Source organism: Brassica napus, chromosome C2 (genome assembly GCF_020379485.1).
Source record: "Brassica napus cultivar Da-Ae chromosome C2, Da-Ae, whole genome shotgun sequence".
Taxonomy (NCBI): domain Eukaryota; kingdom Viridiplantae; phylum Streptophyta; class Magnoliopsida; order Brassicales; family Brassicaceae; genus Brassica; species Brassica napus.
The window spans coordinates 33,140,118-33,206,293 of NC_063445.1; the positions used below are offsets into that span (position 1 = coordinate 33,140,118).

Here is a 66,176-nt window from a genome sequence, read left to right on the forward strand (position 1 = left end):
CAAACACCTGATCACACAATGAAACTCGGCACGACTCCAGACTACTTTTAGCCGATAGAGCGAGCGACCGTAAATCATCGGCTCGACGACTCGATTCAGCGGCCCGACACCTCGGCCCAATCATCGAGAAGGCCCGTTAGGTCAAGGCGGATTAGGTCAACAGGAAACCGTCTATAAGAGGAGGAGGAGAGGCAACGATGAAAGGATCCGTAAATCACCACACACTTACTTTCTGCTAGAAACTAGGGTTTAACATCTTATTCTTGCCGACTTGTATTCTCCGGCAAACCAGCTTTCGCCGGTTCATTTCCTTGTTTTCTCCTCCTTGTAATACGACTGAGCGTTCACTTGATCTAATAAAACACGACTTTGTCTGGACCCACCGACGAGAACTCGTCTTTTTCTCCTTACTAGTTTATCGACAGTCTCGGTTCAAATAGTTGGCGCGCACCATGGGACAGACAGAGTAGCGTCAGCAAAGATCATGGCTCGATCTGACTCGCCGTCCGATGACGAGTCACTTATGACTGAAGGCGCTCCGACAGCAGCGGCCTTCGCAGATACCATACTCGAGAGGATGGCACAGAAAGACGCCGTCCAGAAGGCGACAAACGAGCAACTCGCTGCCATCACCGCCATCTTGGCTCCTTTGGCCGGAAACTCAGGAGATTCGGCCTCGATGGTCCGAAAACAGCTGTTCGACACTTACCGAACAGCCGGCGCAAAAAACACGGCGAACACAAACGCCGCCCAGGTTTAACCACCCGGTGGCGTAGATCTCGTTACCGTCCGGGAACTCGCCGAGCTTAAGCAGTCTTTCCTGGACATGAAAGACCGAATGCTTGAAGAACCTACTTCGGCGCCGTTAATCGAACGCGTCCTCGCCGAAACCCTAAAAACCCCCTTTTCTCGGCGAATCACCGACGTACGGTACCGACCAGCCGAGAAAATCTGCCTTCCGACTTTCGCCGGAAAGGCAGACCCGACTGACCATATCACCGCATTCAACATCGCGATGGGTCGAACTAAGTTTTCCGATGAGGAAAGAGACGCTGGCTATTGTCGGCTCTTCGTCGAGAGTCTTCAAGGACCAGCCCTTGGATGGTTCACTGGATTGGAACGAGATTCCATCAACGACTTTCACGACCTGACTTCCGCGTTCCTCAAGCAGTACATTTTCTTTACGAGACAAGGAGCGACCTTATCCGACCTTTGGAACCTATCTCAGGGAGCGAACCAAAGTCTCCGCGACTTCATGGAGAAGTTCAAAGATGTCGCTTCGAAGGTGCATATCCCAGACAGCATCGCCATTGACGCGTTGATGAATACCCTCTACTTCAAGTCCCTGTTTCGCGAGGATCTCTACAGAAACCCCACCAAGTCGCTTCAAGACGCTATCGCAAGGTCGAACAACATCATCCGAATGGAAGAAGACACAGCAGCGATACTCAAGAAAATGAATGCGGCCGCTAAACAGACGACTGCTCCAAAAGCTCCTGAGGCACCCCAAGAACCCCGACAGCACGCCCCAGGCAACAAGTCTAATCAGCAGAAAAGCTTCGTCTATCTCGTCGAAGATAAAAACCCGCCCCCAAGATCGACTGTTGTCGTGCGCGAGAAGGGTTGGAACGTCTGGGAGAACGACGTGAAGCCGCAGACTTCTTAGGCGCCTTCAACTTCGAATCCTGGCCCGACCGAGCCAAACCTATGGTGCAGCTACCATAAGTCCAAGGTGCACGATACGAGGAACTGCAGGCATCTGGTCGACGCCCTCTTCTCATCTTACGAAAACGGAACAGCCAACGTCGAGCTTCCCAAGCCTAGGCAGAACAACGCCAAGAGCTGAAGCAAGAACAAAGAGAAGAAAGCTCATAAAAATCAAGACAAGGCCGGAGCCCGACCCAAACGCGCAGAAGATGACAAACCAGAGGAGCAGGACGAAGACGAGGGCGAAGCACAAATCGAAGAAGAGCAACCTCGTAACCGTCGACGTGTCCAAGTCATCCTCGCATGACCGAGTTCCTCCTCGGACGAAGAAGAGGACAACGAAGTCCGCGACTCGCAAGAACACTCCAACAAGTGACCAAGTGAGAACGGCGTACCGGAAGAGTCGAATGATTTGAGAAACAAGCTCAGGCAAAAATCGCATACAACCGACCGCATGCACAACTCTAAGGACGATCTTCGCTCGATCATCGAAGAGTCCAAGGCTAAAAGAGTCAAAGACTCCAGTGTTCGAACCCACCTCAAGCCACGAGTCGTCGCCCTGCGTGATCAGCTCAACTCGAAATCAGAAGACCTCAGGATCAAGCTCAACCGACCTAAATGTTCCGACTTACGACGAAAGCTGGAGGTGACGAAAGCCAAGAACGGTGACGGACATGAGCCTATTGTCGAGGACTCGTTTAACGACCTAAGGGTCCATCTATAAAACAGACGGGTCGAGCACGCTCCCTTCTTAAACATGATTATGGGAGGCTCGCCACCTTGCGGCGACTTGGTTCAGTCAGTCAAGGACCATCGACGACATGCAGAAACCTCGAAGAAATGGCCATCGAAACCTGAGAATGATGCCTCGATCACTTTCTCATCTGACGATGCCATCGGCGTTCACCTATCTCATAACGACCCCCTACTCGTCGAGTAGGAATCGCGAAGTGCGACGTCTCCAAAGTTCTAGTCGATACTGGCAGTTCGTTTGATCTGATCTTTCGCGATACACTCGATAAGATGGGAGTCGATTTGCGCGATATGAAACCGTCGTCTCGGTCCCTCACCGGATTCAACGGACCTTCCGAGACGATGATCGGAATGGTCAAGCTCCCAGTCTACGCGTGTGGAGTAACACACACAGTCAAGTTTTGTGTTATCCGAACAAAGGCTCCATATAACGCAATCCTCGGGACCCCATGGTTACATTCAATGAAGGCAATATCATTGACGTATCATCAGTGCGTGAAGTTCCCAGGACCGAACGGTCAAGTGCAGACACTTCGCGGGGACCAGCAGGTGGCAAGTGATCTACTGATTGTAACGGTGAAGATGCAACAATCGACTCCTCGCATCAACACAATAGCAAAGAAAATCCAACCTCAAAAAGATGAGATTCTAGAAGTCGCGATCGACGACTCAGACCAAAGCAAAGTAGTCCGAGTCGGCGCTTTCCTCTCCGAAGAAATGCAACGCGCGATGATCGACTTTCTGAAGCAGAACGCATCAACGTTCGCTTGGGCGACGTCAGATATGAGGGGAATAAATCCCGCCATAACGTCCCATGAGTTGAATGTAGATCCAACCATCAAGCCTGTTCGCCAAAAGAGACGCAAGCTTGGCCCCGAACGAAGCAAGGCCGTCAACGAAGAAGTCGAGCGACTCCTCGCAGCCGGTTCAATTGCCAAAGTACGATACCCGGAGTGGTTGGCAAACCCGGTCGTCGTCAATAAGAAGAACGGAAAGTGGCGCGTCTACGTCGACTTTACCGATCTAAACAAGGCATGCCCCAAAGACAGCTACCCACTTCCACATATCGATCGACTGGTCGAGTCGACTGCTGGAAACGAGCTATTGACTTTCATGGACGCCTCCTCAAGATACAATCAAATCATGATGCACCCAGACGATCGAGAGAAGACATCGTTAATCACCGATAGAGGGATGTACTGTTACAAAGTGATGCCATTCGGCCTTAAGAACGCCGGTGCGACTTACCAACGACTTGTCAATCGAATGTTCGCCGACAAATTGGGGAACACGATGGAGGTCTACATCGACGACATGCTGGTTAAGTCACTCCGCGCGGCGGAACATCTAAATCATCTAAAAGAATGCTTCAAAACGCTGAATGAGTACGAAATGAAACTAGACCCGGCAAAATGCACCTTCGGCGTCACCTCAGGCGAGTTCTTGGGATACACCGTCACCCAGCGAGGAATCGAGGCGAATCCTAAGCAGATCACAACCATACTTGATCTCCCTAGTCCAAAGAACAGCAGAGAAGTTCAGCGGCTCACGGGGAGGATTGCAGCATTGAACCGCTTCATCTCGAGGTCCACGGATAAATGCTTCCCCTATTACTAGCTACTGTGTGGAAACAAGCATTTCGTCTGGGACGAGAAGTGCGAAGAGGCGTTCGGACAACTCAAACAGTATCTTACGACTCCTCCCGTGCTATCGAAACCAGAAGCCGGTGATACACTCTCCCTTTATATCGCAGTATCCTCCACCGCGGTCAGCAGCATCCTTATCCGAGAGGATCGAGGAGAGCTGAAGCCCATCTTCTACACGAGGAAGCGGATGACCGACCCAGAAACACGATGCCCCACCCTCGAGAAGATGGCTCTTGCAGTTATCACGTCAGCAAGGAAGCTGTGTCCTTACTTCCAATCGCATACGATCTAAGTACTAACAAATCAACCGCTCCGCACAGTAATGCAAAACACCAACCAGTCCGGACGATTATCGAAGTGGGCTATCGAGCTCAGCGAGCACGACATTGTGTTCAAAAATCAAACAGCAGCAAAATCCCAAGTCCTCGCTGACTTCCTGATCGAGCTCGCACCAGATCTAGAGCAAGACCTAATCCTTCCAAGTCAGAATTGGATACTTCACGTCGACGGATCGTCAACAAACGAAGGATCAGGAGCAGGAGTCCAACTGCAGTCTCCAATAGGCGAGCTAATCAGACAGTCGTTCAGTTTCGGATTCACTGCTTCAAACAATGAAGCGGAATACGAGTCATTGATCGCAGGACTACGACTCGCTAAGGCAGTCAAAGCAAAATGCCTCAGTGCATACTGCGACTCACAACTCGTTACCAGTCAGTTTAGTGGCGACTACGATGCTCGTAAAGAACGAATGGGCGCGTACCTTAAAGTCGTTCAAACACTCGCTAAGGAATTCGAATTCTTCGAACTCACCAAAGTCCCCAGAGGAGAGAACGTGTGCGCTGACGCCCTCGCTTCCTTGGGTAGCAGGCTGCGCGATCAGGTGAAACGGACCATCCCCATCCACAAGATCGACAAACCAAGCATCGAGCTCCCGCCTAGCGAAGTGACCATCGTTGCACCCATAACCGAAGCCATCCCCATGGACGAGGACCCCGCAGCGGAACAAATTGAAGCTACCGACTGGAGGACATAATTCATCAACTATCTGGTCGATGGAAAGCTACCTCCCGAGAAATGGATTGCAAACGACTCAAGACAAGGATTGCCCACTACGTCGTCTTGGATGGAGAACTCCATCGATGGACCACAAGCAAAGTACTCTTGAAGTGCATCAACGGCGAAGAAACGCATCTTGTCATGGCCGAAACGCATGAAGGCGCTGCAGGAAATCACTCCGGAGGTCGAGCACTTGCTTTAAAATTCAAAAGCCTCGGCTTTTACTGGCCAACAATGAACGCGGATTGCGAGGCATACGCTCAAAGATGCGACCAATGCCAGCGACACGCTTCGACAATCCATTCCCCGACAAAGCTGCTACGGAAGATGACGGCACCATACCCTTTTATGCGATGGGGAATGGATATAATTGGCCCTATGCCAAGCTCTCGACAGAAACGCTTCGTCCTAGTGCTAACTGACTACTTCACAAAGTGGATCGAGGCGGAAGCTTTCGCCAGCATAACAGAAAAAGAAGTTCAACGGTTCATGTTGAAAAACATCATCTGTCGCCACGGCCTACTGATGTTAAGAGTTTTCAAGGCTCCTAAGACAAATGATGTAGTATAAAAGATTGTCGAACAAATTCTAAGGGATTTCCAAGCACTGAGAATGCAAGTACTCACTTAATTTAAGTGCAACCGGTGATTTAAAAGATTTCTAAACTAATGATTAATGCTAATGCAGTTGCAGAATAATAAAAGCGATAAATGAAGTAACTTTATTGAGTAAGGGAAAAGAGAACTCATGGGCATAGGGATTAGACCTTGGGTGATCAAGTTTCGAACTAAGGATGGCAAACGATCAATCAAACTATCAACCTTAAGCTTAGACACAGTTCTAAACAAGCTCTATGTCTAGATGAATGTTCATTTACTAACACATTTCAAACATCAAATATCTTTGGTTGAATAATATGAAAGCAATCATTACTAACAAGTCTAATGGCTATCTTAGCACCTCTAACAACAAATGTCTTTGGCAAAGTATGCTAAAAGCTTAGAAGAGTTGTCTCAGACATTTCATCAAACATCTTTTGGGTGGAAAATGCCTAAAGATCAACTTTTGAGAGGCCAACTCAGAAGATGCATTATAAATACTCTCCTAGCAAGGACTAAGAATGATCTACACTAAAACATCCTAGCTCTAACCTAATCACCCTTAATCTCCCTAACCCATGAATTCAAAAGGTGATTACTCACTAATCTCCATGATTCCTCTTAAACCCATATAGGATTTCATATTAATCATGTAGAGAAATACAGAGAATCGATATGAAAACAACATTATTGCAATAACAAAAATGATCAATTGAATCAAAGAGATGAACTTTCCAAGAGGTTTTTGGTGGTTTTCTTAAGATAAAAGATAATCAACCTCCAATGGCTTACAAAAGGTACCTAAACATAGGTTTAGAAAGTGTAAAAACATGCATAACAAATGACCAAAAGGCCCTTGATTAATCATAAAATCGACCAAATAATTGAAGCGCAGCGACCTCGGCATGTCGCTTCGGGAGGTCGTTCCCAGCTCATTTTCGACACAAACCCGAGCGACCTCTGGGTGTCGCTGTGGTGAGGTCGCTCTGGAGCTGGAGCGACTTCGCCTTGTCGCTCTAGGAGGTCGCTCCGAAACGAAAATGGCGAGCGACCTCGTGTTGTCGCTCTGGTAAGGTCGCTCTGAGAGGTAGGGCACATCGAGTTCATGGCGACGCTCCGGTAGGGTCGCTCCCATGCACTGCTCGTCCAATGATCACCTTTATCACCTCTTTTGAGCTCCAAACGCACCCAAATGTCTCCAAGAACTCCATGTGGTACTCCAATACCTAATAAAGACTCATGCATGCAAAATGCAACCTAAACATGGCTAAATCCTTGTCTATATGATCAAAATGCACATGGGTGAATGGATAACACAATGGAAATATGCAAGATATCAACTCCCCAAAACTTGTTCTTTTACTTGTCCACAAGTGAACTTTCTAGAACTCATAGGGAGAGAGGTTTGAAGGTCGGAGCTCATAGCCAAAAGAAACACATCTAGCACTCAATTCAGCATCAGCACACTCTCTTATTATACTCTAGCTTCTCTAGGCCTATCTCAACTCCTTTTTGCCCTTACAATCATCATCAAGCATCCACACATTCAAATCAACCAACTCTCACATTCATTAAGCAATAAACATCAAGTGAATTCTTGCAAATGGTCAATTGGTCCAAATCATTTGGTCGGGTAAGGGAAGGCTTTTTTTATTCGAGTGAGTCAAGAGGTTCGAGATACATGATCTTTAAGGTGGTTCACTCTCAAGACAAGTAGCCTTGACATTGCACATAATATATCTAAGAAAGGGATCAACTCATGTATACAATGCTCAATCTCCATTGTTCTACCCTTTTCCCAAACATACAAGTTACACAATCATTTCCCAATGTCAAACCCAACTCACATCTCTCACCAAAAGATCCTAAGCACATTTTTCACATAAAACTCTTTAAAAGCACTGAGAATGCAAGTACTCACTTAATCTAAGTGCAACCGGTGATTTAGAAGATTTCTAAGCTAATGATTAATGCTAATGCAGTTGCAGAATAATAAAAGCGATAAATGAAGTAACTTTCTTGAGTAAGGGAAAAGAGAACTCATGGGCATAGGGATTAGACCTTGGGTGATCAAGTTTCGAACTAAGGATGACAAACGATCAATCAAACTATCAACCTTAAGCTTAGACACAGTTCTAAACAAGCTCTATGTCTAGATGAATGTTCATTTACTAACACATTTCAAACATCAAATATCTTTGGTTGAATAATATGAAAGCAATCATTACTAACAAGTCTAATGGCTATCTTAGCACCTCTAACAACAAATGTCTTTGGCAAAGTATGCTAAAAGCTTAGAAGAGTTGTCTCAGACATTTCATCAAACATCTTTTGGGTGGAAAATGCCTAAAGATCAACTTTTGAGAGGCCAACTCAGAAGATGCATTATGAATACTCTACTAGCAAGGACTAAGAATGATCTACACTAAAACATCCTAGCTCTAACCTAATCACCCTTAATCTCCCTAACCCATGAATTCAAAAGGTGATTACTCACTAATCTCCATGATTCCTCTTAAACCCATATTGGATTTCATATTAATCATGTAGAGAAATACAGAGAATCGATATGAAAACAACATTATTGCAATAACAAAAATGATCAATTGAATCAAAGAGATGAACTTTCCAAGAGGTTTTTGGTGGTTTTCTTAAGATAAAAGATAATCAGCCTCCAATGGCTTACAAAAGGTACCTAAACATAGGTTTAGAAAGTGTAAAAACATGCATAACAAATGACCAAAAGGCCCTTGATTAATCATAAATTCGACCAAATAATTGAAGCGCAGCGACCTCGGCACGTCGCTTCGGGAGGTCGTTCCCAGCTCATTTTCGACACAAACCCGAGCGACCTCTGGGTGTCGCTGTGGTGAGGTCGCTCTGGAGCTGGAGCGACTTCGCCTTGTCGCTCTAGGAGGTCGCTCCGAAACGAAAATGGCGAGCGACCTCGTGTTGTCGCTCTGGTAAGGTCGCTCTGAGAGGTAGGGCACATCGAGTTCATGGCGACGCTCCGGTAGGGTCGCTCCCATGCACTGCTCGTCCAATGATCACCTTTATCACCTCTTTTGAGCTCCAAACGCACCCAAATGTCTCCAAGAACTCCATGTGGTACTCCAATACCTAATAAAGACTCATGCATGCAAAATGCAACCTAAACATGGCTAAATCCTTGTCTATATGATCAAAATGCACATGGGTGAATGGATAACACAATTGAAATATGCAAGATATCAACTCCCCAAAACTTGTTCTTTTACTTGTCCACAAGTGAACTTTCTAGAACTCATAGGGAGAGAGGTTTGAAGGTCGGAGCTCATAGCCAAAAGAAACACATCTAGCACTCAATTCAGCATCAACACACTCTCTTATTATACTCTAGCTTCTCTAGGCCTATCTCAACTCCTTTTTGCCCTTACAATCATCATCAAGCATCCACACATTCAAATCAACCAACTCTCACATTCATTAAGCAATAAACATCAGGTGAATTCTTGCAAATGGTCAATTGGTCCAAATCATTTGGTCGGGTAAGGGAAGGCTTTTTTTATTCGAGTGAGTCAAGAGGTTCGAGACACATGATCTTTAAGGTGGTTCACTCTCAAGACAAGTAGCCTTGACATTGCACTTAATATATCTAAGAAAGGGATCAACTCATGTATACAATGCTCAATCTCCATTGTTCTACCCTTTTCCCAAACATACAAGTTACACAATCATTTCCCAATGTCAAACCCAACTCACATCTCTCACCAAAAGATCCTAAGCACATTTTTCACATAAAACTCTTTAAAAGCACTGAGAATGCAAGTACTCACTTAATCTAAGTGCAACCGGTGATTTAAAAGATTTCTAAGCTAATAATTAATGCTAATGCAGTTGCAAAATAATAAAAGCGATAAATGAAGTAACTTCCTTGACTAAGGGAAAAGAGAACTCATGGGCATAGGGATTAGACCTTGGGTGATCAAGTTTCGAACTAAGGATGGGAAACGATCAATCAAACTATCAACCTTAAGTTTAGACACAGTTCTAAACAAGCTCTATGTCTAGATGAATGTTCATTTACTAACACATTTCAAACATCAAATGTCTTTGGTTGAATAATATGAAAGCAATCATTACTAACAAGTCTAATGGCTATCTTAGCACCTCTAACAACAAATGTCTTTGGCAAAGTATGCTAAAAGCTTAGAGAGTTGTCTCAGGCATTTAATCAAACACCTTTTGGGTGGAAAATGCCTAAAGATCAACTTTTGAGAAGCCAACTCAGAAGATGCATTATGAATACTCTACTAGCAAGGACTAAGAATGATCTACACTAAAACATCCTAGCTCTAACCTAATCACCCTTAATCTCCCTAACCCATGAATTCAAAAGGTGATTACTCACTAATCTCCATGCATGATTCCTCTTAAACCCATATTGGATTTCATATTAATCATGTAGAGAAATACAGAGAATCGATATGAAAACAACATGATTGCAATAACAAAAATGATCAATTGAATCAAAGAGATGAACTTTCTAAGAGGTTTTTGGTGGTTTTCTTACGATAAAAGATAATCAGCCTCCAACGGCTTACAAAAAGTACTTAAACATAGGTTTAGAAAGTGTAAAAACATGCATAACAAATGACCAAAAGGCCCTTGATTAATCATAAGTTCGACCAAATAAGTGAAGCGCAGTGACCTCGGCACGTCGCTTCGGGAGGTCGTTCCCAGCTCGTTTTCGACACAAACCCGAACGACCTCTGAGTGTCGCTGTGGTGAGGTCGCTCTGGAGCTGGAGCGACTTCGCCTTGTCGCTCTAGGAGGTCGCTCCGAAACGAAAATGGCGAGCGACCTCGTGTTGTCGCTCTGGTAAGGTCGCTCTGAGAGGTAGGGCACAGCGAGTTCATCGCGTCGCTCCGGTAGGGTCGCTCCCATGCACTGCTCGTCCAATGATCACCTTTATCACCTCTTTTGAGCTCCAAACGCACCCAAATGTCTCCAAGAACTCCATGTGGTACTCCAATACCTAATATAGACTCATGCATGCAAAATGCAACCTAAACATGGCTAAATCCTAGTCTATATGATCAAAATGCACATGGGTGAATGGATAACACAATGGAAATATGCAAGATATCAACTCCCCCAAACTTGTTCTTTTACTTGTCCGCAAGTGAACTTTTTAGAACTCATAGGGAGAGAGGTTTGAAGGTCGGAGCTCATAGCCAAAAGAAACACATCTAGCACTCAATTCAGCATCAGCACACTCTCTTATTATACTCTAGCTTCTCTAGGCCTATCTCAACTCCTTTTTGCCCTTACAATCATCATCAAGCATCCACACATTCAAATCAACCAACTCTCACATTCATTAAGCAATAAACATCAGGTGAATTCTTGCAAATGGTCAATTGGTCCAAATCATTTGGTCGGGTAAGAGAAGGCTTTTTTATTCGAGTGAGTCAAGAGGTTCGAGACACATGATCTTTAAGGTGGTTCACTCTCAAGACAAGTAGCCTTGACATTGCACATAATATATCTAAGAAAGGGATCAACTCATGTATACAATGCTCAATCTCCATTGTTCTACCCTTTTCCCAAACATACAAGTTACACAATCATTTCCCAATGTCAAACCCAACTCACATCTCTCACCAAAAGATCCTAAGCACATTTTTCACATAAAACTCTTTAAAAGCACTGAGAATGCAAGTACTCACTTAATCTAAGTGCAACCGGTGATTTAAAAGATTTCTAAGCTAATAATTAATGCTAATGCAGTTGCAAAATAATAAAAGCGATAAATGAAGTAACTTTATTGACTAAGGGAAAAGAAAACTCATGGGCATAGGGATTAGACCTTGGGTGATCAAGTTTCGAACTAAGGATGGCAAACGATCAATCAAACTATCAACCTTAAGTTTAGACACAGTTCTAAACAAGCTCTATGTCTAGATGAATGTTCATTTACTAACACATTTCAAACATCAAATGTCTTTGGTTGAATAATATGAAAGCAATCATTACTAACAAGTCTAATGGCTATCTTAGCACCTCTAACAACAAATGTCTTTGGCAAAGTATGCTAAAAGCTTAGAGAGTTGTCTCAGGCATTTAATCAAACACCTTTTGGGTGGAAAATGCCTAAAGATCAACTTTTGAGAAGCCAACTCAGAAGATGCATTATGAATACTCTACTAGCAAGGACTAAGAATGATCTACACTAAAACATCCTAGCTCTAACCTAATCACCCTTAATCTCCCTAACCCATGAATTCAAAAGGTGATTACTCACTAATCTCCATGATTCCTCTTAAACCCATATTGGATTTCATATTAATCATGTAGAGAAATACAGAGAATCGATATGAAAACAACATGATTGCAATAACAAAAATGATCAATTGAATCAAAGAGATGAACTTTCCAAGAGGTTTTTGGTGGTTTTCTTAAGATAAAAGATAATCAGCCTCCAACGGCTTACAAAAGGTACTAAAACATAGGTTTAGAAAGTGTAAAAAGATGCATAACAAATGACCAAAAGGCCCTTGATTAATCATAAGTTCGACCAAATAATTGAAGCGCAGCGACCTCGGCACGTCGCTTCGGGAGGTCGTTCCCAGCTCGTTTTCGACACAAACCCGAGCGACCTCTGAGTGTCGCTGTGGTGAGGTCGCTCTGGAGCTGGAGCGACTTCGCCTTGTCGCTCTAGGAGGTCGCTCCGAAACGAAAATGGCGAGCGACCTCGTGTTGTCGCTCTGGTAAGATCGCTCTGAGAGGTAGGGCACAGCGAGTTCATCGCGTCGCTCCGGTAGGGTCGCTCCCATGCACTGCTCGTCCAATGATCACCTTTATCACCTCTTTTGAGCTCCAAACGCACCCAAATGTCTCCAAGAACTCCATGTGGTACTCCAATACCTAATATAGACTCATGCATGCAAAATGCAACCTAAACATGGCTAAATCCTAGTCTATATGATCAAAATGCACATTGGTGAATGGATAACACAATTGAAATATGCAAGATATCAACTCCCCCAAACTTGTTCTTTTACCCTGTCCACAAGTGAACTTTTTAGAACTCATAGGGAGAGGGGTTTGAAGGTCGGAGCTCATAGCCAAAAGAAACACATCTAGCACTCAATTCAGCATCAGCACACTCTCTTATTATACTCTAGCTTCTCTAGGCCTATCTCAACTCCTTTTTGCCCTTACAATCATCATCAAACATCCACACATTCAAATCAACCAACTCTCACATTCATTAAGCAATAAACATCAGGTGAATTCTTGCAAATGGTCAATTGGTCCAAATCATTTGGTCGGGTAAGGGAAGGCTTTTTTTATTCGAGTGAGTCAAGAGGTTCGAGACACATGATCTTTAAGGTGGTTCACTCTCAAGACAAGTAGCCTTGACATTGCACATAATATATCTAAGAAAGGGATCAACTCATGTATACAATGCTCAATCTCCATTGTTCTACCCTTTTCCCAAACATACAAGTTACACAATCATTTCCCAATGTCAAACCCAACTCACATCTCTCACCAAAAGATCCTAAGCACATTTTTCACATAAAACTCTTTAAAAGCACTGAGAATGCAAGTACTCACTTGATCTAAGTGCAACCGGTGATTTAAAAGATTTCTAAACTAATAATTAATGCTAATGCAGTTGCAAAATAATAAAAGCGATAAATGAAATAACTTTCTTGACTAAGGGAAAAGAGAACTCATAGGCATAGGGATTAGACCTTGGGTGATCAAGTTTCGAACTAAGGATGGCAAACGATCAATCAAACTATCAACCTTAAGTTTAGACACAGTTCTAAACAAGCTCTATGTCTAGATGAATGTTCATTTACTAACACATTTCAAACATCAAATGTCTTTGGTTGAATAATATGAAAGCAATCATTACTAACAAGTCTAATGGCTATCTTAGCACCTCTAACAACAAATGTCTTTGGCAAAGTATGCTAAAAGCTTAGAAGAGTTGTCTCAGGCATTTAATCAAACACCTTTTGGGTGGAAAATGCCTAAAGATCAACTTTTGAGAAGCCAACTCAGAAGATGCATTATGAATACTCTACTAGCAAGGACTAAGAATGATCTACACTAAAACATCCTAGCTCTAACCTAATCACCCTTAATCTCCCTAACCCATGAATTCAAAAGGTGATTACTCACTAATCTCCATGATTCCTCTTAAACCCATATTGGATTTCATATTAATCATGTAGAGAAATACAGAGAATCGATATGAAAACAACATGATTGCAATAACAAAAATGATCAATTGAATCAAAGAGATGAACTTTCCAAGAGGTTTTTGGTGGTTTTCTTAAGATAAAAGATAATCAGCCTCCAACGGCTTACAAAAGGTACTTAAACATAGGTTTAGAAAGTGTAAAAAGATGCATAACAAATGACCAAAAGGCCCTTGATTAATCATAAGTTCGACCAAATAATTGAAGCGCAGCGACCTCGGCACGTCGCTTCGGGAGGTCGTTCCCAGCTCGTTTTCGACACAAACCCGAGCGACCTCTGAGTGTCGCTGTGGTGAGGTCGCTCTGGAGCTGGAGCGACTTCGCCTTGTCGCTCTAGGAGGTCGCTCCGAAACGAAAATGGCGAGCGACCTCGTGTTGTCGCTCTGGTAAGATCGCTCTGAGAGGTAGGGCACAGCGAGTTCATAGCGTCGCTCCGGTAGGGTCGCTCCCATGCACTGCTCGTCCAATGATCACCTTTATCACCTCTTTTGAGCTCCAAACGCACCCAAATGTCTCCAAGAACTCCATGTGGTACTCCAATACCTAATATAGACTCATGCATGCAAAATGCAACCTAAACATGGCTAAATCCTAGTCTATATGATCAAAATGCACATTGGTGAATGGATAACACAATTGAAATATGCAAGATATCAACTCCCCCAAACTTGTTCTTTTACCCTGTCCACAAGTGAACTTTTTAGAACTCATAGGGAGAGGGGTTTGAAGGTCGGAGCTCATAGCCAAAAGAAACACATCTAGCACTCAATTCAGCATCAGCACACTCTCTTATTATACTCTAGCTTCTCTAGGCCTATCTCAACTCCTTTTTGCCCTTACAATCATCATCAAACATCCACACATTCAAATCAACCAACTCTCACATTCATTAAGCAATAAACATCAGGTGAATTCTTGCAAATGGTCAATTGGTCCAAATCATTTGGTCGGGTAAGGGAAGGCTTTTTTTATTCGAGTGAGTCAAGAGGTTCGAGACACATGATCTTTAAGGTGGTTCACTCTCAAGACAAGTAGTCTTGACATTGCACATAATATATCTAAGAAAGGGATCAACTCATGCATACAATGCTCAATCTCCATTGTTCTATCATTTTCCCAAACATACAAGTTACACAATCATTTCCCAATGTCAAACCCAACTCACATCTCTCACCAAAAGATCCTAAGCACATTTTTCACATAAAACTCTTTAAAAGCACTGAGAATGCAAGTACTCACTTGATCTAAGTGCAACCGGTGATTTAAAAGATTTCTAAACTAATAATTAATGCTAATGCAGTTGCAAAATAATAAAAGCGATAAATGAAATAACTTTCTTGACTAAGGGAAAAGAGAACTCATAGGCATAGGGATTAGACCTTGGGTGATCAAGTTTCGAACTAAGGATGGCAAACGATCAATCAAACTATCAACCTTAAGTTTAGACACAGTTCTAAACAAGCTCTATGTCTAGATGAATGTTCATTTACTAACACATTTCAAACATCAAATGTCTTTGGTTGAATAATATGAAAGCAATCATTACTAACAAGTCTAATGGCTATCTTAGCACCTCTAACAACAAATGTCTTTGGCAAAGTATGCTAAAAGCTTAGAAGAGTTGTCTCAGGCATTTAATCAAACACCTTTTGGGTGGAAAATGCCTAAAGATCAACTTTTGAGAAGCCAACTCAGAAGATGCATTATGAATACTCTACTAGCAAGGACTAAGAATGATCTACACTAAAACATCCTAGCTCTAACCTAATCACCCTTAATCTCCCTAACCCATGAATTCAAAAGGTGATTACTCACTAATCTCCATGATTCCTCTTAAACCCATATTGGATTTCATATTAATCATGTAGAGAAATACAGAGAATCGATATGAAAACAACATGATTGCAATAACAAAAATGATCAATTGAATCAAAGAGATGAACTTTCCAAGAGGTTTTTGGTGGTTTTCTTAAGATAAAAGATAATCAGCCTCCAACGGCTTACAAAAAGTACTTAAACATAGGTTTAGAAAGTGTAAAAACATGCATAACAAATGACCAAAAGGCCCTTGATTAATCATAAGTTCGACCAAATAATTGAAGCGCAGCGACCTCGGCACGTCGCTTCGGGAGGTCGTTCCCAGCTCGTTTTCGACACAAACCCGAACGACCTCTGAGTGTCGCTGTGGTGAGGTCGCTCTGGAGCTGGAGCGACTTCGCCTTGTCGCTCAAGGAGGTCGCTCCGAAACGAAAATGGCGAGCGACCTCGTGTTGTCGCTCTGGTAAGGTCGCTCTGAGAGGTAGGGCACAGCGAGTTCATAGCGTCGCTCCGGTAGGGTCGCTCTCATGCACTGCTCGTCCAATGATCACCTTTATCACCTCTTTTGAGCTCCAAACGCACCCAAATGTCTCCAAGAACTCCATGTGGTACTCCAATACCTAATATAGACTCATGCATGCAAAATGCAACCTAAACATGGCTAAATCCTAGTCTATATGATCAAAATGCACATGGGTGAATGGATAACACAATGGAAATATGCAAGATATCAACTCCCCCAAACTTGTTCTTTTACTTGTCCACAAGTGAACTTTTTAGAACTAATAGGGAGAGGGGTTTGAAGGTCGGAGCTCATAGCCAAAAGAAACACATCTAGCACTCAATTCAGCATCAGCACACTCTCTTATTATACTCTAGCTTCTCTAGGCCTATCTCAACTCCTTTTTGCCCTTACAATCATCATCAAGCATCCACACATTCAAATCAACCAACTCTCACATTCATTAAGCAATAAACATCAGGTGAACTCTTGCAAATGGTCAATTGGTCCAAATCAATTGGTCGGGTAAGGGAAGGCTTTTTTTATTCGAGTGAGTCAAGAGGTTCGAGACACATGATCTTTAAGGTGGTTCACTCTCAAGACAAGTAGCCTTGACATTGCACATAATATATCTAAGAAAGGGATCAACTCATGCATACAATGCTCAATCTCCATTGTTCTACCCTTTTTCCAAACATACAAGTTACACAATCATTTCCCAATGTCAAACCCAACTCACATCTCTCACCAAAAGATCCTAAGCACATTTTTCACATAAAACTCTTTAAAAGCACTGAGAATGCAAGTACTCACTTGATCTAAGTGCAACCGGTGATTTAAAAGATTTCTAAACTAATAATTAATGCTAATGCAGTTGCAAAATAATAAAAACGATAAATGAAATAACTTTCTTGACTAAGGGAAAAGAGAACTCATGGGCATAGGGATTAGACCTTGGGTGATCAAGTTTCGAACTAAGGATGGCAAACGATCAATCAAACTATCAACCTTAAGTTTAGACACAGTTCTAAACAAGCTCTATGTCTAGATGAATGTTCATTTACTAACACATTTCAAACATCAAATGTCTTTGGTTGAATAATATGAAAGCAATCATTACTAACAAGTCTAATGGCTATCTTAGCACCTCTAACAACAAATGTCTTTGGCAAAGTATGCTAAAACCTTAGAAGAGTTGTCTCAGGCATTTAATCAAACACCTTTTGGGTGGAAAATGCCTAAAGATCAACTTTTGAGAAGCCAACTCAGAAGATGCATTATGAATACTCTACTAGCAAGGACTAAGAATGATCTACACTAAAACATCCTAGCTCTAACCTAATCACCCTTAATCTCCCTAACCCATGAATTCAAAAGGTGATTACTCACTAATCTCCATGATTCCTCTTAAACCCATATTGGATTTCATATTAATCATGTAGAGAAATACAGAGAATCGATATGAAAACAACATGATTGCAATAACAAAAATGATCAATTGAATCAAAGAGATGAACTTTCCAAGAGGTTTTTGGTGGTTTTCTTAAGATAAAAGATAATCAGCCTCCAACGGCTTACAAAAGGTACTTAAACATAGGTTTAGAAAGTGTAAAAACATGCATAACAAATGACCAAAAGGCCCTTGATTAATCATAAGTTCGACCAAATAATTGAAGCGCAGCTACCTCGGCACGTCGCTTCGGGAGGTCGTTCCCAGCTCGTTTTCGACACAAACCCGAGCGACCTCTGAGTGTCGCTGTGGTGAGGTCGCTCTGGAGCTGGAGCGACTTCGCCTTGTCGCTCTAGGAGGTCGCTCCGAAACGAAAATGGCGAGCGACCTCGTGTTGTCGCTCTGGTAAGGTCGCTCTGAGAGGTAGGGCACAGCGAGTTCATAGCGTCGCTCCGGTAGGGTCGCTCCCATGCACTGCTCGTCCAATGATCACCTTTATCACCTCTTTTGAGCTCCAAACGCACCCAAATGTCTCCAAGAACTCCATGTGGTACTCCAATACCTAATATAGACTCATGCATGCAAAATGCAACCTAAACATGGCTAAATCCTAGTCTATATGATCAAAATGCACATGGGTGAATGGATAACACAATGGAAATATGCAAGATATCAACTCCCCCAAACTTGTTCTTTTAATTGTCCACAAGTGAACTTTTTAGAACTCATAGGGAGAGGGGTTTGAAGGTCGGAGCTCATAGCCAAAAGAAACACATCTAGCACTCAATTCAGCATCAGCACACTCTCTTATTATACTCTAGCTTCTCTAGGCCTATCTCAACTCCTTTTTGCCCTTACAATCATCATCAAGCATCCACACATTCAAATCAACCAACTCTCACATTCATTAAGCAATAAACATCAGGTGAATTCTTGCAAATGGTCAATTGGTCCAAATCATTTGGTCGGGTAAGGGAAGGCTTTTTTTATTCGAGTGAGTCAAGAGGTTCGAGACACATGATCTTTAAGGTGGTTCACTCTCAAGACAAGTAGCCTTGACATTGCACATAATATATCTAAGAAAGGGATCAACTCATGCATACAATGCTCAATCTCCATTGTTCTACCCTTTTCCCAAACATACAAGTTACACAATCATTTCCCAATGTCAAACCCAACTCACATCTCTCACCAAAAGATCCTAAGCACATTTTTCACATAAAACTCTTTAAAAGCACTGAGAATGCAAGTACTCACTTAATCTAAGTGCAACCGGTGATTTAAAAGATTTCTAAACTAATAATTAATGCTAATGCAGTTGCAAAATAATAAAAGCGATAAATGAAATAACTTTCTTGACTAAGGGAAAAGAGAACTCATAGGCATAGGGATTAGACCTTGGGTGATCAAGTTTCGTACTAAGGATGGCAAACGATCAATCAAACTATCAACCTTAAGTTTAGACACAGTTCTAAACAAGCTCTATGTCTAGATGAATGTTCATTTACTAACACATTTCAAACATCAAATGTCTTTGGTTGAATAATATGAAAGCAATCATTACTAACAAGTCTAATGGCTATCTTAGCACCTCTAACAACAAATGTCCTTGGCAAAGTATGCTAAAACCTTAGAAGAGTTGTCTCAGGCATTTAATCAAACACCTTTTGGGTGGAAAATGCCTAAAGATCAACTTTTGAGAGGCCAACTCAGAAGATGCATTATGAATACTCTACTAGCAAGGACTAAGAATGATTTACACTAAAACATCCTAGCTCTAACCTAATCACCCTTAATCTCCCTAACCCATGAATTCAAAAGGTGATTACTCACTAATCTCCATGATTCCTCTTAAACCCATATTGGATTTCAGATTAATCATGTAGAGAAATACAGAGAATCGATATGAAAACAACATGATTGCAATAACAAAAATGATCAATTGAATCAAAGAGATGAACTTTCCAAGAGGTTTTTGGTGGTTTTCTTAAGATAAAAGATAATCAGCCTCCAATGGCTTACAAAAGGTACTTAAACATAGGTTTAGAAAGTGTAAAAACGTGCATAACAAATGACCAAAAGGCCCTTGATTAATCATAAGTTCGACCAAATAATTGAAGCGCAGCGACCTCGGCACGTCGCTCCGGGAGGTTGCTCCCGGCTCGTTTTCGACACAAACCCGAGCGACCTCTGGGTGTCGCTGTGGTGAGGTAGCTCTGGAGCTGGAGCGACTTCGCCTTGTCGCTCTAGGAGGTCGCTCCGAAACGAAAATGACGAGCGACCTCGTGTTGTCGCTCTGGTACGGTCGCTCTGAGAGGTAGGGTACAGCGAGTTCATGGCGTCGCTCCGGTAGGGTCGCTCCCATGCACTGCTCGTCCAATGATTACCTTTATCACCACTTTTGAGCTCCAAACGTACCCAAATGTCTCCAAGAACTCCATGTGGTACTCCAATACCTAATAAAGACTCATGCATTCAAAATGCAACCTAAACATGGCTAAATCCTAGTCTATATGATCAAAATGCACATGGGTGAATGGATAACACAATGGAAATATGCAAGATATCACCTACTCTACGGAATAGTGACTGACAATGGCTCCCAATTCATATCGAACAAGTTTCGAGAGTTCTGCGAAAGATGGAGAATCCGACTCAACACATCGAGTCCGCGGTACCCGCAGAGCAACGGTCAAGCTGAGGCATCCAACAAGATCATAATCGACGGGTTAAAGAAATGCCTCGACTTGAAAAAAGGATGTTGGGCCGATGAACTCGACGGTGTTCTTTGGTCGCATAGAAAGACTCCTCGAGGAGCAACGAAATCAACTCCTTTCTCAATGGCCCAAGAAGTCGAAGCTATGGCTCCCCCCGAAGTGAACGTAACCAGTCTACGTCGGTCAAAAATGCCACAGAACGTTGAGCTTAACAGCGACATGCTGCTCGATGCTTTGGACGCTATCGAAGAACGACACGACCAAGCCTTGCTCCGCATCCAGAACTATCAGCATCAGATCGAGGGCTACTACAACAAGAAGGTCAAGTCTCGACCTCTCGAACTAGGCGATATTATACTCCGTAAAGTGTTCGAAAACACTAAGGAGCTGAACGCATGCAAGCTTGGAAATAACTGGGAAGGACCGTACAAGATCGCCCAAGTCATTAAACCAGGAGTCTATCGACTCGAGACATCAACATGCGAACCTGTTCCCAGAGCATGGAACTCCATGCATCTCCGCAGATACTACTCTTGAGAACGTATCTAACGATCGAGCGACTGCTAGTTTAGCTCGATCAGACCTCAAAACCAACGAGTGAATGACAATCAGTCACTTTCACTTGCCTGAAAAAAAAAAAAAACTAGCGAATGCACATCCACTGCCACTTTCGCTCATCAAAAAGGAACTACAAATGGCTTGATCCTCTCCCAGAGGTACGTAGGCAGCCTTAACCGGTCCAGCTATAACCAAAAAATCAAAACAAATTCCCTCAATGAGAGGAAGTACGAATTTTTTTGGCGATTCTTACGCACGAACACGACCCTGTCTCTCGGACGAACGTACTAGCACTGGCGCCCACTAACGAGCATGTCCTGATCAGACACGTGCTCCGGGGACTCCTGGTCGACGGCTTTCAGTCACCTCATGAACCTTTAAAGTCAGGTTTGGCCGACCTAATATTCTAGGGTTACTTTGAGATCGATTGAGAACCGCTGTCGCTCGAAAACAAACGATTCTCTTTGAAATCAAAAATTTTAATTTTTCGAAGACTCGAACTGACGGCATAACGCGTCAAGACTCGATGAACCAAACGATCGATCCTCCGGTTTACTTCGAAACACTGACCGGATCGCCAAGTCCTAATCGTTAGAATCTAAAGTCCGAAACAAAATTCAGCGACTCACCGAAAAGCAAATGGCATTTCCAAGTCCAAGAAATCACCTTTCACGACTAAGGCAAACTTCGCTGAAAAACTTCTAAGTCCAAAAACAACCATAAGGGTTACTAAAGAAGTTCGAAGCTACAACAACAAAAGCCTCGCAAGGCTAAAAATAGAAAGCTTAAGAGAAACAACAACAACACATGAAGTCAGTCTTCAGCGCGATCAAAGTCTTCTCCGACGACTTGAGCTCCAAGCTGATCAGAGGCACTTCCAGTCCCATCTATCATCGAATCAGACGGGTTCTCAACTTCGTCGACGTTGCCTTGCTCCTTGGCCGAAGACTCCCCGAAGTTCCCCTCTATTCCTTGTGGATTGCTGTCGGGAACCTGTTCATCGGACTTCTCCCCTCCGGATTTCTCCCCGTCGTCTTCCTCAGCTGAAGAATCGGAGAGTTCGAGCAGATCCACGGGATTCGATCCTGCCCCATCTTCTCCCAGAGGAAGAGTCAAAGTCGCATCGCTGGCTCCGAGCGTCGGAGTCGACGGTTCTTCGTTCACCACAAGGTTGGATGCGACGGGAGCCGGGTCCGGAACAATTGGAGCAATCGTCAGTCCAAAAGAGTCCTCAGTCCTTTCGACCCCGCTAACTTCTCCTTGTTCTCGAACGGACAATTCCTCGAGGTTTCTCTCGGTCGGGTCATTCGATATCTCGATCGCATGATCGCCGTGAGAGCTCGTGGGTGTTTGGAGAATGGCTGCAGTTCCAGCGTCGATCAAATTTGCATTCAACCCATATGGATCAATCGCCGCCAAAACATTCTCATTAAGAAAAGGAGACGGGAGGTGAAGAGGAGATAAGCAGAGAAGCTCTTCTGGGATCCCGCCGACAGTCAAGCTATTAGCCTGTTCTTCAAACTCCTTCTCCTGTTCGGCAAACAGGTCGATCGTTTCGTGCAGAATATCAATCCCGCTCTCCTTGAGCGCTTCGAGACACTTCTTCGTCCCGAAAGCCTGGCTCTGCAGGGATCTCGCTGTCTCAAAATCGGCGCGACGTTTCTCGAGGTCTCGGATCTTAGTGAAACGCTGGTTGCATTTTGCGATCATGGCCGTCTGAACGCGGACTCGTTCATGCGTGACCTCGTAACTTCGAGAGTCCCGAAGCCGGTTGACTTCCTTCAAATGCCTTAGAGCCGTGGTGACCTTCTTGCTCTCCCAAGCAGCTTTCTCTTTCTCCAGAGCAGCCTTCTCCCGTTCGAGTCCCCTAATCTTCTCGCCGGCAGTCTTGAACTTGTCCTTCAGTTCCCCGAACTTCTCCGCAAACTTCTCCTTTTGAGCCTTCTTCTCTTCAAGTAACCGACTTTGCTCCGCTGCAGCTTTATCGATTGTCGCCTTGAACTCACTCGTTTTGCGGTTGAGAGCAGTGTCCTTCGCTCGCACGAGCTTGTCGGCTTGCTTCAGCTTGAAGATAGTCTCCTTGAGAGCCATGTCGTACATCTCGATAACGAAATTCATGCTCCCATCACTCTGAACAAACGAAAGAAAAGGTTAAAACTAGAAACAAAGAAAAGGAGAGACGAGGAAAGCAATCCTTACCAGAACCTTAGTCCTCGCTGCATCGACATAGGCGTCTTTGAAGATAAGGTCTTTAACCTGCGGCATGTCTTTCGCGCCACCCCGGATTTGTCGGACTAATTCAGCACATTCCATCGGAGCATAAGCGAGTGGTGTGTCGCCATCCTACTTAAACTCCACGTGATCCGGGAACTTGACCGGACCACTCTTCGAGGACGAGCCGCTACGCCTAGTCGCCGAAGGTGCTGCAGGAGGAGATTTCTCGACGGAAGCAGGCACACTTCTCTCATGAGATGACTTCTTTTTTCTCTCCAACGGGAAGTTCGGAGACTGCTCCAACTCAACGCTAGTCCGAGCCGTGATATCACGGTTAGAGCTATCGAAAGCAACGAGCTCTCGACCTCCCACATCTTCGCTGGGCTTTGATCGCTCCCCAATGGTTATCTTCTTCTTCTTCTTCTCTTTCTTCTTCCTCTTCTTTCGAGGTTCATCGGGTTCAGACCCAGTGCGAGTCTCGACAGAAGCAGACGAACCGGGAGCAGACCTCTTCTTCTTATTACCACCAGTCACCAACGGCTCAGCGATCCCTTGACCAGAAGATTCTTCCGCAAGCTCTTCCCTCTACGATTCAGTATTAACCGGATCTGCGATCGGAGCCGGCGAGATTACAAGGGGCAGAGGCCCAGAAGTGGTCGTCTCGCCAGGAGTCACAGAAGAAGTCGCATCGCCAGGAGTCGCAGAGGGCGTCTTCTTCACTCCGCTCAGCTTTTTCTTGATTAACGCGCTTAAGTCCGGGAGTTCTTTCATTTCCCTAGCTGCGCTGATCAGCTTCTGCTCGGTGCGAGTGAAAATGGAGAACCGCTGCTTGTTGCCAGTAATCAAAGGTAGATGGTCAGACCTCCAGTCTCCTGTAAAAGGCCGATAGGTTGCGGATCCAGATAAATCTCTCGAGGAAACAAATGCAAACGAAGGAAAACATGTAACAAAACGCGTTACGAAACTTACTTTTCAAGATCCTGTCAAAGACTCGTTGGATCCTCTCAACGGTAATATCCTTCCAACTTACTTGAGCGAGCGATGCGACAGCCCGAGCGCTGGATATAAAGTCTTCGGGATAGGAGGCTGTATCCGGATGGTCCACTGCAGTCAAACGCAAAACGATTAGAAAGAAAAGAAAAGGAGGGAGGGGTTATCGATAAACTATCAACAATACGCTACCAAGCTCATGGTTCCATAAAAATCGAAAGGATTTGTCGAGCGGCTTTTCGAAGGCGAAACTGTCAGACTTAACGTAAAAGTAGGAACGCTGCCAGTTGTTCGTCCTGTTGGGATGATCGACGATCACGTTGTAGTTAGGCCTCATCTGGATCGAGTACACCCATCCCCCATCGACTTAAGGTATGTCAACTCCTCGAACGTTTGCACACTCATCGGCACGTCAATCTCTGCCGCCACCACCATCAAGGCCACTGAGACACGGAGCGAACCGTTCAAGAATTGGCTTCTCGCCGCATCGCGCCGTCTCGCATATGATGTAATGAGTCGAGGAAACGGAAACCAGAGCTTGGTCTCGTTCTGAAAATACGATTCGTATACGCATTGGAACCCCACCGGGGGGGACCACGGTCTCTAGGCTCTCGTCGGGATCAGAAAAGTTACTCCGGCTTCTCCACACGCTCTCAGCAAAATCTTCACACTGCTAGGAGTCGAACGAGTCTTTTCAATATTCTCCCACGATTGTCCCTCCACAACCGGAGGACGTAACAACTCCGGCGCCAACGCTGGGAGATCCTCGAAAATCCCTTTAGGATGGTAGCGGCACGGAACAAAATCAGGAGGAGGGATCTCTCCGTCACATGCTCCACCTCGACCATCTCTCGCACAATCTTGCGCGAGAGACTCCACTACCGCCATCTCCTCGCGAATCAGGCGCGCTGACTCGGCGACCAGGACCCGCTGAGGCATGTCCATGTTCGTTGTGTCCATCATGGCTTCACGGTGAATCGTCTCGAAATCAGAAGGGGAGTTCGACTCGATGACTAACGAAGGACTCGATTCGGCCGCCCTCACTACCGCCTTCCCTTTCTGTTCTCTGGAAAGCCTACCGCCCGACGACATACTCGGAATCTAAGACTAAAAGGCTAGAGAGAGAAGTAGAGAGAAAGAGAGAGAAAAATACCTGAGTCAGATGAAGAATGAAAGAAATGAGAGGCGAGAGGAGTATTTATAAGGGAGGAAGCGCCTCACGCCCCGAGGCGTCATCATTAGACCTAGATAGGCCTAGATAGGCCCATTTAGGCGCGTGTAACTCACTAAGTCTCGCGACGGTTCGACTTCTCGAGGCAAACCAAGTTTGGTTTAGATCAAGATCCGCGATCATAACCGAAACCAAAGAAAACCGCCGGTTCAAATCAAACCAGTCGAATCACGGATTGAGAGCAAGTGAGTTGCTCTTATAGTCGAGGAATTGAGCAAGATCACGAGTACAAGACAATTGTCTTGCAGACCCTACTTCCAAATTCACTGGGTCGGCTACGCTACACACCAGCGAACTGGGGGGACTTACTGTTGGGTATGGGCCTAGCCCTCCCAAAAGGCCCACAAGATAATTGCCCAAACACCTGATCAAACAATGAAACTCGGCTCGTCGACTCGCGAGCCAGCGACCGGCTCGACTCCAGACTATTTTTAGCCGATAGAGCGAGCGACCGTAAGTCATCGGCTCGACGACTCGATTCAGCGGCCCGACACCTCGACCCAATCATCGAGAAGGCCCGTTAGGTCAAGGCGGATTAGGTCAACAGGAGACCGTCTATAAAAAGAGGAAGAGAGGCAACGATGAAAGGATTCGCAAATCACCACACACTTACTTTCGACTAGAAACTAGGGTTTAACATCTTATTCTCGCCGACTTGTATTCTCCGGCAAACCAGCTTTCGCTGGTTCATTTCCTTGTTTTTCCCTCCTTGTAATACGACTGAGCGTTCACTTGATCTAATAAAACACGTCTTTGTCTTGACCCACCGACGAGAACTCGTCCTTTTCTCTTTACTAGTTTATCGACAGTCTCGGTTCAAACAAACCTCATTCTTAAACACCATACCTCCTTCTAAACCTCTTATTAATCGTTTCACCTCTATCTCTCTCCCGTTTGTAATATGCCCTGAAACCGGTTTTGAAGAGTTACTCATCCAAGACCAAGATCTATATAATTAATTATTTTGAAAATGTTATAAATATCTTATAGACGGTACCAAATCCACCTTGGCCAAGCTTATTTTCAGATGAAAAATCACTGGTTGCCGTTATGATAATACCAAGATCAAACCGTAACATAAATTGACCATCCGAATCAGAGTACTCTGCACTACCAACTAAAAAACGAAATAGGTCTTACAATCAACATTCTATGCAAAAAACATGGTACACACACTTACCATTGATTCCATTCTTGGATTTTCTCCTCGGACCATAAAATTTGATGAGACCAATAAACACCAAAAGATTAATGAAAATTCCGATAATTCCACCATACCTAATGCTTCTTCCTGAAAATTATTAACAATTTTTTTTAATCCCTCTTATCATTTTTCATATTGAAACAATACTCTAACTCATTTGTTTTTACCTTTGGCAATTCTTTCAAATAAATTTTTTTAAGTTTTTGTCACAAAAATATCCCTCGAGAAAAAATGACCAAAATAGCCCCTCTTTATTTTGAAAATTTTAATATTTATTTTTTATTTTTTAAAATTTGAAATCCTATTCCCAAAACCACATCCCTTAACTCTAAGCCCTAAGTCTAGATTAGTTAACCCTAGGGTAAAAACTAGGGGTGGGCATTCGGTTCTGTTCGGGTCTATTCGGGTTTCAGGTTTTTGGGGTCAAAGATTTCAGCCCCATTCGGATATTTCTAAGTTTCGGTTCGGATTCGGTTCGGGTTCAGATAACCCATTAAAATTATTTTAAAATTTTTAAAATTCATTATATACTTTAAATTTCTCAAAATCTATAAACAAAATATTATATTACATAAAATTTGAATAACATATGTCAAAATACCTAAAGTTAACATATAATTTGATTTGGTTTGAATATTTGGATAGATAATCAATAGATATTTCAAATATTTTTGGTGTTTTGAGTAATATTTTAGCTATTTTAGACCTTTACTTTTGACTATTTGTATATATTTTCAAGTATTTTGGAAAATATAAAAATATCTTATATATTCCGAATTTTTAATAGAAATTAAATCTAAAATATATTTATATAAGGGGGTATAGAAATCTATTTTGGATGCATTCGGGTACCCGGAATACTTCAGTTCGGGTCGGGTTCGGTTCCGGTTCTTTAGATACCAAAATTTTGAACCCGTTTGGATATTTAATCAATTTCGGTTCGGGTTCGGTACTACATTTTTGGGTCGGGTTCGGTTTGGTTCTTTGGATTCGGATTTTTTTCCCAGCCCTAGAAAAAACACATTTTTACCCTTTAATAAAACTTATTTTGGTTATTTTCTTCATTTAGCGCTATTTTTGTGACAAAAATTAAAAATGTTATATGAGAAAATGTGTATTTAAATACCAAACTATCTCAAATTCTCTAAAAAATACAAACTTTTCATTAATCCAAATAAATCACAAACTTATATTGACTCGATTATTTTAGGTACACCTTTGGTCAACTTAATTTGTCGCTAAATCTCCATCTAATATTCTGTTTGTTGATATGACGTCATTTGAGAACAAACCAAAAGGTAAAAAATTCTAAATTGATACTTTTAATCCATTTCAGAACCATGTCTTCTTTGTCTTCTCTTTCTTTCTGCAAATAATCTCCCATCTAAACTAATTATCTCTATTGGAGTTGGCTAAATCATTGAATTGGTTTCCTTTCGCTGGTTCAATGTAATTATGATTTTGACCGGTTTAGTCATAGCTTGTATATAAGTAGAAATAGAGACTGTTGTAAAGCGATAAAGAATGAAAATATCTTTTCATCATAACAAACTTCTTCTTCTCCATTCCTCATTACGTAATATGCTATCAGAGCCATCAAGCTCCATTGTTACTTGATCTTCTTCGTTCTTCATCATCTGAGCTCATCTCATCGTCTCATTATCCATATCCATACGTTTTTTGAGCTCCGATGGTTTCTGTACGGAAGATTCAAACTCGCCGTTCAACTCAATCGGTTGCATCGACAAGCGCAGCTCGGAATCCAGCTCGGAGACCTTCGCGTGTCAATGAAACCGACACCACACCTCCTGATTCACCTCACCAAGCTCTGATCGCACCTCCTCTGGCTCCAAATGCAACTACTGCTCTGATTGCACCACAGCAAGTTCCGATCAACATGAATCTGAATGATCCAAACCAATCTCCTTTGTTTTTGAACAATGCGGATCATCCAGGTCTATCTCTCATCTCTATTCAACTTGAGGGACCTAACTATGATGATTGGAATGCTGCGATGTCTATTGCCTTGGATGCTAAGAATAAGATAGGATTCATCGATGGAACTATCATCAGACCTCCTGATCTAGATCCTACTTTTCGTCTCTGGTCCAGATTCAATAGCATGGTTAAGTCATGGTTATTGAACTCTGTATATACCGCAGTATCTTAAGATTGAACGATGCTTCAGATATATGGCGTGATCTCCATGGGTGTTTCCATCTCACCAATCTCCCACGCACGTTCAACCTCACTCAAGAGATACAAGATCTGCGCCAAGGAACGATGTCTCTCTCAGAGTATTACACAACTTTGAAAACTCTGTGGGATAATATTGAGGGTGCATATGAACCTGATAGACCTTGTGTTTGTGGTAATGCGGCTAGCATTCAATTGAAAGCTGACAGAGCTAAGATTGTTAAGTTCTTGGCTGGATTGAATGAGTCTTACAACATCATTCGACGACAGATAATCATGAAGAAAGTTCTCCCGTCCCTTTCTGAGATATATAACATTCTTGATCAAGACGACAGCCATAAAGGATTCTCAACCACAGTACCATCTCCAACTGCTTTTCAAGTTTCTGAGACTAACTTGACTGAGCAAAGCATCTCCTATGTTCAGAATGGTCCCAACAAAGGTCGTCCTATCTGTTCCTTTTGTAAAAGAGTGGGGCACATAGCAGAGAGATGTTACAAGAAACATGGTTTTCCTCCTGGATTTGTCTCAAAATACAAAGGCAATGAGATATCTTCTTCAACTCCTAAAGTCGCAGCTCAAGTTGCTTTATCTCCTTTGGTAAACGCAGAGTCAAAAACTTTGATTGTTGAGAACATGATTGGAAATCTAAGCAAAGATCAGATTCAACATTTCATTGCCTTGTTCAGTTCTCAACTTCAACCAAACTCCACCTCTGCTACTAATGAACCAAGCACCTCTGGTATCAATTTCTCTCTTTCCACACAATTCTTTGTTGGTATTCTGATGGTTTCTCAAAACACTATGTCATCTCAGACGTGAGTTATAGATTCTGGAGCAACACATCATGTGTCTCATGATAAGAATCTATTCTCCACAATTGACACATCAGTTGAGAGTTTTGTGAATTTACCAACAGGAACCACTATTAAGATCAATGGTGTGGGGAAGATTCAACTCAACAAACATATTTGTCTCAACAATGTGTTGTTTATTCCTGAATTCAGATTGAATCTCCTCAGTACCAGCTCTTTGACTTCTGATATTGGACCTCATGTGATATTTGATCCTTCTTCTTGTACTATCCAGGATCCTACCAGGGTGTTGATGATTGGTCAGGGTAGACGTATTGGAAACTTTTATGTGCTGGATACAACTGCTCCTCATGTCCCAGTTAATGCAGTTGTTGATCATGGAGTCTGGCATAGGAGGTTAGGTCACCCTTCTTATCACAGATTGGATGTCATCTCTGAAGCGTTGGGTACTACGAGAATGAAGAATAAAGGATCTTCTTATTGCCATACTTGTCATCTGGCAAAACAGAAGAAACTATCTTATACCTCTGTCAACAATATTTGTAACTCAAACTTTGAATTGTTACATATTGATATTTAGGGTCCATTCTCAGTGTAAACAAATGAAGGTTACCGTTATATTTTAACGATTGTTGATGACCATTCTAGAGCTACCTGGATCTACTTGGTACACACAAAGAATGAAGTCTAAACTGTTTTCCCAGCTTTCATCAAATTGGTAGAGAATCAGTACAATGTGAGAGTAAAGTCAGTGAGATCAGATAATGCACCTGAGCTCATGTTTACAGATTTTTATCAGGAGAAAGGGATTAAGGCTTTCCATTCTTGTCCAGAGACTCCAGAACAAAACTCAGCGGTCGAGCGTAAACATCAGCACATTCTCAACGTTGCTCGTGCCATCATGTTTCAGTCTCAATTACCATTACCGTTGGTGAGAGCGTCTTGACAGCAGTGTTTCTGATCAATAGGACTCCTCCTCAAGTTCTACAGAACAAGACACCGCATGAAATCTTAACGGGTAAAGCTCCAGATTACTCACAGATCAAGACGTTTGGATGCTTACGTTACGCCTCAACTTGACCAAAACAGAGACATAAGTTTCAACCTTGTTCTAAAGCTTGTGTCTTCATTGGATATCCCTCTGGATTTAAGGGTTACAAGCTCATGGATTTGGAAAGTAATAGAACTTTCATCACCAGAAATGTGACATTCCATGAGGACATATTCCCATTAAAGAAAAATTCTGCATCTGAGAAGTATTTGAAGAGCTTCACATCGATAGACTCTCAGCTCTCAGGTACCACTCATTCATCATCACCTCATATCATTCCACCACCCGCTACATCCATTTCATCACCACTCAAATCAACTTCTGCTCCTTCCATTCCTATCATTCCACCAGAAATTTCTTCATCTCGTCCTCGTAAACAACCTGCTCATTTACAGGACTATTACTGTAACTCTCTCACTAATGAAACAGCTCACCCAATTTCAGACTTTCTTTCATACTCTAAACTCACTCCATATCATCTTGCTTATATAAATACCATAACCAAAATACCTATCCCTGCTTCATATACTGAAGCTCGAGAGTCTAAAGAATGGTGTGAATCAGTGGATAAGGAAATTGTAGCTATGGAAAATACAAATACATGGGAGGAAGCACAATTACCTGCAGGGAAGAGAGCTGTGGGTTGTAAGTGGTTACATTCTTTGAAGTTTAATGCTGATGGGACTTTGGAAAGACGTAAATCTCGGCTTGTTGCGAAGGGATACACTCAGAAGGAAGGATTAAATTACACTGATAATTTTTCACCAGTTGCGAAGATGGCCACTGTGAAATTGTTAATCAAGGTAGCTGCATCTAAGAAATGGTATCTACGACAGTTAGACATTTCTAATGCATTCTTGAATGGACAGTTGGATGAAGAGGTGTATATGAAGTTACCTGAAGGTTATGAAGAGAGGAATGGATATACACTGCCTAAGAATACTGTTTTGCGATTAAAGAAATCGATTTATGGATTAAAACAGGCCTCAAGGTGGTGGTTCAAGAACTTCTCTGCTACATTGATCAGTATGGGATACACTAAAGGACAGGGGGATCATACATTGTTCATTCGAATGTATGATAATGCCTTCACTGCTATTCTGGTTTACGTCGATGATATCATCATTGCCAGTACAAGCAAGGAACTTACTGATGAAGTTACTGCTGATCTTACTCGTTATTTCAAGCTCAGGGATCTCGGTGATTTGAAATACTTCTTGGGCTTAGAAATTGCACGTACATCGACTGGTATTTCAATGTGTGAGAGAAAATATGCGTTGGAACTCTTAGCATCTACTGGAATGTTTGCTTGTAAACCATCCTCTGTTCCAATGGTGCCGAACTTGAAGTTATCAAAGACTGACGGAGTTATATTGGAAGACAAAGAAAGATACAGAAGGATTGTAGGTCGTTTGATGTATCTCACCATCACTCGTCCGGATATAACTTTTGCAGTCAACAAGCTCTGTCAGTACTCCTCCAAACCGCGTTCGTCTCATCTCAATGCTGTCTATAAGGTCTTACAATACATTAAAGGAACGGTTGGTCAAGGAATCTTTTATTCAGCTACTGCAGACTTGACTCTGAAAGGGTTTGCTGATGCAGATTGGGCTTCTTGTCAGGACAGTAGACGCTCTACAACAGGGCTTACAATGTTTGTGGGATCATCCTTGATTACTTGGCGATCCAAGAAGCAACCTACTGTATCTCGGTCTTCTGCAGAAGCAGAGTATAGAGCTTTAGAATTGGCGTCTTGTGAGATGATGTGGTTGACCCATTTGCTCAAAGATCTTCGGGTGTTGGCTTCCACAGTAGTTCTTTATTCTGATAGTACCGCTGCGGTATACATTGCCACCAATCCAGTTTTTCTGCTGAAGCAGAGTATAGAGCTTTAGCATTGGCGTCTTGTGAGATGATGTGGTTGACCCATTTGCTCAAAGATCTTCGGGTGTGGGCTTCCACAGTAGTTCTTTATTCTGATAGTACCGCTGCGATATACATTGCCACCAATCCGGTTTTTCACGAGAGAACAAAACATATTGAGCTCGATTGCCATACAGTTCGTGAGAAGTTGGATAAAGGCTTAATGAAGACCCTTCATTGCCACCAACCTACTGTATCTCGGTCTTCTGCTGAAGCAGAGTATAGAGCATTAGCATTGGCGTCTTGTGAAATGATGTGGTTGACCCATTTGCTCAAAGATCTTCGGGTGTGGGCTTCCACAGTAGTTCTTTATTCTGATAGTACTGCTGCGATATACATTGCCACCAATCCGGTTTTTCACGAGAGAACAAAACATATTGAGCTTGATTGCCATACAGTTCGTGAGAAGTTGGATAAAGGCTTAATGAAGACCCTTCATTGCCACCAACCTACTGTATCTCGGTCTTCTGCTGAAGCAGAGTATAGAGCTTTAGCATTGGCGTCTTGTGAGATGATGTGGTTGACCCATTTGCTCAAAGATCTTCGGGTGTGGGCTTCCACAGTAGTTCTTTATTCTGATAGTACCGCTGCGATATACATTGCCACCAATCCGGTTTTTCACGAGAGAACAAAACATATTGAGCTCGATTGCCATACAGTTTGTGAGAAGTTGGATAAAGGCTTAATGAAGACCCTTCATGTGCGTACTGAAGATCAGGTTGCAGACATTTTGACTAAACCTTTATTCCCTCATCAGTTTGAACATCTCAAGTCCAAGACGAGCTTAATCAACACATACAGCTCATCTTTAGGGGACCTATTGGAGTTGGTTAAATCATTGAATTGGTTTCCTTTCGCTGGTTCACTATAATTTTGATTTTGACCGGTTTAGTCATAGCTTGTATATAAATAGAAGTAGAGACTGTTGTAAAGCGATAAGGAATGAAAATATCTTTTCATCATAACAAACTTCTTCTTCTCCATTCCTCATTACGTAATAATCTCTTCTTTCCTTTCTCATTGGACATTGCTAGATATAAAATAGATTTTTGTTTATAGTTTTATTTCCTGCAACAGTTTAAGGATTTTATATATGTTCGAGTGGTTTTACTAGGCACAACCCGAAAACCATACTTTGAGGAAACTTTGGACTACATAAGATAAGTGGACACCAAGGAGTCTCTATTAGAAGAGATGGATGAGGAAGCTCAAGAAGCGGTGTTTCCTGGCACGAGCGAATTGACTTTTATTTTCTTTTTAAACTTTCTTTGTCATTTTGGGACATGCGCAAACTGTTTTTGTTAATTTCAGTGTTACATTTTTCTCGTAATGACAAACAAACATGCATTAACAGTAGCTTTCTGGTTTGTTTTTGTTCTTGTTTAACGATTATGCTCTGAGAATAAGAAGAAGATGCAAAAGAAAATAAGAAACTCAAAACTTGTTACGCAAACAAACCTGACAACTGATACAAAGAAAAACCATCACAAAGGGCAGTAACAAAAGCACACACGAATAGTTTTCATAAAACATAAGGAATCCAACTTTGACAAGATAAGTAACAATCTCTTGAAAAAAGGAATATCTCAGCAACACATGATAGTTTGTAACAGATAAAACAACAACAAAAGAAACAATAGATGCATCATACGACCATCAAGCTTATGATCCAATTTGTGATCCACCTTGTGATCCTCCCTAATAGAACACATAAAAATTTGAGATTTTCTAGAATTGATATGATATAAAATCAGTCAGACAATAAAAGTGCACCTGATCATTCTTTGGCCGACCACTTGGACGTTTAGGTTCAGGTGGAACGCTTGGTTTTGAACATCTCGGCTTAGTATGTCCTTCTTCTCTACAATTAGAGAATATCATGACACGCTTCTCACGGCTTAACTTAGTTTTACTAGAGGAAGATGATGATTCATTTGCGATTTTCCGTCTGGCATAAGTGCTTGGTCTTCCTCTATTACCTAACCTATTTGGTGGAGGCAAGACTGGTAACCTGTTCAGCATAGGCCATAACTTCATCCCTTCCACAGGCCTAATACTACAATCATAAGTTTTTCTCCATCTTATGGTAGTGTAATAATCAGAAACATAGTCAACTATTTTCTGTTTCTTTGCTGTTATCACACAAGCAGCATGGTTACGAGGAATTCCATTCAATTGCCACATCCCACAACCACATGTTTTCAGACCCATATCAACGCTATATGAGCAGTTATGATAGTCAATTTCATAGACATCACCCGTAGCCATGTATCTAATACAATCTTGAGACTTAGCTATAGCAGTTTCTATCGCAATATGTGCCCTCTTTGTGTATCTAGTCTTCAATCTATTAGCGATGATAGACCTTTTTGTTGTGCGTACCATACATTTTCGCCTAATATCTTCTAACATGCCAAGTAGTGGTTTTCTCATAGCCTCGCAAATGGTTTTGTTAAAAGATTCATTCAGGTTGTTCAAATTATCATTGCAACAAGAACCAACCTTAAAGTAAGCTCCAGACCATGTATGTGGATTGGTGGCTTGTAGAGTTTGATGCGCTAGCTGATTGTAGCTCTTCAATGCATTCGTATGCTCTATAAAGTCTCCTAAGGTGTAGCTACGGGCTATTTCCAAGACCAGTCTCTCTAGTTGTGGGTCGTGGCTGTCTCTCTTCCAGTTTCCTAGAATGTGTCTCGCACACATACGATGTTCTGCATTGGGAAGTTCAAGGTGAACAGCTTTCACCAAACCCTTTAAAAAAAAAAAAAACATGTACGATACGAGTTTACCAAAACAAACAAAGTACACCAAGATTTTTACCTTTTGCTTATCGGATATGAATGTCAAATTGCTCCCATCACTGAGTTGTAAATCCACTTTTAGGTAATTCACAAACCATGCCCAATTAATGTCATTTTCAATCTCTACGACTGCCCACGCAATCGGCACAATTCTGCAATCTCCATCTCTTCCCATAGCAGCAATCAATTGGCCTTTCACATCCCATTTAAGAAATGCACCATCTAGTCCTATGATCGGTCTACAAGTCGACTTCCAAGCTGCACGTTGTGCTTCAAAACAAATGTAGATACGTTCAAACCTTTGCTTGCTTCTTGGTGTTTGTCCAGGAATGGTCACTATCTCAGTTATGGTTCCCGGATTAGTCTTTCGAAGCTCTGCTTCATAATCCCAGATTCGAGAAAAGTGTTTTTCATGACTTGCTCTTCTTTCTCTTGTGACTTTAGTCTTAGCTTTTTGACATTGGTCTTCAGTAACAATCAAGTTGTATGTTCTCTTGATCTCTTCAGCAATTTCCTTAGCTGTAAGCTTAGGATTCACCCTCAACCTCTCCGCAAACAGCTGCGCAATTGATGAAGGCTTCAACATCTTCGAGTAACCAGAACGTATACAAGCGTGTTCATTAAGATAAACCTTTATCTGCAGTTTATGTTTCCTCTTCTCAAACGAACAATACACTCTCCAAGGACAATCATACTCAGTGTCAGAACAAACAGCGCCAATCTTAATTTGTGTTGATATGTATAGCTTGATATCATATCTTGTTTCCAGAGAATACCTAAGAAGAGCTTGCTTGAACTTTGATGCAGACGAAAACGTCTTCCCCAACGCTAAGACCTCATCGGCTGATGCTGCATCCTCACAAGCTTCCCTTCGCGCATCTTCTTCCTCGTCATCAGCTGATACAGGAACAGGCGTATTATCCTCATTCCAGCATCTTCTTCCTCGTCATCGGATGATACAGGATCAGGCGTATTATCCTCATTCCAGCAATCATAATCTCCACTCTCATCGTTTTCGTCTCCATCATTACTTGCAACATCTCCAAAGTGGGATGAGAAAACTTCACAAGCTTCTTCTTCAGTTTGTACGCCACATCCTTCTTCTTCTGAAACCTCATTCTCATATTCTTCGATCTCATCACCAGGATCATCAACAATAGCCTCACAATCATCACCGGGTACAGGTTCACACTCATCTCCATCATAGCCTGTAAATACAGCCGACCTTATTGCAACAGGTTGAGGTTGAGGTTCTCTACATCTGCCTCGACGTGGTGGAAGCTTTTTCCTTATCACCATATTAGTAAAAAACGATTTACAGTTTTAAAACGAAAGAGAAGAAAAAGAAGAGATGATAACGATTTGGAGAAAAGATGATATGGAGTTTTAGTATGACTGAAAAGAGAAAGACGAGATGAGTTAGGGTTCTACAATGAGCAGAGAAAGAAGAGAAGAGTACGTGTAGATTAGAAGTATCGTTTTTGATTCATTAGGTTTTTGTTCTATTCTTAAAACGACACCACTTCATTAACCGTTAATATCAAACAGAGGTTAGATGATAAATTAAATTGAGATAACTTATGCTCAGTATGGCTCAATAATTATAAGTTTGTGATTTATTTAGATTAATGAAAAGTTTTGTATTTGTTTAGGAGAATTTGAGTTAGTTTGGTATTTAATTACACATTTTCTCAATGTTATACTAGGGAATTTCTCTTTTACCTTTCTTGTCATTTGCAGGTGGCTGAGCCTGCGACTTAACTCGAGGAGGTGCATAAAATATTGTTATATTATCAAAAGCACTACAGAAAGAATATAGATCCCACCAGAAAACACAACTCGGACGACTAACCTCGCCTCCTTGGCTTCCCCAATACATTGCTTTAAAATATGCCACGCATTTTTCCAAACATGTCATGCACTCTCGAGAAGTTATGTCGGGCGTGCATTTGCATCAAACATGTATACATTTGGAAAACTCCGTGAACTCGGCTTTTACAGCACCAAAGTACTGAAGTAGTGAGGAAGTATTAGATTCCGTGGCAACCTTGATAGTCCGATTAACTGTTGATTCCCACTGTTTAGTGAAAAGGGGCATGTTCTTGGATGGTTCGATACTGTTTGGATTTGGGTGAATGTCAGCAGGTCGAAGCTCGAGTTTCTGGAAAGCTGCTTGGTTTGAGGAACGTACAAGACAAGAAACATGGTCGTCTACAACGTCTTTGTCCCACTGGAACGAATCCATGTGATATGGACACTCTTTTTGTATATCCTAAATCACTTTTTGGACACAACTAATACAAGCTTTCTCAACGCCTCTTGCACAGAAGACAAGAGCTTGAACTCTGTTGGGATTTTGGCCGAGTGAATCGTTGTAGAGTCCACCGTTGGCAACGACTTTTGAAGCAAGAGTAGAGAAGAGATTGTTATATACGGTTCTGAGCGTAGGTGCTGTTACTGTTGAATAAGCTTCCGGCACACCCGACGGCACGAACGAGTTCAAGGTTTAAAAGGACAAGAAGAAGAAAAGAAGCCAGGAAAATCATCGAAGCGAAGCATTTCTCCATTTTTAGATAGATATTTTTTTCTTTTATTTGTACTGCTTCGTTATGCTACACTATTTATAGGGCAATTCTCTCATATAACTTTTTTTTTTATTTATTTGTTACAAAAATAATCCTCAAAAATGAAAATGACCAAAATAGTTTATTTTTATTTTGAAATTTTTAATATTTATTTTTTATTTTTTTTTAATTTGAAATTTCATCCTCAAAACCCCATTCCTTAATTTTAAACTCTAACTCTATATTAGTTAACCCTAAGGTAAAAATGTATTTTTACCTCTTAATAAAACCTTTTTTGTCATTTTTCTCATTGAAAGCTATTTTTGTGACAAAAATTTAAAAAAAAAATATTCTAGAAAATTTCTCATATTTATATACGTGAGATATTGGGTTACTTCCAAATACTGAGCAAATACTTATTTTGTTGATTTCCGACTAAATGCCCATCCAAATTTGGAAGAATTTACAAATCAATTAAAACAGACAATCAGTAAATTAAGTTAGTTATATAAAAAGGTTTTCTATTTTGAGTTCACCGATATTACAAGGGATTCTTAATAGGTTGGTTCTAAAGTTGCACAAACACAAAGATTATAAGAACTTCTCTTCTTATTAGATTTAGAAACTCTCTCAAAACTAAACATTTCAATGTGTTTCTCTTGATGGAACATCTCACCATGAGAACTCTTTATATAGGACGAAGCTACATCTTTTCCTAAGGGCGGAGCTACATCTTTTCTAATAAAAATATGGAAACATTCCTAAGCTCGATATTTTTTCCTTTTTCCTTAACCCATCAAACTACACTTTAATGAGTTAACTTGCTCCTCAAGTTCATTGGAATTATCCAACATTCTCCCCCTTAATTCCAACTCGAATCTCGGGTATGTTGATCTTCTGAACTCCGATGAACTTGTGCATTGCTTCGAACTTGATCCTTGCCAATGGTTTAGTGAGTATGTCTGCCTTCTGCTCCACTCCAGGTACGTGCATCACTTCGATCAAGTCGAACTCCACACATTCTCGAATGAAATGGTACTTCGAGAGTATGTGGTTGCTTCTACCGTGAAGCACCGGCTTCTTGGTGAGGGCTATCGCTGACTTGTTGTCAATCTTCAACACGGCCTTCTTGTCTTCTGTGTTCATGATCTCGACCATCAACTCCTTTAACCATATTGCTTGTTTTGCAGCTTCCGTAGCTGCCATGAACTCCGCCTCACATGAAGAGAGTGCCACTGTGGGTTGCTTGCACGATGTCCACGTGACCGGCGATGTTCCTAGGTAGAACATAAACCCTGTAGTACTTCTTCCATCATCAACGTCTATGTTATGGCTGCTGTCACTGTAACCTGTAATCTCCGTTGTTCCATCCCGTTTGAAGAAGAGACCATACTCTGTAGTGCCCTTTATGTATCGTAGTAGATGTTTCACTGCTTCTCCATGACTCTCTCTTGGACTCTGCATATATCTGCTTAATACACCAACCGAAAACGCCAATTCCGGTCGTGTATGAAGAAGATATCTTAAGCATCCTATGGTGCTTCGATACGATGTTGCATCAATCTCAGGTTCCTCCTTTGCCTTTGATATTTTCAAACTCGTGTGCATCGGAACGTGAGCATAGTTACGTGACTCCATCTTCGTCTTGACAAGTATACCTTGTGCGTATCCTCCTTGCTTGATTCGAATGCCATCAGCTCCTTGCGTTACTTCTATACCAAGATAGTATGTAAGCTTCCCGAGGTCTGACATCTCAAATCTTCTTGACATATCATCTTTGAATTGCTTGATAACGTTGAGCGAAGTTCTTGTTACAAACAAGTCATCAACGTAATAGCTATGATAGAACCTCCCCCTTCTCTTTCTTTTGATATACCGCAGGTTCCTTGGTGCACTTCGTGAACTCCATCTCCTTGAGAACACGGTCGAGTTTGATGTTCCAAGCTCTCGGAGCTTGACTCAAACCGTATAGTTCTTTTCTAAGTTTGTACACATGATCCTCCTTTCCTTTCTCGACAAAGCCTTCTGGTTGAATCACGTATACATCCTCATTTAAGTCTCCATTCAGGCACACAGTTTTCACATCTAAGTGATGGATCTCCCATCCATTAGTTGCTGCTAACGCCAAGAGTAGTCGTATGGTTTCTATCCGAGCAACTGGTGCAAACACTTGGTCGAAGTCTATGCCTTGTTGTTGCACGTAGCCTTTTGCAACTAGCCTTGCTTTGTATTTGATCACTGTTCCATCTGCATTCCTCTTGATCTTATAGATCCACTTCAAACCTATCGGTTTTACACCTGCAGGCTTCTTGACGAGCTTCCAGGTCTTGGTTTTTATGATAGATTCAATCTCTGTCTTCATTGCATCGATCCAAGCTTGTATCACTGCAGCTCCGATGTAACTTTCTGGTTCACCATCGATGGTGAGCAAGAGTCTACCACCTTCAACTTCAGCGAGTAAAATGTAATCATCGAACCGCTTTGGTTTTCTGATGTTACGACCATATCTTGATGTTACATGCTGGTCTTGGTTTGCATCGTTGTTCTCTGCTACTTGCTCTTGTTCACCTGCATCTACAACTTCTTCTTCTTCATTATTGTTTTGCTCTTCGTGGTGTTGGTGATCTTGATGCTCATCACCATCTCCTTCTTCTGTAACATCGATATGAGGAAGCATGAATGATCCTGGTTCTTCGTCCACGTTTGTTGATAGTGTATATGATGCGGTGAGATGTCTAGTTACACCATTTTCTTCACAAAAACGAATGAACTCAGAAGATGTGAACTCTCCTCCTCTATCAGTGCGAAAATTCTTGAGTTTTAGCTTCGTTTGATTCTCCACATACTCCTTGAACTTTTTGAATCGATCGAACGCTTCACTCTTCTCTCTTAGCAGCATCGTCCACATATATATTGAGTAATCATCAATTAAGACAAATACATATCTATTGTTTGCTGGTGTTGATAGTGATATCGGACCGCACAAGTCACCATGTACCAACTCCAATGCGTGTGATGCTTGATACTTTGCTTTAGGCGGGAAAGACTTCCGAGTTTGCTTCCCAACCAAGCAGGTGCTGCACACATCTTTCCCGTGTATCACCTGAGGCATCCCTACTACCATCTCCTTGTCTACCATATTCTTCATGACTCCAAAGTTCACATGTCCTAGCCGTGCATGCCACGTCCATGTAACATCAGTTTCTTGTATTTGAAGACACTTCGAATATTCAACCTCCATTGGCGTCTTGTACAATCGGTTTGGTTGCCTTGCGACTTGTACTAATAGCCTTCCACGGGGATCTTTCAGCATCAGTAAGTCTTCTTTCATATTAACCTCACAACCCATCTCGGTTGCTTGTCCAAGACTTATGATATTGTGTTCAAGACTTGGGATGTAGTAGATATGTTTGAGTGCACTTCTCTCCCCTGTTTTTTCGATGAACGTGATCGACCTTTTCCCAACAATCTCGACGTTTGATCCATCACCGAATTTGACTTTGCCTTTGATGCTCTCATCTAGGTTTGAGAAGAAATCTCTCTTGCCTGTCATATGGTTACTTGCACCATTGTCAAGGTACCATACACTCGTATTGCCATCGCATTCGTCAAACCTCTTAGGAAACACTCTCTCTTCATTGAGGAATACTACTTCATGCATATATAATGCATCTGCTTCTTGTGTTTACGTTAGGTTAGCTTCTTCTTTTGGTCGTGTAGGACAATGTGACACGAAGTGCCCCATCTTGTCGCATCGCCAACATCTAACCTTAGAGTAGTCCTTCTTGGTCTTGTCTGAAGCTTCTCCTCCTTTGTTATGACCATCAGAACCATTAGACCTTCCTCGTCCTCTTCCTCTTCCACCATAACCTCTACCTCTGCCTCTTCCACGCGAGTTGTTATGGCTTCCAGTAACTTGCGTATCATTCTTTCCAAACATGAGCTTCGATTGATCTTCATCTTGGGTTTCTTCTTTTATGCGTTCTTCAAAAGCCTTCAATCTCCCAACAATGTCTTCGAATCCCGTTGAATTTAGATCCAGCACTTGTTCTAACGAAGCTACGATGTGAATGAACTTCGTTCTTGGAAGTCCCTTCAGAAACTTCTTTACTAGCTTCGATGCTTCCATTATCTCTCCTAACGCGTCTGCTCTCGATGCTAAGCCTAAAAGTTTTCCGCGTAGTCATCCACCGTGTCTGTGTCTGTCATCTTCAGTTTGTCGAACTCAGACATCAAAGTTTGTAACCTCACTTCTCTCACGCGATCAGCACCTAGGTTACGGGATTTGATAGCTTCCCTAATCTTCTTCGACGTATCATGTTCTCCTATCTGAAGTATTAGCGCTTCCCGGACTGATTGAAAGATTAGAGCAATCGCCATATTGTTCTTCTTTGCATCATCGCTCCCTGGATCAATTGTATCCCAAACACCTATAAACGAAGCATCACTTTCATTCGCATCGACCATACAGTGTAGTTCGTCGATGATATCATCGTATGTCCTTCTTCATCTCAAGACCTTTGTCACGTCCTTGAGAATTGTGATCGTCTCCCATGTTTTGATCGAGTTACAACTCCTCTTGTAAACGATCTTCGAAACCTGGAGCTCTGACACCAATTAAAGTTGCACAAACACAAAAATTATAAGAATTTATCTTCTTATTAGATTTAGAAACTCTCTCAAAACTAAACCTTTCAATGTGTTTCTCTTGATGGAACATCTCTCCATGAGAACTCTATATATAGAACGAAGCTACATCTTTTTCTAAGGGCGAAGTTACATCTTTTCCTAATAATAATATGGAAACATTCCTAAGCTCGATATGTTTTCATTTTTCCTTAACCCATCAAACTTTACTTTAATGAGTTAACTTGCTTCTCGAGTTCATCGGAATTATCCAACAGGTTCAGTTAGGTGTATAATGTTGAACTGACTAATTCTGAGTTGGTTGTAACAATTGAAGAATCTTCGACTGACTCATATATGTCGCATGTTTAATTAGGACTGATTATTAATAGGTTCACTTAGGTAGCTCTAACGTTTATGCGAGGCACAATTTTGAAAAGACCGCGATGCATGTTTATGAACTGACTAATCCTGATTATGTTGTAATAATTTAAGATTTAACATCTTGGGTCTGATATATGATGGTGTATATGAACAAGTTTAAAATTTATTTGACCATTTATATCATTAAAGTCCATTTATTTTTCCAATTATTTGTTTAGAGAGAAGTGAATAGATTGTTGCGGAGCTGGAGATTTTAAGAATGTATGAATAAGTATCTCTATAATATTATTTGAGAAGTCAATTTCCTATGTGTCGCTCTCACGTTAACTCTCAAGGTGGTAGATTACACTGATACCCTTCATGAATTAAAAGTATTACATTTAAAATACTATTATTTATATTTTTATTTAGTTTCCTTTTAAAGTTTTTCCAATAAATATATACATATAATAAAAAAAAGATTATTTTTTATAAAGTTAAAAAAAAAAAAATTGAAAAACGAAAATATATGAATATATAATATGATTTCATAAAAAGGGAAAGTTTACAAAATAGTAATATTACATTTAAAAAATATTTTTAAATAACATAAAATATACTTTTGAAGTAATATAAATTTGTATATAATGTTATTTCATTAAAAACAATTTACACATATAATCTTGATCTTAGAAAAAAAAATTATTTCTTTTCAAAGATAATTTTAAAAATAAAAAACAATTCAAAGTAATAGAAATATTTATATATATATCTATCTCTTTTCATAGATGATTATATAAAATAATTAAGTAACATAAAATGATTTATGTTTAATTGACTAAAAATATTTTATAATTAGTATTATTAAAAAATTTTAATTATTTTCATATATTTAGTTGACTATAATATTTTTCAATTACAAAAAAATGTCAATAAATTATATTTTACTTATATAATATTATTTTAAATACAATCACAATTTTGTTTATTGCTTATTTTTAAGAGATATTAAAAAAAAAAACTAAAAATAAGTTTTCAAAATAAACATTGTTTGATGAAATAGTTACACAATAGTTTAATGAGGTAGATATATTATGTTTGTTTTTAAATTTTTATGTTTTATGTTTGTGGAACTTAATAGAACAATAATCAAAATACCAAAACAAATCTGAATTCTCATTTTATGATTCTTTAAAATAAATTTTGGTTTCCATTCAATAAATCAAAAGCATAAAGTTATTTAGAATTTATAAAATATTTTAATTTTTGTAAATATTGATATGGATTCATGAGCTTCCAAAAATGTATCAGCTACTTATACATGTAACTTTTTATTGATCATTACTTTATTTTCTAATATTTTATTTATAAACATCAACATATAATTTGATAAATATCATGAAAATACGTGCACATTTAAACGATAAATAAAATTGATTTGATTTGATTTAATTATAATAAAAAATAATTATACTTCATTTTGAATTTGAAAGAATATATGTAACTCAATATACTCACAACATGAGTGACTCGACTAATCCAACTTATATCTAAAATCATAGATTTAACTACGATACGAATATATAATTTTATAAGAATAATAATTTAGTTTATAAATATAAATCGTAGGATAACTCAAAACATATTAAAAATAAAAATATAATATTAACAAATTGTTACAATTTAGTTTTTTTTTTTGTAAAATTTATATATATGCATGAGACTTCAGAATATTGTCTTTATATAATTTATGTAATTTGGAATCAGACACTTTACTTTATTTTTTATTTCATTCAAAGCACAATATATCTTAAATTACAAATAATCTTAAATATATTTACATATCTAAGACAACAACCACCTAAATGCAAATAAGAAATTACTCAAAATTTTAATATATAGAATAAAAAAATATTATAGTTGAATTTAGAGATGCAATCCAATTTATCCAAATGATAACTAAATCGACTGTAAAAACAACAAAACCGATTAGATATAATCCCTTATATACTAAATCACAAGTCACCTCACCAATAAAATTCTGAAATGTGGAATTTATTTTACAAATTAAAAATGCAAATGCAGATAAATCAAAAAACAATTGCGTATGTTTGTCTATCAACTATTTTCTATTTTTCCTATACAAAAAATCCCTGATATTTTTCCACTACTCCCATGTCCTCACGATTTTTGGAGCAGTTTTTCTTTCTTTCTACAGAAGATTTAACTCACTTATTATTCTGGAAACTGTAATATTCCAATATTATTTGCAAGGGCTAGGCACCTAACTCTCTTCAAAGTGTGGTAAAAATTTCAAATCCCAACCAGATAGATTGAAAACTTCTATTGGCCAAAAGTTGCATAACAATAGTCTTCGAACAAAATCCTTTCAAAGACTTGGGGAAAACACATTTGTTGTGGATGGCGGATACGCGGTACGCCAAAGTTGCCAAATGAACGTTAAAGTCCAGGTTCGTAATTCTAAAAGCCTAAATTGTTCTTGCTCATATTATAATTTCTGTCATTTGATTTTTCTTCATAGACAATTTTCTCTTCTAATCTGTTTATAGCTTTCTTTTTTTTTTATCTTACTTTTATAGATACAGGCAAAAGCTACATAATGCATAATGAAAAAGATAAACTGTGAAGAAAATAAGTCAATAGCATTTTGAAAATAGATTAAATCAAAATTTTCTTAGCTGAAATGTGCTTTTTTGTGTGATGATGATATTTTAGGGAAGGAGACTGTAAGAGAGACTCGCGTCAAAGCATACATACAACCGTACAAGGCCCTTAAGAGACATGAGACGTCCCACAAGAAAAAAAAGCCATGATAATTAGAAGGCAGTAAATGGGAGTCAAAAACACTCATGTAATAAGGGCAACGTCCAACAAGAAACACTCATGTCTACTATCTATATGAAGGCGTAATCTGATGAGGTTGGTAATCCTTTTTGTGCTTATAGTTTTATAGAAATGTGGTGATGTTATTTGTTAACTTTTTAATCGTTACGTACATATTTTGTTATCAGATTTGTAGTTTCTCTTTAAAACAAAAATCCCTGAATCTAAAACTACAATAGCAGTATATCAGGACATAAATTGTGTGAAGGATCTCATCAGTTACCTCTCTGGATCTAGAATTCTACATTATCTTAAAATATATCGATCTAACTAAGTATAAGTATTCAAGTTTCAAAAGGCACAATATACACCAAAAAATAGTTTTAATACATTCTAATTTTGATTTGAAAATCTTTACCCGTACGTAGTACGGGACTGATCACTAGTATATATAAAATCATATGTATAATTAAAGTAATATAATATTATTAATATAAATGATGCATACAAATTATAAATTAATTTAAAAATTAAAAGTAAATAACAATCAATTAATATTGTATATTTACTTTAGAAATATTTATACTTGTGCATGAGCACGGAAAAATCACCTAGTGATACAGTATAAATGAGGGCAAAACAATAAGAAAGTCACATACTAATAATTATATAGTTACTAAACAGTTTTTTAAAACTTTTCAAAATAACACATTCAGGTCGCAAATAATAGGACAATAAGCCGAAATAAGCGTTACACATTAATTGAAACGGTGATTGATTGAAACGTTACCGAAGAATCTTCGACTGGCTCACACAAGTCTAATTTTAGTAAATGAGGTTTTGGATTTTTCTTTCGTCTCAACCTTTCAGATGACGTGAGAAATGGGTACATATTTCGCATATACAAGTTGACTAAGAATACTGGATTTTCATTTTATTTTCGTAAAGTAATACGGTATTGACCAAATAATAGTATAGTAACAAGCAAGTAGCTTCCTTTACAAAAAAGAAAACAAGCAAAGTAGGATTTCTTTTAGACTTGGAAAATTTATGAAATCCGAATTTAATTCGGGCAAAACAGATATGAAGTTTTCTTTTGCTGTCTTATGAAAAACTTGTTAAATATAATTTAGAAAATTTGAATCCTAAAAGATGATATCTTAATTTTTTTTAATGGTGTACGATACTGTTAAACCACTATGTTAATTACATCAATTCTCTTATACTCCTACATATTAGTCTCTACCCTTTATTTACATATCTATTCTCACCAACTACATATCTTGGCATGTCAGCATTAACGATCATACCCATATATTTTCTTAAGAGCATTTCCAGTGTAATTCTGTTTTTACCTCTATTTTTCTTCTAAGATAGAATAACTATATAATAAAGTAACTCTATATAGAAACATACTATTGGACCAAAAGTTACTCTATAATAGAACTATTCTATAGTTGGATTGGAGATGATTTAATATAATATAGAGTTTGACCCGCACGTCCATCCAGATATTTTTTCAATTTATAAATGTATAAATTTTATATTATCGTAAACGTTTTAAATATGTGATTTAAATTTTAATATTATATATTATGTAACTCTATAATCTTATAGTTTGGTTTTTATTCAACATTAGTAATAAATAATGATTTTAATACATTTTAATTTGCGAAATTTTTATTACATATTAATATATGCTCGAGTATGGTATAATAAATTAATCTGAAATAATCAAATATAGAACTCCTTCAAAATATGTTCTTATTTTAATTTCAACAGTTTTCATACAATATATTTTTAAAATTTATTTAGTTACACTATAGAAAATATATTTGCTTAGGATAATTTATATATAAATGTTGTGTTTAAAAAATATACTTTAGCATCTATCATTTTTGTATATTTCGAGATTTTATAAATAAATACATTTTTTTTAAAGTAATTTATCACTATTATTTTATTAAATTTTATGAATAGTAACATCTATATATTATTTTAGCAAATTTTATCGACAAAGGATTTTTTCGATGTTATGCTATTAAGTTTTCTGATATTTTGTTATTAAATTAAGACTTCGAAACATTAAACTATTTTTTAGTTTTACAATATAATTTTGTTTTCCATTTCAAAATTTAATACTTGAAAATTTATGATTTTAACTTTTTAAGTTTGGAATATTATCATTTTGAGTTTGGAATATTTATTTTTAAAAATGTATATTTGATCAAAAGAAATTTAGAAAATCACACAACTATTTTATTATTTTGAAATATTATATGACTTTTGAATTTTTTTATTACTAAATATATGCATTATTTTTTGAAAAATAAAAATTTAGCAAGATTTTTAATATTTGTATGAAAATTGTTTATAATTAAAATAAACATTAAATTTATAGTTAAACTAATTTTTCCTTAATATATTTAATTAATTATTAATATTTCCAAGTAGCATATTTTGTAAATAACACATGAACTAAAGGTTATGTTATATACTATTATATTTTGTATATAATTATTTTTAGATAACATATTGTTGTGAGTTTTGAAATAAATAAAAAGATAATAAATAGTCGTAGGTATAAAAGTTTAATATATGTTAAAAAAATTATTTTATTTTGAATAAAAATATTATATGGTTTATGAATTTTAATGATATTTTATTTCTTTATTTTAAATGAAAAAACTTGTTAAAAATAAAATAGTTCAGTGTTTTTATCACTTTGTAAATCACCAAACAATTATATCATCATATAATTTCTAATCTATTACATATGATGATCAACTACCTTGCAACATACGCGAAATTGATGAAAAATTCCACATATAATGATTCCAGGATGAAGCTCTCTCCGGAACACTTGGATAGATGGACGGTTCTACATGTATGACATCTTCGATTGTCATGCTCCTCTCCGCAACAATCAGACACGGCGGACGGCTCGGAATGCACTATAATTAAACCTCAAAAAAGAGTTGCATCTTATAAGAAAGAAATTGCACAGTCTGGGATTTGAAAACATTGGGGTAGAATCCTTTAAACCTTAACTACTAGGCTACATTAATTCAGTTTACCAATTTAATCTTATTTTATTATATTTAATTCATATAGAAACTTATTTTATTATAATGTATAGACTAATTATAAATTTTTTAAAACTAGCACACTATTTTTATTTTTATTTTTGGTTTATAATAAAATTTTAATTAATATTAGTTTATAATATTATTATATTACTAATTAAGAAATTATTAAGTGCATCTAGGACACTTCCTATCGGTACCCAAGTTCCTTAACGCAAGTCTCTTTGTCGTCGCAATGCAACCTCTGAGCGCTTGCCACATAAAATGTTTCTTCTTCCCTAGGGTCCGCACAATCCACACATGGATCTATAAACTAGTGATGCTCGGTTGATCAACCAGAGAATGTGCGTCTTGTAATTTGTTCTCATGTAGCAATTCATATCCGTATTTGACATAATATACTCCAGATTTCGTATGAAATTGCATTTGGATGGATACAATTTCGACTACCAATTGATCTTCTAAAAATTGGCGTTGACAAAAAAAGTATGAGATTATATAATTAAGTGTTTCTCCCCAAAATTTGTGTCTTTAGTCTCAAAATCATATTTGGAGCTGATTGTGTGCTGAGAAAATGAATCTTTTACTGATCACATCAACACCATGTGGTGTTTAAAGATGTATTGTGTTTAAAGACCATTCAATCGAAATATTTAGTCATTGTGTTGGTTGTTCACAACCTTGCCTATATTTTCAGGTTCGTCATTCATTTTCAGGTTCGTCATTCATGAGTGAATACAATGGTTAAATGTTAAACAGGTCGGGTAGTATTAAGAAAATTATGCATAATATAAACATTAAATCCTCCAAAGCTATTATCACGCTCGCCTAATCCGAAATAAACATGATCTGAAAGAGGATCCAAACACTCCTCAAGACAAAAGTTGGCGCCAAACTTAGATGGTCAATACCATCATGATATAGATATAATTATATGAGATAAACGTGAACTAAATATACCCACCAACTACTCCAGTTCCATCATATAAAGTATATTCCACCCATTACACAGATGTCAGCCATGCAGTGTTTGCGTTTCCACATTCCAAGGTAAGAAGAAGCGGAAGGGCTACGTTTAGAACCCTATTGACAAAGCACAAAACAAACCTACTACCGAAGTAGTGTTTTACAATTGTATGCGGATCATGTTCACTGAGGAAAAACACTAAGATATATTCCAAATGTGAAAACATGAAATATTATCAGTTAACAAAATAGTTAGCCGAGCAAACAGTCCAATTCATATTCAAAAGAAAAAAATATTGCTAGCTGCGCGAACAGTACACCACCACATGATCACACATCTAGACAATAATAATGTATTAAATACTACATAAAGTATATGAATCACTTGAAAACAGCACCAAACTATGAATTATTATATTTCTAACATCATCAATATAATTTTGATAACCATAAAAGTGTTTGGAGTTGCAACCTGGCAATTTACCATGATGCTTAACATATTTTAAGATGTTCTAACATGTTATCTCATGTTATTTGGTGTATAACATTGCATTTTGAATGATAGATCTATGTGTGTTCATTTTTTTTTTTATAATTTGGATATATATTATGTTCCATTTCCCAAAGAAAAATTCCCTTGGTGATGCCAAATTTAAAATCTGACACATTTTCTGATATTAAAATTATATTTATGGTATTAACAACATAACACATATTAGTTCAGGGATTTTTTCATGTGATTCATATAGCTTGTGTGGTTTTCAATAGGTTACTTTTGTGCAGATGTGTGACCATGTGGTGGTGTATTATTCTTGTAGCTGACAATAATTTTTCCTTTAAAAAAGTAGACATCTAAATCTCATATTATCATGTTAATTACTAAATTCATGTCCACACTTTGAAATATACTTACTATCTATTGCATAAATTAGTCCACATTAATGCCTCCAAAAAAAATGGTAACGAACCAATAAATTTTAAATTTTAAATAATGCTTGTTTACCTTTGGACCTACTAGAAAATATAGGCTCTTCATTGACATCAATCTTCGAAACCAATGGTTTTAATATGACATATAGCTTATGAACAACGAACCCAGCAGGAGATCATAAATTCTCAGCTAAGATAGTACATATGTCGTTAGATGTAGGGGATCCATTTTTGTTGTCATCACAACATATGGTAACCACCAGAGTTGAAAAGCTTCGGTCATCAGCATATCCCCACATATTGCTTCTTCATCACTCCCACCAATTCAGATCACATTGTGTTCTCACCCAATTTATATCCCTCTGCTATAATCCCTTCCATGAACCCCATATTAGCTTCCATCACTACAAGAAAACACGCCGAATTCCGACGGAGGTTCCGACAGACACCAATGTCGTCGAACATTTGTGACGGATTTGTGACGGATTACCAACCAAATCCAAAAAAATGAAGTCGTCGGAATTTCGTCGGCCATTTCCGACGGAATTCCGACAAAACAAGGGTCGTCAGAATATTCCGACGACTTTTCGACGACATTCCGATAAAAAATGTAACCGTTGTAGTCGTCGGAAGTTCGTCGGTATATTCCGACGAATTTCCGACGACATTCCGATTAACAGTAAAGTCGTCGGAATTCCGACGAACCATGTGACCGTTGCCGACAAATATATATGACCGTTGTATAGCCGTTTGAGATTGGACAATACCGACGGAATTCCGACGGACTGCTTTACATCCGTCGGAATTTCGTCGGAAAGTCGTCGGAGGTCCGTAAGCAATTTCCTATAACTACAACCCCTCGTCATTCAACTCATTCACACTTCATTCTCTTTAGTCATAACAATTCCGTGAAAATCATGTCTTCAGAAGTTTATTATCGTTCGTGGATGGATAAACCTCATTTGGATCCGAACACCAATTTGCTTACGGAAGAATACGTTCAAGGGATTGGAGAATTCATGAGGCTTGTTCAACAGCAACCGGATGCAAAAAGTGGTATGTTAAGATGTCCCTGCTCTTCTTGCAATAATAATAAGGTTATAAAAGAATTTGATGTTTGGACTCATTTGTATATGAAAGGGTTTTCACGTAATTATAAAGTTTGGTACCTTCATGGGGAAACTGGTTATGAATATGGTAGTACTAGCGAACCTCAGCATGTTAGTGAACCTCAGCCTGATATTAGGTTAGAAGAATCTAGAACGGATATAGATTATGGTGTAGGTACTGAGCAGATGGTACATGATCATTATAGAGGGGAAGAACCAAACCCCGAATCTAGGAGATTTTTTGACATGTTGGATGCAGGAAAACAACCTTTGTATAAAAATTGTAGAGATGGTCATTCAGTCTTATCATCTGCAACTAGATTAATGGGTATTAAGATAGACTATAATTTGGCTGAAGAATGTATGGATGCGATTACTGATTTTTTCAAAGGTATTCTACCTGAGGATAACCTTGCATCGGGTTCATACTACGAGGTTCAGAAACTTGTTGCAGGTCTTCAACTACCGTATGAAGTGATAGATGTATGTATTGACAACTGCATGATCTACTGGAGAGCGGATGAGACACGGAATGTATGCAAATTTTGTGGGAAACCTCGTTATCAGCAGACGAGGGGAAGAGTTCCGATCCCATTCAAAAGAATGTGGTATTTTCCTTTGACGGAAAGATTGAAGAGGTTGTATCAGTGTGAGCGCACATCAAAAGCAATGAGATGGCATGCAGAGCATTCCACAAATGGTGAGATTAGACATCCTTCAGATGCAAAGGCTTGGAAACATTTCCAGTCAACATATCCAGAATTTGCGGAAGAGAGAAGAAATGTTTATCTTGGATTATCTACTGATGGTTTCAGCCCATTTGGAAAGCATGGAAGACAATATTCTCTATGGCCAGTTATTGTGACACCGTACAACTTACGGTCGAGCTTGTGCATGCGACGAGAGTTTTTGTTTCTCTCAATTCTCGTCCCCGGGCCAGATCATCTTAAAAGATCACTAGATGTGTTTCTTCAACCACTAATATATGAGTTGCAACAACTATGGGCGCATGGTTTTGAGACATACGATGTTTCACGCAAAGAAAACTTTCAGATGCGGGCAGTACTTATGTGGACAATAAGTGACTTTCCAGCATATGGTATGTTATCTGGATGGACAACATATGGGAAGCTATCATGTCCATATTGTCAAGATGACACAGATGCTTTCCAACTAAAGAACGGAAGGAAAACGTGTTGGTTTGACTGTCACAGACGATTTCTACCACCTGATCATCCATACCGCAGGAGTAAGACTTCGTTTACGAAGAACAAGCAGGTGTTTGATGGTCCACCTGAGGAAGTTAGTGGGAAAGATTTGTTGAAGCAGTTTAGGTATTTTGATGCAGAAAGGCACCAGATGTAGGTGGACATGAAAACATTCGAGTCAATGCGGTTGGAGAGCTACATAACTGGCACAAAAAGAGTACTTTCTGGGATTTGCCATATTGGGAGGGTCATCTATTGCGACATAATTTAGATGTCATGCATATTGAGAAGAACTTCTTCGATAATCTGATGAACACAGTCCTTAACATCCAAGGTAAAACGAATGAAAATTTGAAGTCAAGGTTGGATTTAGTCGATATTTGTGATAGTTCTGAACTTCACGTTGATGAGAACGGTACGGCCCCTTTTCCCATTTATCGGCTGGATGGTGCTAGAAAAGAAGAGTTCTTTGATTGGATTACAGATAAAGTGAAATTTCCTGACGGATATGCATCAAATTTGGGGAACTGCGTTGATAGAAGCGAAGGAAAGTTTACTGGCTTGAAGAGTCATGATTGTCATGTAATTATGCAGCGCCTCCTTCCGTTTGCTTTTTCAGCATTATTGCCACGTAATGTTCATGAAGCAATTGCAGGTATATTATATTTTTACAATTTAATTTATTTTTATATTTAACAATTATGCTTATAAAAACTTAATACTTACGAAAATTATGTCTTTTATCTATGTAGGAATTAGTGTTTTCTTCCGCGACTTATGCAGCAGAGTAGTGACTGAAGAGGGTATTAATAATTTGAAGACAAACGCACCAGTCAGCATGTGCAACCTTGAGAAGATATTTCCTCCATCATTCTTTGATGTAATGGAACATCTTGCTATTCATCTCGCAAGAGAATTGGAACTTGGTGGTCCTGTGCAGTACAGATGGATGTATATTTTTGAGCGTTATATGCATCATCTGAAGAAGATGGTCAAAAATCAAAGCAGGGTGGAAGGATCTATAGTCGCACAGGTGATCAATGAAGAAACTGCAATCTTTGCTGAAAATTATTTTCCACCAGAAGTGCATACAAAACACCGAAGACCTGCTCGGCATGATGATTGAGGGGAGAGAGCAACATATCATGTTACTGTCCCAAGCATGTTCAAGGAAATAGGACGACTTAGTGGAAATTCACGAAGCGGAGACTTACGGACACTGAGCACGCTCATTTGCAAACATATTTGCTCACCAACTGTGAAGATGTTCTACAATATGAGAGGTAAAAATATTTATTCATTTATTGTTAGATTAATATTCAATAAATTTATTTCATATTGATAATATTTTTGTATATAGTGTATATATGGCGGAGTTGCGTATGACTCACAGGCATGCAACAGAAGATGAGCTTCGACAACTTAGAGATAACGGATTTGCTGCGTGGCTTCGTAGTTATGTGAGTTATATATCATATTACCCTATGCACTAAACACTAAGTCGTCGGAATTCCGTCGGAATTTCAATTTGCCCGGGAGAACCAAACCGCTTGAAAATTTTCTTGAATTGGCATTTGGTATATTTTAATTATACCGACGGAATACCGACGAACCCGTGTCCGTCGGAATCGTCTGATATAATAACCCTCCTCCTTCTTCTTTCTTCGTTATCTCCGCATCTCTCTCTCTAAATTCCTCTCTCCACCGGCGATTCACCGGCGATTCCTCTCTCTACACCGGCGATTCCTCCCTCTACACCGGCGATTCCTCCCCCAAACCCTAAATCATGTAAGAATCATCCCAAACCTTCTTTAATCTCAATTGTTTAGGGTTTTGGAAGTTAGATCTCGGATTTTAGGTTGTTTGATTGATAGTTTAGTATATATAAGTTAGGATTGTTGTTTGGATTGTTGTTTTAGTTTTTTTTGGAACATTTTTTCATTTTTAAAAACGTTTTTTGATTTTTAAAAACGTTTTTTGATTTTTTAAAACGTTTTTTGATTTTTTAAAACGTTTTTTTTTTATTTTTGAAAACGTTTTTCAAGTTTCCAGTAATGAAATATATATAATAAAACGTTTTTAAAATTTTTTAAAAATATTTAACAACATTTAAATATATTTTTTATAATTTTTATACATATATATATATATATATATATAAATCATGTATAATAAAAATTTTAAATTTTTTTATAATTTTTTATAAGTTTCCACTAATAAACTATGTATAATAAAACGTTTTTAAAAAAAAAATATAAATATTTAACAACATTTTTCTTCATTTATAAATTTTTTAACAACATTTTTCTATATTTATAAATTTTTTATAATTTTGTATACATATATATATATACATATAAATCATGTATAATAAAAAATTTTAAATTTTTTAGTATTTTTTATAAGTTTCTAGTAATAAACTATGTATAATAACAGGTTTAATAGTTTTTTTTAAAACGTTTATAAAACCTTTTGTAAATATATAAATGAAAACATTAAAAATAGAAATGATTTGAAAATATGTTTGATGTATTAATTTTTTTTTTTAGGGCCGAGGATGAAGCCCGCCCCGCAGCCCGTCTTCGACGTAGTTCGGTGAGCAGTTCCCGTGCATCGGGATCGTCTCATGACTCGGTTCCCGCATATATTCCCGCTCCAGCTCCTGCTGCCCCTCACGCTGCTGCTCACCAGGATCCGGGGGTCATGCCGGTTCATCTATTGGTTCAACAACCAGGTCGAGAGCATCTCCCGTTTCTCCAACCCAACCCACGACGAGGCCATAGCACTTGGTTAGTATTTTTTTTATTTGTACCGTTTTATTTTTTCCTTTAATTAACTTGCTAACTTGTATTTTTTTTAAAGGTTCACCAAGTCGAAAAATGGCATTAGCCGGAGCATCAACCAGATGATGTACTCCATGCTCCGTTTTGGATATCCAAAGTGGAGTGTGATCCCTTCCGACGAACGAGAGTTGTGGTTTCGTCAGTTTGCGGTATAGTAACTCTTCATTTTTTTAAAGTTTTTACATTTTTTAAAATATATTTACTTATTAAATTGTGTTTGTTTTGTAGCAAGAGTTCAACTGGCACTCCGATCTTACGGAAACAGTCCGTAAGAAATTCAACGAAAAGACCATGAACTCTTACACAAAGCAGATAAACGCGTGGAAGACAGTTTGGCAGAAGAACAAGAAGCCACGGTTCATCAACGGGACGGTGTGGGAGCAGTTGATAGCTCATTGGGAGAAGGAAGAAACTGCAGAGACGTCTTCTAGGAACTCCAGGAACCGGAAGAGCGATCGTGGCGGGAAAGGTATGTATGTGCACAACCTCGGCGCTTGCTCCATGTCTACTAAGGAGGATGAACTTGTAAGTTTTTTATTATTATTTATCTTTATATTTTTTAAATAAATATTTTATATATTTCTTGGCTAATAATGGCGGTTTTTTTAGATCGAAGCAAATGACGGTAATCCCGTTGATCGTCTCCAACTCATTAAGGTGGCTCACACTAACAAGACGACGGGTCAAATTCAGGACCCCGTGATCAAAGGTGTAGTTGATTTGGTGGAAGCTGAGATAGTTTCTCAATCTCAGCCTCTCTCTGATGACGGCGACTCTACGGGAGCTTCAACCAACCTGTCTCTATTGCAAATAAATGAGATGGTTGAAAAGGTAATTTTTTTTTTAATATATTTTTTTATAATGTCGATTACTTACTTGTCCCTATTTACTTACTTTAAATATTTTTGTAGGCGGTTCCTAAAAGGAAAGGAGGCCGTTTAGTTGGGTTGGCCCGTCGTGCTTCTTCGTATCCGGCATCTTCTTCGCAAGCTCCGTATGCCGATCCCATGATTCTCGAGCAGCTACATGACAAAGATGAACGGATTGGGGCATTGGAGGAGCAGAACACCACTATCCTTTCGGAGAATGCCACTATCCGTTCGGAGAATGCCACTATCCTTGCTGAGTTGGCATCCCAGAAGAAGTTCAACACCGAGATTATGCAGAAGCTAGATCATTTGATGTCTTCGAGTTCATCTTAGTTTATTTCGGCTTTTTAAAACTTTCGGAATGTTTTTTTTTCTATTTCGGTTTGTATGAATTCTAAACTTTCTGAATGTTTTTTTCCTATTTCGGTTTGTATGAATTTAAATTATATAATATTATTAGTTTTAAATTTCTGATTTTTTTTAATTTATTAATATCAAAAAATATATAAAAATGCAAAATCAATTCGTTTTTAAAATTGGTATATACCGACGGACAGGGTCGTCGGAAAATACCGACGAATATATATCCGTCGGAATATACCGACGAACCATTTCGTCGGAAAATACCGACGAACAAGGTTCGTCGGTATACTCCGACGACCATTGTCCGTCGGTATATTCCGACGACCAATGTTAGTCGGAATACACCGAGGAACACGCTACGTCGGAATTGTCCGAGGAACGTTCTCCGTCGGTACGTAGTTTTTCCGATGAACTCTGGTCTCGTGTGTCCGCATCGTAATATCGTCGGAAGTTCGTCAGAATGACGTTTCTCGGTATTCGTCAGAAAGTCGTCGGAAGTACTGACGAAATCGCGACGATTTTTTTTTTTCCGACGAAACGATACCGACGGACGGGTTCGTCGGAAATTCGTCGGAATCGGTCTATTCCGACGAATTTCCGACGATTTCGGCCATCAGAATCCCCATGTTTTCTTGTAGTGCATTCCCCCACATGTTGGAGGCAAGTTATGCAGGCCAACATTTACTTGGAAATACATGCCCACTCACCCAATTATGTCAAATGACTGATCAATTATGGCTGAAATGAGAGCTTTTGAGATAGAGAGAGAAAATGTGTAAATTTGTTTTTATATAAGAAGACAAAAATTTCAATTAGGTTAAAGTATATAAGTGTAGAAAATTTCTCAAAAACTTCTACTAGTGCATTACCGTTTAGCATGCTAATGCATTACAATTTAGCATATTTCTGAAAAAAAATTTCTTAACCCTAAATTTTCTTTACGTTTCAAAAGACTTCTAAAGAAGTCTGCTAATGCATAACTTATTGGCAGAATTCTTAATAAGTCTTCTACTCCTAACCCTAAAATCAAATAGTTTAACTAGAAAACAATAAACACTTCATTTAACATAAAATCAGCTTATAAAAATTTAAATATATACAAAACTAAATACTTATATGTGAATTTTTAATTTCAAAAAAAATATTAAGAATCCAAAATCTAATCCTAAAAAAATACCAATACTACTTAACATATGTTACCAAATCCTAACAAATGGAAAATCATAACTCACAATCTATATTCATTCATTTATTTAAAACAAGATTCAATTTTATTAAATATAAATTTTACATGATTTCAACCTATTTTCCATCAAAATATTTTTCAAAATTTTATAAATTGGTTTTAAGATTAAATGGATGAGTAAACTTGTGGAGAAATCATCACTAGTTGAATACTTCTCGAGAATCTTCTGGTTGAAGACTTCGTTATCACGAAAAGTCTTCAGGCTTATAACAGAAAAAAGTGTTTACATTTTTTGGCTAGTTATAAGTCGATAGCAGTAATTTCACTACTTTTTAGGTTATTTTTGCAGTTGATTTGATTTAGGGTATATATTTACATTCAAATTCAAGTTTTCGGTTATTTCTGCAAATTACCCTTTAAAAATATTTTAGACTATATATTAATCTTTGGTTGTGTTTTCTCATCAATTATTTTTAATTTTAGTTTAATGACTAAAAATATAAAAATTCCATTGATTACTATTTTTTATTTCGTTCATATGACTTTAATGAAATTAAAAAAAATAATTTGGAAATATATTTTTCATTTTGACTATGTATTAATGTTTGATTGTGGTTTTTCATCAATTTTCAGTTCTTTAATTTTTGAGTTTAATGACCAAATAGAGAAAGTTTTTCATTAAATTAATTATTTTATATTTTGTTGGTTGAGTTTAATAAAATCTGAAAACAATAATGTAAACATTTTTTTTCTTCTTATAGAGTTTTTATTTATTCTTAAAAAAGATATTATGAAATTATATTATCTTCTTTAACTAATTTATTTTTGACTATATATTAACCTTTGGTTGTATTTTCTCATCAATTATGCTAAATTTTAGTATATTATGTATTAATATTTAGTAGCCATTATGTATTAATATTTGTTTATGTTTTTATCATTTTTTCTGGTTAATTTTGCTAATCTTGAGTGTTATGATAAAACAAAACAATATGAGTTTCACATATGTGTTATTTTTGTTGACGTTGGTTTGATGAAAGATAAAAAATAATAGTTTAAATAGATATTACTCTTTCTTGTTCTTTCTTGTTTATTTTTGAAGTTATTATGTATAATTCATTAAAATATTTTTTTTTGATAGATTGATGTCAATTTTATGGATTAAAACAAAATTTTAATTAATAATATTGTTAAAAATATATATCAATAAATTTAGTATAAAAATAATAGTACAAAAATTTGTTGAAATTAATAAATTTTTGAAGTTAGGAAGATGTGTCCTTTGGATATTATTTTGAAAATTTATATGTCATTTTTTAAAAAGAAGTAACAACTTTATTTATTTATATACATAGTTCATCTAGTAAAGGTTTTTCTTCATTTTAATTATTAATCTACAAATATAAATTATTTTATTTGTTTTTGTGTTTTATGAATGTAAAATTGTATTCAGCCAAGAAAAATCATCTTTTACAATTTGTGACATTCGTTTGAGAAAGAGACAGATTACATCTTTTTGAAAATCGATCTTAATACCCATAGGTGAACCACCTAGTAATGGCTTTGTTCTACGGAAAACATGTTTTCCACCATCACTTTTGTTCTGTAAAACTAATTCATCTATTTGTTTTACGAAGCTTGTACTTTTCTTTGTGAAATTTGATGAAATTTTATTATTTTTATTTAGTATTCTATTTGTTAGACATATAATCATATACATATGAGAGGCAGAGCTTATAAATATTTGTACAATAAGGATGATAGATATTGATGCAGTCCTGGTCGAATGTGTGGAGGCATACGTGTGGATGCAACTCCATGGATGTGATTCTGTGGATGAACCCGAGTGGATGAAAACCCGTGGATACGATTCTATGGATGAACCCATGTTGAGAACGAAGAGCCATTTGCAATCTCTGATGGGCCGATTACGAAATCTAAGTCCAGTAAGCTAATTGAGAAGATTGTTGGCCATATTCAGAATCTGGAAAGTGAAGAAGAGCTTCTTGGCCAAGCCACTATCTCCTCAACCACCTTCATTTACTCATTTGTCTCCTACAACAACTAGTTTGTGTTTTCTATGCTTGTCATGCAACCTATCTATTTATTTTCCTGTCTTTTCTTTCCATTTATCCTTGTCAAACTTAGTCTTTGTTTTTCAATCATCATTTTTAATCAAAAACTTATTTCTCTCTTTGGTGATTCATTTGTTCTTTGAACAACTTGATTGTGGAGGTGTGTGAACCCAAAACAATCAACAAACTCTCAAACTGACTGGTGTGTCAAATCCAGAGTGTGAGAGAGGAGTTTCTGAGGTCTTTCCGCAATCCTCAGTTATAATCCATCAAATCCCTTCAACCCATCCTTCTATCCACCCTAAACACCCTAAATCTTCCATCAAACCAATATCCATCAAAAACCCCATCTTTCAATCTGTTACAGAGTAGATCCAACCAAAATCAGAGTGGAAATTCTTGGGAAGATGTCATCAAGTGGTATCAGAGCAACCACTCTCTATATCTACAAGTTCTGGGTTGTTTTTGTGTCTCTAATCTATCAAAGTTTGAAATTTTCTGGGAATTCAAGTTCTGTTCTTTGGGATTTTTGTTTTCTCTTCTAAATCTGGGAATCTCTGTTCTTCAAATTCTAAATCTGAATATTCATGTTTTTATCAGTTCTTATATGTCTATCTGTTTGCAAAGTGAGCCAAATCTTATAAAAGAAATCCCCAAGAGAAATCGGGTTCAGTCTAGGAGAAATCGGACTGAGGTTTGGTAAAATCACTTGCTCATCCAAAATCTTGCAACCTGTCTATCTATTCTTTTCTTTGGGGTTTTGGGTTTCTGCAGTTTCATTTGATTGGGTTGTTTACGGAACATTTCGAAATCACCATCACCAAAACACTGAGAGAACAAAAGGAGATTGTGTGAGAGAGAGAGTTCTGTGTGTTTTCTAAAGTTTGTTGATTTTGCAGGAAACCATGGCAGGTGATAACAATGAGCAACCAGAAGAGACAACACCTTTTGTCAATATTAACCCTTTCGAGATGCAGGCCATGATAGCCGAGATTACCAAGAATGTGACAGACAACATGACAAGAAAGGGAGCAGAAACTAATGAGTTCTTATATGGCACCAGACATCCTAGACCAAGAGCTACTGGTCGTGCTGCAAGAAGAACCAAAGGAGAAGCTAGAGAGGATGAATCAGATGATGGTTATTCCTCCTCATGAAGAAGTGATAATAGATCCAGGAGAAGCAGCAACCCTCGTCCAAGAACTCATGACAACCTGGGTAATATCAAGCTGAGAATTCCACCTTTCCTTGGTAAGAATGATCCTGATGCTTACATGGAGTGGGAAAGAAAGATGGAGTTAGTCTTTGAGTGCCAAAACAACACTGAAGAGAAGAAAGTGATGCTTGCTGCAACTGAGTTCAGTGGATATGATGTAAACTGGTGGGAGCAGATTATGCACAAGAGGAGGCAAACTGGAATGCCGCCAGTTACTTTCTGGTATGAGATGAAGACTCTCATGAAAACTAGATTTGTTCCAAGTCACTAGGGCAGAGATCTCCATTAGAAACTCTGACGATTGACTCAAGGAACTAAGAGTGTTGAAGATTATTTCCAGGAGATGGAAACTCTCATGATCAAGGCCAATGTTAATGAAGATGATGAATCAACCATGGCAAGGTTTCAGTGAGGTTTGAACAGAGAGGTGCAAGACCGGCTAGAAATGCAAGAGTTCAACACCATTGAGGAACTTCTTCACAAAGCTGTGCTTATTGAACAATAGAACAAGAGGAAGTCTTACACCAGAAACCAGTATGGATCATCTTCTAAACCAGCCTACAACAAAGAAGAGAAGGCTTTCAACAAGCCAAAAGAGGAGATTAAGACTTCTGGAAATGGCATAGATAACAAAGGGAAAGCTCCAGCTACAAGATCCAAAGATGTGAAGTGTTTCAAGTGTCATGGCATTGGACATATGCCAATGAGTGCTCAAACAAGAAGTTGATGATCATACTTGAGAATGGAGAGTATGAATCTGAAGAAGAGCAACTCTTGATTGATACTGATGAGGAAACCATGGATTATCCAGTCAAGGGAGAGCAACTGGTTACTAGGAGAACTTTGAGTGTCAAGCAAAAGGGAGAAAAGAAGAACCAGCGTGAGAATTTGTTCCATACTAGATGTCATATTCAAGACAAGGTTTACAGCTTGATTATTAATGGAGGAAGTTGCACCAATGTGGCGAGTTCATCACTGGTTGAGCAGCTTAATCTGAAGGTTCAGAAACACCCAAAGCCTTACACTCTGCAGTGGCTTAGTGAAGATGGAGATCTGAAGGTCCAGAAACAAGTTACGGTTCCCATCACCATTGGCAGATACACTGATGAGATATTGTGTGATGTTCTTCCTATGGATGCTGGACATATTCTCTTGGGAAGACCTTGGCAGTATGATCACAAGGTGATGCATGATGGTTTCACAAATCGTCACTCCTTTGAGCACCAAGGCAAGAAGATTACCTTAGTTCCACTGTCCCCTCATGAAGTCCACCTTGATCAGGTACAAATGAAAAACAAAAGAGAGGCTGACAAGGAACAGAAGGTAAGAAACTCAAATGTTTTTGTCAAGAATGTTGAGGTTAAGAGATACATGTATGCTCAGCAGGCTATGATCTTGTTTGTTTACAAGAGAACACTAACCTCATCTTCTGACAGTGCACCGGCTATTCCGAGTGAGATTGATTTTATTTTTCAGGAGTATAGTGATGTCTTTGCAGAGAAAATGTACAAGGTCTACCTCCTATTCGTGGCATTGAACATCAGATTGATTTTGTTCCAGGAGCTTCCTTGCCAAACAGACCAGCCTATCGGTCCAACCCTGTAGAAACTTTGGAGCTTCAAAGACAAGTCACTGAGCTTATGGAGAAAGGACACATCAGAGAGAGTCTCAGTCCTTGTGATGTTCTTGTACTGCTTGTTCCAAAGAAGGATGAAACCTGGAGAATGTGTGTAGACTGTCGAACCATCAACAACATCACGGTAAAGTACAGACATCCCATTCCTCGTCTTGATGATATGCTAGATGAACTTCATGGTTCTTGTTATTTTTCTAAAATTGATTTGAAAAGTGGCTATCATCAGATTAGAATGAAAGAGGAAGATGAATGGAAAACTGCTTTTAAAACAAAACATGGCTTGTGATGCCTTTTGGTCTAACAAACGTCCCTAGCACTTTCATGAGACTAATGAATCATGTTCTGAGGTCTTACATAGGGTTGTTTGTTGTGGTATACTTTGATGACATCCTGATTTACAGTAAAACCTTGTCTGATCATGTTGAGCATTTGAGAAAGGTTTTAGATGTCCTAAGAAAAGAAGTCTTGTTTGCTAACTTTAAAAAGTGTTCTTTTGGAACAGATAACCTTGTCTTTTTAGGTTTTGTTGTGACTTCTCAGGGCATACAGGTGGATGAAGAGAAAGTTAAAGCCATAAGAGACTGGCCAACTCCTAAAACCGTCGGAGAAGTGAGAAGCTTTCTTGGTCTTGCTGGATTCTACAGGAGATTTGTGAAGGACTTTAGCACCCTTGCTGCACCCCTCACTGAAGTAATCAAGAAAACAGTTGGTTTCACTTGGGGTCCAGCCCAAGAAGAGGCTTTCAATCTGTTGAAAAGGAAGTTGACTAATGCACCACTTCTTATGCTTTCTGATTTTATAAAAACTTTTGAAATAGAGTGGGATGCTTCTGGTGTAGGTATTGGAGCAGTTCTGATGCAGGAGAAGAAACCCATTGCATATTTCAGTGAGAAACTTGGAGGTGCAACTCTGAACTATCCAACCTATGACAAAGAACTCTATGCCTTGATCCGTGCACTCCAGACTTGGCAACACTATCTTTGGCCCAAGGAGTTTGTCATTCATACTGATCATGAATCCTTGAAACACCTGAAGGGTCAAAAAAAGCTCAACAAAAGATATGCCAAATGGGTGGAGTTTCTGGAAACATTTCCTTATGTCATTAAGTACAAATAAGGTAAGGAGAATGTGGTTGCCGATGCCCTTTCTCAGAGGTACACTCTTCTATCTACTTTGGAAACTCAACTCCTCGGTTTTGAACAGATTAAGTCATACTATGCAACTGATCCTGATTTCAAAGAAGTTTATCTTAAGTGTGATAATGTTTCAGTAGATAAACATTTTAAAAATGATGGCTTTCTATTTTATGAATCAAGATTGTGCATTCCTAACTGTTCTTTGAGAGATCTCTTTGTCAGAGAAGCACATGGAGGAGGATTGATGGGTCACTTTGGCATTGACAAAACTTTGAAGAGTTTGCAACATCACTTCTACTGGCCGAGAATGAGAAAAGATGTGGAGAAGCTGTGTAATCAGTGTGTTACTTGCAAGCAAGCCAAAGCAACAAACCAAACCAAAGGTATGTATATGCCTCTGCCTATTCCATCTGAACCATGGGTATATATCTCAATGGATTTTGTGCTTGGATTGCCTAGAACTAGGAAGGGAAGCGATTCCATCTTTGTTGTGGTTGATAGATTTTCTAAGATGACTCATTTCATTCCATGTCACAAAATTGATGATGCTTCTTTGGTTGCTGATCTGTTCTTTAGAGATGCGGTTAGATTGCATGGAATGCCTAGGTCTATTGTGTCTGATAGAGATACTAAGTTCTTAAGTCATTTCTGGAAAACATTGTGGGCTAAACTTGGAACCAAATTGTTGTTTTCTACTACTTGTCATCCTCAAACTGATGGACAGACTGAAGTAATTAACATATCTCTGTCAACTCTCTTGCATGCAATCATTAAAAAGAATCTTAAAACTTGGGAAGATTGTTTGCCTCATGTTGATTTTGCATATAACCATTCTGTTCATAGGGCTACCAAATTTTTTCCATTTCAGATTGTTTATGGATTTAGTCCTTTGACTCCTTTGGATATGTTGTCTTTGTCCTTGAAAGAACACGCTAACCTTGATGGCAAGCACAAGGCCGAATTTGTTGTGTCTTTGCATAAACATGTTAAAGAGAACATTGAAGCAATGACAAAACAATATGAGAAGTATGCCAACAAAGGAAGGCATGAACTGATCTTTAACCCTGGAGATTTGGTATGGATACACCTTAGAAAGGACAGATTCCCAAATGAAAGAAAGTCCAAACTGATGAAAAGAAGAGATGGTCCCTTCAATGTCCTTGAGCGAATCAACAACAATGCATACAAGATTGATCTTCAAAGTATGTATTCTGTGAGTTCATCTTTCAATGTATCTGACTTGGCTCCTTTTCATGCAGATCACTTGGATTTGAGGACAAATCCTTTCAAAGGAGGAGGGGATGATGCAATCCTGGTCGAATCTGTGGAGGCATACGAGTGGATGCAACCCCATGGATGCGATTCTGTGGATGAACCCGAGTGGATGAAAATCCGTGGATGCGATTCTATGGATGAACCAAATGTTGAGAACGAAGACCCATTTGCAATCTCTGATGAGCCCATTACGAAATCTAAGTCCTGTAAGCTAATTGAGAAGATTGTTGGCCTTATTAAGAATCTGGAAAGTGAAGAAGAGTTTCTTGGCCAAGCCACTACCTCCTCAACCACCTTCATTTACTCATTTTTCTCCTACAACAACTAGTTTGTGTTTTCTATGCTTGTCATGCAACCTATCTACTTATTTTCCTGTCTTTTCTTTCTAT

The 66,176-nt window shown here is 38.9% G+C and overlaps 2 protein-coding genes and 1 long non-coding RNA gene across 3 annotated transcripts; 2 read left to right on the forward strand and 1 right to left on the reverse strand.

Annotated features, from left to right (window-relative positions):
* The first annotated feature begins 32,683 nt into the window (after positions 1-32,683).
* On the forward strand, positions 32,684-33,562 carry LOC111211462. The gene has a single exon (XM_022712558.2). It carries the CDS (start codon positions 32,684-32,686, stop codon positions 33,560-33,562), a length of 879 nt encoding a protein of 292 aa, XP_022568279.2.
* A 791-nt stretch (positions 33,563-34,353) lies between these two features.
* Positions 34,354-36,791, reverse strand: LOC111211463. The gene is made up of 4 exons (XM_048749010.1): positions 36,328-36,791; positions 35,512-36,250; positions 34,465-35,442; positions 34,354-34,389 (listed from the first exon to the last, which is right to left on the reverse strand). The coding sequence occupies exons 1-4, from the start codon at positions 36,789-36,791 to the stop codon at positions 34,354-34,356; spliced, it is 2,217 nt and encodes a 738-aa protein (XP_048604967.1).
* An 8,149-nt stretch (positions 36,792-44,940) lies between these two features.
* Positions 44,941-46,073, forward strand: LOC125582113. The gene is made up of 2 exons (XR_007319971.1): positions 44,941-45,516; positions 45,782-46,073. It is a non-coding gene; the product is annotated as an uncharacterized LOC125582113 (long non-coding RNA).
* Positions 46,074-66,176: the final 20,103 nt, after the last annotated feature.

Bases quoted from the DNA above. Each gene is read 5' to 3' on its own strand.
- LOC111211462 (XM_022712558.2), top strand. From the start codon at position 32,684: ATGTGGTTGACCCATTTGCTCAAAGATCTTCGGGTGTGGGCTTCCACA.
- LOC111211463 (XM_048749010.1), bottom strand. From the start codon at position 36,791: ATGGTGATAAGGAAAAAGCTTCCACCACGTCGAGGCAGATGTAGAGAA. The intron at 35,443-35,511 runs GTAAAAATCTTG...TTTTTTTTAAAG, and splicing joins TCATATCCGATAAGCAAAAG to GGTTTGGTGAAAGCTGTTCA. The intron at 34,390-34,464 runs GTGCACTTTTAT...GTGTTCTATTAG, and splicing joins GTCGGCCAAAGAATGATCAG to GGAGGATCACAAGGTGGATC.